General features: G+C 41.9%; 3 protein-coding genes across 3 annotated transcripts in view; all 3 read right to left on the bottom strand.

The window, feature by feature from the left end:
• Positions 1-20,435: 20,435 nt before the first annotated feature.
• Positions 20,436-25,465, bottom strand: LOC127302128 (phenylacetaldehyde reductase). Its single transcript, XM_051332488.2, has 6 exons — positions 25,198-25,465; positions 24,930-25,099; positions 24,322-24,507; positions 23,782-23,944; positions 20,871-21,060; positions 20,436-20,750 (listed from the first exon to the last, which is right to left on the bottom strand). The coding sequence occupies exons 1-6, from the start codon at positions 25,307-25,309 to the stop codon at positions 20,540-20,542; spliced, it is 1,032 nt and encodes a 343-aa protein (XP_051188448.1). The 5' UTR covers positions 25,310-25,465; the 3' UTR covers positions 20,436-20,539.
• A 12,184-nt stretch (positions 25,466-37,649) lies between these two features.
• Positions 37,650-40,762, bottom strand: LOC127302129 (cinnamoyl-CoA reductase 1). Its single transcript, XM_051332489.2, has 6 exons — positions 40,566-40,762; positions 40,314-40,483; positions 39,183-39,368; positions 38,630-38,795; positions 38,185-38,374; positions 37,650-38,091 (listed from the first exon to the last, which is right to left on the bottom strand). Exons 1-6 carry the CDS (start codon positions 40,687-40,689, stop codon positions 37,905-37,907), a joined length of 1,023 nt encoding a protein of 340 aa, XP_051188449.1. The 5' UTR covers positions 40,690-40,762; the 3' UTR covers positions 37,650-37,904.
• A 29,190-nt stretch (positions 40,763-69,952) lies between these two features.
• LOC127302130 (cinnamoyl-CoA reductase 1) overlaps positions 69,953-72,089 on the bottom strand; it is a 2,458-nt gene continuing 321 nt past the window's right edge. The window contains exons 2-6 of the mRNA XM_051332492.2: positions 71,882-72,051; positions 71,169-71,354; positions 70,904-71,069; positions 70,329-70,518; positions 69,953-70,246 (exon numbers count right to left, since the gene is read on the bottom strand). Coding sequence (XP_051188452.1) covers positions 70,054-70,246; positions 70,329-70,518; positions 70,904-71,069; positions 71,169-71,354; positions 71,882-72,051 — 905 coding nt within the window. The 3' untranslated portion in view covers positions 69,953-70,053. The remainder of the gene's footprint in view (positions 70,247-70,328; positions 70,519-70,903; positions 71,070-71,168; positions 71,355-71,881; positions 72,052-72,089) is intronic.

The following is a 72,089-nucleotide window of genomic DNA, read 5'->3' on the forward strand; positions in this document are numbered from 1 at the left end:
TCATAACCTATGTCAAGTACTACATGATGCACACACTGTCAACATTACATCATGGAGGAGGAATAGACTACTTTAATAATATCACTAGAGTAGCACATAGATTAATAGTGATACAAAGCTCATGATCACATAAAGATCACATGGGAGAGAGAGATGAACCACATAGCTACCGGTAGGGCCCTCAGCCTCGGGGGAGAACTACTCCCTCCTCATCATGGGAGACAACGATGGCGATGAAGATGGCGGTGGAGATGGCTTCCGGGGGCAATTCCCCGTCCCGGCAGCGTGCCGGAACAGAGACTTCTGTCCCCCGAACTTGACTTCGCGATGGCGGCGGCTCTGGAAGGTTTTCCGTATCGTGGCTTATGTTTTTAGGGTTTTCGCGACGGAGGCTTTAAGTAGGCGGAAGGGCAGCCTCGGAGGGGTCCTGGGGGACCCACACCATAGGGGGCGCGCCCCCCCCTTGGCCGCGCCGCCAGGTGGGGTGGGGCCCCCTTGGCTCCCCTCTGGTCCCTCTTCGGTGCACTGGAAGCTTCCATGGAAAATAGGACCCTGGGCGTTGATTTCGTCTGATTCCGAGAATATTTCCTTTGTAGGATTTCTAAAACCAAAAACAGTAGGAAACAACAACTGGCTCTTCGGCATCTCGTTAATAGGTTAGTGTCGGAAAATGCATAATAATGACATAAAATGTGTATGAAATATGTGAATATCATCATAAAAGTAGCATGGAACATAAGAAATTATAGATACGTTTGAGACGTATCAAGCATCCCCAAGCTTAGTTCCTACTCGCCCTCGAGTAGGTAAACGATAACAAGGATAATTTCTGAAGTGACATGCTATCATAATCTTGATCAATAATATTGTAAAGCATATGAGATGAATGAAGTGATTCAAAGCAATGGTAAAGATAATGACTAAACAACTGAATCATATAGCAAAGACTTTTCATGAATAGTACTTTCAAGACAAGCATCAATAAGTCTTGCATAAGAGTTAACTCATAAAGCAATAGATTTTTCGTAGAAGGTTTTGAAGCAACACAAAGGATGATTAAGTTTCAATAATTGCTTTCAACTTGTAACATGTATATCTCATGGATAGTTATCATCATAAAGCAATATAACAAGTGCAATAGGTAAACATGTAAGAATCAATGCACACAGTTGACACAAGTGTTTGCTCTAAGATAGAAAGAAGTAGGTAAATTGACTCAACATAAAAGTAAAAGAAAGGCCCTTCGCAGAGGGAAGCATGGATTGCTATATTTGTGCTAGAGCTTTTATTTTGAAAACATAGAAACACATTTTGTCAACGGTAGTAATAATTCATATGTGTTATGCATAAGATATCCTATAAGTTGCAAGCCTCATGCATAGATTACCAATAGTGCCCGCACCTTGTCCTAATTAGCTTGGATTTACATGGATTATCATTTCATAACATATGTTTCAACCAAGTGTCACAAAGGGGTACCTCTATGCCGCCTGTACAAAGGTCTAAGGAGAAAGCTCGCATTGGATTTTTCGCTTTTGATTATTCTCAACTTAGACATCCATACCGGGACAACATAGACAACAGATAATGGACTCCTCTTTAATGCATAAGCATTCAACAACAGATAATATTCTCATAAGAGATTGAGGATTGTTGTCCAAACTGAAACTTCCACCATGGATCATGGCTTTAGTTAGCGGCCCAATGTTCTTCTCTAACAATATGCATACTCAAACCATTTGATCATGATAAATCACCCTTACTTCAGACAAGACGAACATGCATAGCAACTCACATGATATTCAACAAAGGTGAAATAGTTTATGGCGTCCCCAGGAACATGGTTACCGCTCAACAAGCAACTTATAAGAAATAAGATACATAAGTACATATTCAATACCACAATAGTTTTTAAGCTATTTTTCCCATGAGCTATATATTGCAAAGACAAAGGAATGGAATTTTAAAGGTAGCACTCAAGCAATTTACTTTGGAATGGTAGAAAAATACCATGTAGTAGGTAGGTATGGTGGACACAAATGGCATAGTTTTCGACTCAAGGATTTTGGATGCACGAGAAGTAATCCCTCTCAATAAAGGCTTAGGCTAGCAAGATTGTTTGAAGCAAACACAAGTATGAACCGGTACAACAAAACTTACATAAGAACATATTGCAAGCATTATAAGACTCTACACTGTCTTCCTTGTTGTTCAAACACCTCACCAGAAAATATCTAGACTTTAGAGAGACCAATCATGCAAACCAAATTTCAACAAGCTCTATGGTAGTTCTTCATTAATAGGTGCAAAGTACATGATGCAAGAGCTTAAACATGATCTATTTGAGCAAAACAATTGCCACGTATCAAATTATTCAAGACCATATACCAATTACCACATGAAGCATTTTCTGTTTCCAACCAAATAACAATGAACGAAGCAGTTTTCAACCTTCGCCATGAACATTAAAAGTAAAGCTAAGAACACCAGTGTTCACATGCAACAATGGAGCGTGCCTCTCTCACACACAAAGAATGCTCGGATCCAATTTTATTCAAACAAAAACAAAAACAAAAACATACAGACGCTCCAAGCAAAGCACATAAGATGTGACGGAATAAAAATATAGTTTCACTAGAGGTGAACTGATAAGTTGTCGATGAAGAAGGGGATGCCTTGGGCATCCCCAAGCTTAGATGCTTGAGTCTTCTTGAAATATGCAGGGATGAACCACGGGGGCATCCCCAAGCTTAGACTTCTCACTCTTCTTGATCATATTGTATCATCCTCCTCTCTTGATCCTTGAAAACTTCCTCCACACCAAACTCAAAACAAACTCATTAGAGGGTTAGTGCATAATCAAAAATTCACATATTCAGAGGTGACACAATCATTCTTAACACTTCTGTACATTGCCCAAAGCTACTGAAAGTTAATGGAACAAAGAAATCCATCAAACATAGCAAAACAGGCAATGCGAAATAAAAGGCAGAATCTGTCAAAACAGAACAGTCCGTAAAGACGAATTTTTCTGGAGCACTTAACTTGCTCAAATGAAAAAGCTCAAATTGAATTAAAGTTGCGTACATATCTTAGGATCACGTACATAAATTGGCAGATTTTTCTGAGTTACCTACAGAGAATTCTACTCAAATTCGTAACAGCAAGAAATCTGTTTCTGTGCAGTAATCCAAATCTAGTATCAACCCTACTATCAAAGACTTTACTTGGCACAACAATGCAATAAAATAAAGATAAGGAGAGGTTTCTACAGTAGTAACAACTTCCAAGACACAAATATAAAACAAAAATTGCTGTAGTAAAATAAAAACATGGGTTATCTCCCAAGAAGTGCTTTCTTTATAGCCATTAAGATGGGCTCAGTAATTTCAATGATGCTCACATAAGTAACAAGAGTTGAAGCAAAGAGAGCATCAAAAAGCAAGTGTGAAACAAATTTAAGCCTAAACCACTTCGTATGAAAAGGAATCTTGTAAATAAACAAATTCATGAAGAACAAAGTGGCAAGCATAGGAAGATAAAACACGATTAACTTCAAGATTCTCAACATAAAGAGAGGTGTTTTAGTAACATGAAAATTTCTACAACCATATTTTCCTCTCTCATAATAACTTTCAGTAGCATCATGAACAAACTCAACAATATAACCATCACTTAAAACATTCTTATCATGAGTCTCATGCATAAAATAATTACTACTCCCAACATAAGCATAGTCATTCTTATTAATTGTAGTGGGAGCAAATTCAACAAAGTAGCTATCATTATTATTCTCATCACCATAATCATCAAATATAGGAGGCATATTGTAATCATAATAAATTTTATCCTCCATAGTAGGTGGCACCAAAATACCACTATCATTATAATCATCATAAATGGGAGGCAAAGTATTATCAAAGTAAATTTTCTCCTCCATGCTTGGGGGACTAAAAATATCATGCTCATCAAAACCAGCTTCCCCAAGCTTAGAATTTTCCATAACATTAGCAACAATGGTGTTCAAAGCATTCATACTAATAACATTGCCATAAGCATGCATATAAAGTTCCATAGGTTTTTTAATTTTCTCTTCAAACACATCATGTCCTAATTCAATATAAAGTTCATAAAGATCTGTAATTTTTTTTTGTTGTTTTCCATTAAGCCTAACTAGTGAAAATAAAAACAAGAAACAAAAAGATGCAATTGCAAGATCTAAAGGAAATAGCTTCGAGCACTCACACACCGGCAACAGTGCTAGGAAATAGCTTAGTAGTCGGAGGATGTGAATACCTTTTACCTTACCTCCCCGGCAACGGCGCCAGAAAATAGCTTGATGTCTACGCACGCTTCTTTTCCTATAGACAATGTTGGGCCTCCAAGAGTAGAGGTTTGTAGAACAGCAGCAAGTTTCCCTTAAGTGAATCACCCAAGGTTTATCGAACTCAGGGAGGTAGAGGTCAAAGATATCCCTCTCAAGCAACCCTGCAATTACGATACAAGAAGTCTCTTGTGTCCCCAACACACCTAATACACTTGTCAGATGTATAGGTGCACTAGTTTGGCGAAGAGATAGTGAAATACAAGTAATATGGATGATTGTAAGTAGTAATTGCAATCTGAAATAAAGATGGCAGCAAGCAAACATGTAACAGAACTTGTTGGAAACGGTGTTTCAATGCTTAGAAATAAGGCCTAGGGATCATACTTTCACTAGTGGACACTCTCAACATTGATCACATAACTGAATAAATAAATGCTACTTTCTACACTCTCTTGTTGGATAACAAACACCATTCATTGTGTAGGGCTATAAAAGCACACCTCAAGCCGGAGTAAACAAGCTCCACAACATCCAGAGTTCATATTTAAGTAACCTCTAGAGTGCATAATAGACCGTTGCAATTTAGACCGAGTACTAACATAGCATACACACTGTCAACAATAGCTATGAAAGGGGGAATAGATCGCATCAATACTATCATAGTAATAGTTAACTCCATAATCTACAAGAGATTACAATCATAACCTATGCCAAGTACTACATGATGCACACACTGTCAACATTACATCATGGAGGAGGAATAGACTACTTTAATAACATCACTAGAGTAGCACATAGATTAATAGTGATACAAAGCTCATGATCACATAAAGATCACATGGGAGAGAGAGATGAACCACATAGCTACCGGTAGGGCCCTCAGCCTCGGGGGAGAACTACTCCCTCCTCATCATGGGAGAGAGCGATGGCGATGAAGATGGCGGTGGAGATGGCTTCCGGGGGCAATTCCCCGTCCCGGCAGCGTGCCGGAACAGAGACTTCTGTCCCCTGAACTTTACTTCACGATGGCGGTGGCTCTGGAAGGTTTTTCGTATCGTGGCTTATGTTTTTAGGGTTTTCGCGACGGAGGCTTTAAGTAGGCGGAAGGGCAGCCTCGGAGGGGTCCTGGGGGACCCACACCATAGGGGGGCGCCCCCCTTGGCCGCGCCGCCAGGTGGGGTGGGGCCCCCTTGGCTCCCCTCTGGTCCCTCTTCGGTGCTCTGGAAGCTTCCGTTAAAATAGGACCCTGGGCGTTGATTTCTTCCGATTCCGAGAATTTTTCCTTTGTAGGATTTCTGAAACCAAAAACAGCAGAAAACAACAACTGGCTCTTCAGGATCTCGTTAATAGGTTAGTGCCGGAAAATGCATAATAATGACATAAAGTGTGTATAAAACATGTGAGTATCTTCATAAAATTAGCATGGAACATAAGAAATTATAGATACGTTTGAGACGTATCACAGGCTCATGAGATTCAGTCCCTTGCCAAAGAATTCGAGCAGTTTAAGTGTACCTTACCGGACAAATTTGTGGCCGGTGGCATTATTGCCAAGCTTCCTCCTTCGTGGAGGAACTTTGCTACTTCTCTGAAACATAAGAGACAAGAGTTTTCCATTTCGGATCTCATTGGCTCGCTTCATGTGGAAGAGAAAGCGAGAGCAAAGGACACACGCGCTCGTAGTTTTGAGGGAGGTTCTAGTGCCAATGTGGTACAGAAGAAGAACTTCCAATCTCACAAGTTTATGCATAAGAACAATGGAAAAGGCAAGTTTGATGAGAAGAACAAACCCTCCAACTCAACCAACTTCAAGAGGAAGACTCCTTATAAGAAGAAAGGGAACTGCCATGTTTGTGGCGCTCCTGGACATTGGGCTCCTGATTTCCCAGAACGCCATGATCGGCATGGGAATAGCGACAAGTCCGCAAATGTTGTTATTGGCGTTGATACTGAGATGAAGGACGTTGGGTACGGTATTTCCCCTACTGTCCTTTCAGTATGTAATTCTCCTGATTGGTGGATAGACACCGGAGCCAATACACATGTATGTTCTGATGTGTCTATGTTTTCTTCTTATCAGGTTGCAAGGACTTCCTCCGTGCTGATGGGAAACGGCTCACGTGCTTCTGTTCGTGGTGTTAGTACGGTGGATCTGAAGTTTACTTCGGGAAAGACCATCCAGCTGAAGAATGTGCAGCACGTTCCCTCCATTAATAAGAATCTCGTTAGCGGATCGCTTTTATGTTGAGATGGCTTTAAGTTGGTTTTTGAGTCCAATTAAGTTGTAATTTCCAAGTGTGGACAATTTGTTGGAAAGGGTTATGTGTGCGGAGGCTTGTTCCGCTTATCTTTGTCAGACTTATGTACTCAAATTATTAATCATGTTTGCAATGATAGTGAGTCCGATATTTGGCATTCATGACTTTGTCATATTAATTTTGGGTGCATGACGCGGCTAGCGAATATGAATATAATTCTGAAATTTGCTATTGTCAAGAAATCCAAGTGCCAAGTATGTGCGCAAGCTAAGAAACCACGTAAGTCTCATAAGACTGCGGAGGCAAGAGACTTGGCACCGCTGGAACTTATACATTCGGATCTTTGTGAAATGAATGGTGAATTGACAAAAGGAGAGAAAAGATACTTCATGACTTTAATTGATGACTCTACTCGATATTGTTATGTGTATCTCCTGAAATCTAAAGATGAAGCTCTTAATCACTTCAAAATCTTTAAAGCTGAAGCAGAAAACCAACTTGATCGAAAGATCAAGCAGCTAAGGTCTGATCGTGGTGGAGAGTATTTTCCAACGAGTTTGATTCTTTTTGTGCGGAACATGGTATTATCCATGAGAGGACGCCTCCCTACTCACCTTAGTCAAATGGGGTGGCCGAAAGAAAGAACCGTACTCTAACTGATTTGGTTAACGCCATGTTAGATACATCGTGTCTATCCAAGGCATGGTGGGGGGAGGCGATATTGACTGCATGTCATGTCCTAAACCGTGTACCCACAAAGAACAAAACCATTACCCCTTTTGAGGAATGGGAAAGGAAAAGGTTGAAACTGTCTTACCTACGAACTTGGGGTTGTATGGCAAAAGTAAATGTGCCGATACCCAAGAAGCGCAAGCTTGGACCAAAAACCGTGGATTGTGTTCTTCTGAGATATGCATTTCATAGCATTGGCTATAGATTTTTGATAGTAAAATCTGAGGTATCCGACATGCATGTTGGTACAATTATGGAGTCGAATGATGCGACTTTCTTTGAGGACATCTTTCCTATGAAAGAAACGTCTAGCTCATCAATTCAGGAGAAGCCCAGTTCATCTACTCAGGAATTATTTCCTGAACCTACCATGGCTATAGAACACTTTGATAATCCTGTGGAGGATGACAATGAAGCTCCCAAAAGGAGCAAGAGACAGAGGACTGCAAAGTCCTTTGGACATGATTTCATTGTTTACCTCGTGGATGACACTCCCACTTCTATTTCAAAACCCTATGCATCTCTGGATGCTGACTACTGGAAGGAAGCTGTTCGTAGCGAGATGGAACTTGGGAAATTACTGATCGTCCTTATGGGTGCAAACCTGTAGGATGTAAATGGGTGTTCAAGAAAAAGCTTAGGCCTGATGGTACTATTGAAAAGTACAAGGCACGTCTTGTGGCCAAGGGTTATACCCAGAAAGAAGGTGAAGATTTCTTTGATACATACTCACCTGTTGCCAGATTGACCACCATTCGAGTGCTACTATCCTTGGCTGCCTCACATGGTCTTCTCGTTCATCAAATGGATGTTAAGACTGCTTTCCTAAATGGAGAGCTTGAAGAGGAAATTTATATGGAGCAGCCTGATGGTTTTGTAGTAGATGGTCAAGAAGGAAAGGTGTGTAAATTATTGAAGTCTTTGTATGGGCTTAAGCAAGCGCCCAAGCAGTGGCATGAGAAGTTTGAAAGAACTTTAACCGCTGAAGGCTTTGTTGTAAACGAAGCTGACAAGTGTGTATACTATCGCCATGGTGGGGGCGAGGGAGCCATTCTTTGTCTCTATGTCGATGACATATTGATATTTGGAACCAACCTTACTGTGATTAAGGAGGTCAAGGAGTTCCTATCTCGTTGTTTTGAGATGAAGGACTTGGGAGTAGCTGATGTGATCTTAAACATCAAGCTGCTGAAGGATGACGATGGTGGGATTACATTGCTTCAGTCCCACTATGTGGCAAAGATCCTGAGTCGCTTCGGGTATAGCGACTGCAAATCTTCTCCAACGCCTTATGATCCTAGTGTGATAATTCGTAAGAATAAAAGGATTGCTAGAGATCAATTGCGATATTCACAAATCATTGGCTCGCTTATGTATTTAGCCAGCGCCACGAGGCCTGACATCTCCTTTGCTGTAAGTAAACTCAGCCGTTTTGTGTCTAGACCTGGAGATGTTCATTGTCATGCTGTTGAGAGAGTTTTGCGCTATTTGAAAGGCACTGCGAGTTATGGCATTCACTATACTGGGTATCCAAGGGTACTTGAGGGTTATAGTGATGCAAATTGGATATCTGATGCTGATGAGACTAAGGCCAGAAGTGGTTATTTGTTTACACTTGGAGGTGGCACTGTTTCCTGGAAGTCTTGCAAGCAGACCATCATTACGAGGTCAACTATGGAAGCTGAACTCACATCATTAGAAACAACCACTGTTGAAGCAGAGTGGCTTCGTGAGCTCTTGATGGACTTACCTGTGGTTGAGAAACCAATACCCGCTATTCCTATGAACTGTGATAATCAAACTGTGATCGTCAAAGTAAACAGTTCTAAGGATAATATGAAGTCATCAAGGCATGTGAAGAGGAAACTAAAAACTGTCAGGAAAATGAGAAACTCCGGAGTTATAGCGTTGGATTATATCCATACGTCTAGAAACATGGCAGACCCCTTCACAAAGGGACTATCACGAAACGTGATAGAAAATGCATCGAGGGAGATGGGTATGAGACCCACACTATAAGCTGCCCACGGTGGTAACCCACTCTATGTGATCGGAGATCCCGTGAATTAGAGCTGGGAGACAAGCTGTTGGTCTGCTGGGAGGAGAGTATATATCCCTATAGCAATTTTACCACTCCGTAAGATGCAATACTCTCCTAATCTGCATGGCAGGTTGATAATTATCTTAATGTGTTCTAAGTGACTTATTTTAGCAGAGATGTTGTCCTGCAGAACATCTTTTGAAGAACACACCTATATGAGTCTGATTGTTAAACGTCGCAATCTATGAGAGTTGGGTGCTCTCTAGTAAACTCATGAAAGGCCCTGGAGTATGACGTATAAGCTCCAAACTGCGAGGAAGCCTCGCGACAGCCTAGTATCGGTCTAGGCTTTGTATGAAACTAGTGCGCAGAAAACTTGTAGTTCAAGGCATAGTCCACTATCCAAGTTGCAATCTAGTGTAATATGAAGCTTTAAGTGGAAGTTCAACTTAACAGTCTCCACGACATACCGGTATATAAAAAAATGTTCTGGAAACTTATTGATGAGATGTGCCAATGAGAGTTTGTGGGGGATTGCTGGAATTTGGGGCATTTGGCCTTTGGCCCATGGCCCATTATCAAATTCTGAAACTCACATGGCCCATTCCAAAAATCAGTGGCAGCACTAGCGGGGGCTAAAGTTTAGTCCCACATTGCTAGTTGGGAGAGAGTTGGAGTGGTATATTGATACGCGTACAACACGCGTCCGTTGGGAACCCCAAGAGGAAGGTGTGATGCGTACAGCAGCAAGTTTTCCCTCAGTAAGAAACCAAGGTTTATCGAACCAGTAGGAGCCAAGAAGCACGTTGAGGGTTGATGGTGGCGGAGTGTAGTGCGGCGCAACACCAGAGATTCCGGCGCCAACGTGGAACCTGCACAACACAACCAAAATACTTTGCCCCAACGTGACAGTGAGGTTGTCAATCTCACCGGCTTGCTGTAACAAAGGATTAGATGTATAGTGTGGATGATGATGTTTGCAGAGAACAGTAAGAACAAGTATTGCAGTAGATTGTATTCGATGTAAAGAATGGACCGGGGTCCACAGTTCACTAGTGGTGTCTCTCCGATAAGAAATAGCATGTTGGGTGAACAAATTACAGTTGGGCAATTGACAAATAGAGATGGCATGACAATGCACATACATGTTATGATGAGTAGTGTGAGATTTAATTGGGCATTACGACAAAGTACATAGACCGCTATCCAGCATGCATCTATGCCTAAAAAGTCCACCTTCAGGTTATCATCCGAACCCCTTCCAGTATTAAGTTGCAAATAACAGACAATTGCATTAAGTATGGTGCGTAATGTAATCAACACAAATATCCTTAGACAAAGCATTGATGTTTTATCCCTAGTGGCAACATCACATCCACAACCTTAGAACTTTCTGTCACTGTCCCAGATTTAATGGAGGCATGAACCCACTATCGAGCATAAATACTCCCTCTTGGAGTTACAAGTAATGACTTGGCAAGAGCCTCTACTAATAACGGAGAGCATGCAAGATCATAAACAACACATAGATGATAGATTGATAATCAACATAACATAGTACTCCATATTCATCGGATCCCAACAAACGCAACATGTAGCATTACAAATAGATGATCTTGATCATGTTAGGCAGCTCACAAGATCCAACAATGATAGCACATGAGGAGAAGACAACCATCTAGCTACTGCTATGGACCCATAGTCCAGGGGTGAACTACTCACACATCACTTCGGAGGCGATCATGGCGATGAAGAGTCCTCCGGGAGATGATTCCCCTCTCCGGCAGGGTGCCGGAGGCGATCTCCTGAATCCCCCGAGATGGGATTGGCGACGGCGGCGTCTCTGGAAGGTTTTCCGTATCGTGGCTCTCGGTACTGGGGTTTTCTCGACGAAGGCTATATGTAGGCGGAAGGGTAGGTCAGGGGGCGTCACGAGGGGCCCACACAACAGGGCCGCGCGGCTAGGGCCTGGGCCGCGCCGCCCTGGCATGTCGCCGCCTCGTCGCCCCACTTCGTTTCCCTTTCGGACTTCTGGAAGCTTCGTGGAAAAATAAGACCCTGGGCGTTGATTTCGTCCAATTCCGAGAATATTTCCTTACTAGGATTTCTGAAACCAAAAACAGCAGAAAACAACAACTGGCTCTTCGGCATCTTGTCAATAGGTTAGTGCCGGAAAATGCATAAATATGACATAAAGTATGTATAAAACATGTGAGTATCATCAATAAAGTAGCATGGAACATAAGAAATTATCGATACGTTGGAGACGTATCAGCATCCCCAAGCTTAGTTCCTACTCGTCCCCGAGTAGGTAAACGATAACAAAGATAATTTCTGAAGTGACATGCTATCATAATCTTGATCAATACTATTGTAAGCATATGTAATGAATGCAGCGATTCAAAGCAATGATAAAGACAATGGTTAAACAACTGAATCATATAGCAAAGACTTTTCATTAATAGTACTTTTAAGACAAGCATCAATAAGTCTTGCATAAGAGTTAACTCATAAAGCAATAGATTCAAAGTAAAGGCATTGAAGCAACACAAAGGAAGATTTAAGTTTCAGCAGTTGCTTTCAACTTGTAACATGTATATCTCATGGATAGTTGTCATCATAAAGCAGTATAACAAGTGCAATAGGTAAACATGTAAGAATCAATGCACAGTTAACACGAGTGTTTGCTTCTAAGATAGAAGGAAGTAGGTAAACTGACTCAACATAAAAGTAGAAGAATGGCCCTTCACAGAGGGAAGCATGGATTGCTATATTTGTGCTAGAGCTTTTATTTTGAAAACATAGAGAGAGCATAAAACTAAATTTTTTAGAGGTGTTTGTTGTTGTCAACGAATGGTAGTGGGCACTCTAACCCCCTTGCCAGACAGACTTTCAAAGAGCGGCTCCCATAAATTTTTTTATTTTTGGGTGGCACTCCTTCCAACCTTTACTTTCACAAACCATGGCTAACCGAATCCTCGGGTGCCTGCCAACAATCTCATACCATGAAGGAGTGCCTTTTTATTTTAGTTTTATTTAGATGACACTCCTCCCCACCTTTGCTTTCTCAAGCCATGGCTAACCGAATCCTCGGGTGCCTGCCAACAATCACATACCATGGAGGAGTGTCTATTTTTTTTGTAAAATTATGAAGGTTAATTAATTGGGGCTGGGAACCCCATTGCCAGCTCTTTTTGCAAAATTATTGGATAAGCGGATGAAGCCACTAGTCCATTGGTGAAAGTTGCCCAACAAGATTGAAAGATACAACACCACATACTTTCTCATGAGCTATAAAACATTGACACAAATAAGGGATGATAAATTTTGAATTATTTAAAGATAGCACTCAAGCAATTTACTTTGGAATGGCAGAAAATACCATGTAGTAGGTAGGTATGGTGGACACAAATGGCATAGTTATTGGCTCAAGGATTTGGATGCACGAGAAGTATTCCCTCTCAATAGAAGGCTTAGGATAGCAAGGTTATTTGAAGCAAACACAAGTATGAACCGGTACACAGAAAACTCACATAAGAATATATTGCAAGCATTATAAAACTCTACACTGTCCTCCTTGTTGCTCAAAACCTTACCAGAAAATATCTAGACTTTAGAGAGACCAATCATGCAAACCAAATTTTAGCAAGCTCTATGTATTTCTTCACTAATAGGTGCAAAGTATATGATGCAAGAGCTTAAACATGATCTATATGAGCACAACAATTGCCAAGTATCACATTATTCAAGATATTATACCAATTACCACATGTAGCATTTTCTGTTTCCAACCATATAACAATTAACGAAGCAGTTTCAACCTTCGCCATGAACATTAAAAGCTAAGAACACATGTGTTCATATGAACCAGCGGAGCGTGTCTCTCTCCCACACAAGCATTTATTCATAGAATGAAAATAACAAAAACGAAAATAAAAGCACACGGACGCTCCAAATAAAGTACATAAGATGTGACGGATAAAAATATAGTTTCACTAGAGGAACCTGATAATTTGTCGATGAAGAAGGGGATGCCTTGGGCATCCCCAAGCTTAGCCGCTTGAGTCTTCTGGAAATATGCAGGGATGAACCACGGGGGCATCCCCAAGCTTATACTTTTCACTCTTCTTAATCATATATCATCCTCCTCTCTTGACACTTGAAAACTTCCTCCACATCATACTCAAAACAAACTCATTAGAGGGTTAGTGCATAATCAAAAATTCACACGTTCAGAGGTGAAATAATCATTCTTAACACTTCTGGACATTGCACAAAGCTACTGAAAGTTAATGAAATAAAGAAATCCATCAAACATAGCAAAACAGGCAATGCGAAATAAAAGGCAGAATCTGTCAAAACAGAACAGTCCGTAAAGACGAATTTTTTAGGTGCACCAGACTTGCTTAAATGAAAATGCTCAAATTGAATGAAAGTTGCGTACATATCTGAGGATTACTCATGTAAATTGGAAGATTTTTCTGAGTTACCTACAGAGAATACTACTCAAATTCGTGACAGCAAAAAATCTGTTTCTGCGCAGTAATCCAAATCTAGTATGAACCTTACTATCAAAGACTTTACTTGGCACAAAAATGCAATAAAATAAAGATAAGGAGAGGTTGCTACAGTAGTAGCAACTTCCAAGACTCAAATATAAAACAAAAGTGCAGAGGTAAAATCATGGACTGTCTCCCATAAGCGCTTTTCTTTAACGCCTTTCAGCTAGGCGCAGAAAGTGTGAATCAAGTATTATCAAGAGATGAAGCGTCAACATCATAATTTGTTCTAATGATAGAATCAAAAGGTAACTTCATTCTGTTTCTAGGGAAGTGTTCCATACCTTTATTGAGAGGAAATTGATATTTAATATTACCTTCCTTCATATCAATAATAGCACCAACAGTTCGAAGAAAAGGTCTTCCCAATATAATGGGACAAGATGCATTGCATTCAATATCCAAGACAACAAAATCAACGGGGACAAGGTTATTGTTAACCGTAATGCGAACATTATCAATCCTCACCAAAGGTTTCTTTGTAGAGTTATCAGCAAGATTAACATCCAAATAACAATTTTTCAATGGTGGCAAGTCAAGCATATCATAGATTTTCCTAGGCATAACGGAAATACTTGCACCAAGATCACATAAAGCATTACAATCAAAATCATTGACCTTCATCTTAATGATGGGCTCCCAACCATCTTCTAACTTCCTAGAAATAGAAGTTTCACGATTTAGTTTCTCTTCTCTAGCTTTTATGAGAGCATTTGTAATATGTTTTATAAAGGCCAAATTTATAGCACTAGCATTAGGACTTTTAGCAAGTGTTTGTAAGAACTTTATAACTTCAGAGATGTGACAATCATCAAAATCTAAACCATTATGATCTAAAGCAATGGGATCAATGTCCCCAACATTAGAAAAAATTTCAGCAGTTTTATCACAAGCAGTTTCAGGCAGTTTTGCAAGCTTTGCATTAGGAGTAGAAACATTGCCAACACCAATTATTTTACCATTGATAGTAGGAGGTGTAGCAACATGTGAAGCATTTTCATTACTAGTGGTGGTAATAGTCCAAACTTTAGCTACATTATCTTTAGCATCTTCTTCTTTTTCCCACCTAGCACGCAATTCGGCCATCAATCTAATATTCTCATTAATTCTAACTTGGATGGTGTTTGCTGTAGCAAATGACTTAATATCTTTATTTTCATTAGGCATAACTTTCAATTTTAAAAGATCAACATCAGCAGCAAGACTATCAACTTTAGAAGCAAGAATATCAATTTTGCCAAGCTTTTCTTCAACAGATTTGTTAAAAGCGGTTTGTGTACTAATAAATTCTTTAAGCATGGCTTCAAGACCAGGGGGTACATTTCTATTATTGTTGTAAGAATTTCCATAAGAATTACCATAACCATTACCATTATTAGAAGGATATGGCCTATAGTTGTTACTAGAATTGTTCCGATAAGCATTGTTGTTGAAATTATTATTTTTAATGTAGTTCACATCAACATGTTCTTCTTGGGAAACCAATGAAGCTAAAGGAACATTATTAGGATCAACATTAGATCTACCATTCACAAGCATAGACATAATAGCATCAATCTTGTCACTCAAGGAGGAGGTTTCTTCAACAGAATTTACCTTCTTACCTTGTGGAGCTCTTTCCGTGTGCCACTCAGAGTAATTAATCATCATATTATCAAGAAGCTTTGTTGCGGCGCCTAGAGTGATGGACATAAAAGTACCTCTAGCAGCTGAATCCAATAGGTTCCGCGAAGAAAAATTCAGTCCTGCATAAAAGTTTGGATGATCATCCAAGTAGTCAGTCCATGGGTAGGGAAATTTTTAACCAAAGATTTCATTCTTTCCCATGCTTGGGCAACATGCTCATTATCCAATTGCTTAAAATTCATTATGCTACTTCTCAAATATATAATTTTAGCAGGAGGATAATATCTACCAATGAAAGCGTCCTTACATTTAGTCCATGAATCAATACTATTCTTAGGCAATGATAGCAACCAATCTTTAGCTCTTCCTCTTAATGAGAAAGGAAACAATTTTAATTTTATAATGTCACCATCTACATCCTTATACTTTTGCATTTCACATAGTTCAACAAAATTATTAAGAAGGGCAGCAGCATCATCAGAACTAACACCAGAAAATTGCTCTCTCATAACAAGATTTAGTAAAGCAGGTTTAATCTCAAAGAATTCTGCTGTATTAGCAGGTGGAGCAATAGGTGTGCATAAGAAATCATTATTATTTGTGCTAGTGAAGTCACACAACTTAGTATTTCCAGGGGTACACATTTTAGCAATAGTAAATAAAGCAAACTAGATAAAGTAAAAGCAAGTAACTAATTTTTTGTGTTTTTGATATGGAGAACGCAAACAAGATAGTAAATAAAGTAAAGCAAGTAACTATTTTTTTTGTATTTTGATATAATGCAGCAAACAAAGCAGTAAATAAAATAAAGCAAGACAAAAACAAAGTAAAGAGATTGGAAGTGGAGACTCCCCTTGCAGCGTGTCTTGATCTCCCCGGCAACGGCGCCAGAAAAAAGAGCTTGATACGCGTACAACACGCGCCCGTTGGGAACCCCAAGAGGAAGGTGTGATGCGTACATCAGCAAGTTTTCCCTCAGTAAGAAACCAAGGTTTATCGAACCAGTAGGAGCCAAGAAGCACGTTGAAGGTTGATGGTGGCGGATTGTAGTGCGGCGCAACACCAGTGATTCCGGCGCCAACGTGGAACCTGCACAACACAACCAAAATACTTTACCCCAACGTGACAGTGAGGTTGTCAATCTCACCGGCTTGCTGTAACAAAGGATTAGATGTGTAGTGTGGATGATGATGTTTGCAGAGAACAGTAAGAACAAGTATTGCAGTAGATTGTATTCGATGTAAAGAATGGACCGGGGTCCACAGTTCACTAGTGGTGTCTCTCCGATAAGAAATAGCATGTTGGGTGAACAAATTACAGTTGGGCAATTGACAAATAGAGATGGCATGACAATGCACATACATGTTATGACGAGTAGTGTGAGATTTAATTGGGCATTACGACAAAGTACATAGACCGCTATCCAGCATGCATCTATGCCTAAAAAGTCCACCTTCAGGTTAGCATCCGCACCCCTTCCAGTATTAAGTTGCAAACAACAGACAATTGCATTAAGTATGGTGCGTAATGTAATCAATACAAATATCCTTAGACAAAGCATTGATATTTTATCCCTAGTGGCAACAGCACATCCACACCTTAGAACTTTCTGTCACTGTCCCAGATTTAATGGAGGCATGAACCCACTATCGAGCATAAATACTCCCTCTTGGAGTTACAAGTAACGACTTGGCAAGAGCCTCTACTAATAACGGAGAGGATGCAAGATCATAAACAACACATAGATGATAGATTGATAATCAACATAACATAGTATTCCATATTCATCGGATCCCAACAAACGCAACATGTAGCATTACAAATAGATGATCTTGATCATGTTAGGCAGCTCACAAGATCCAACAATGATAGCACATGAGGAGAAGACAACCATCTAGCTACTGCTATGGACCCATAGTCCAGGAGTGAACTACTCACACATCACTCCGGAGGCGATCATGGCGATGAAGAGTCCTCCGGGAGATGATTCCCCTCTCCGGCAGGGTGCCAGAAGCGATCTCCTGAATCCCCCGAGATGGGATTGGCGGGGGCGGCGTCTCTGGATGGTTTTCCGTATCGTGGCTCTCGGTACTGGGGTTTTCTCGACGAAGGCTATATGTAGGCGGAAGGGTAGGTCAGGGGGCGTCACGAGGGGTCCACACAACAGGGCCGCGCGGCTAGGGCCTGGGCCGCGCCGCCCTGGCATGTCGCCGCCTCGTCGCCCCACTTCGTTTCCCTTTCGGACTTCTGGAAGCTTCGTGGAAAAATAAGACCCTGGGCGTTGATTTCGTCCAATTCCGAGAATATTTCCTTACTAGGATTTCTGAAACCAAAAACAGCAGAAAACAACAACTGGCTCTTCGGCATCTTGTCAATAGGTTAGTGCCGGAAAATGCATAAATATGACATAAAGTATGTATAAAACATGTGAGTATCATCAATAAAGTAGCATGGAACATAAGAAATTATCGATACGTTGGAGACGTATCATATATAAGGTGGACTGTTCTAGTCCTAGTAAGTGAGTGAGAAGAGAGAGAGCCCTCGCGCACTCCTCCTCCTACGCCGCCCGCCTCTCCTCGCCATGCCACGTCTCGCCTCGCCACGCCACGCCACGTCTCGCCTCGCCTCGACACGACGCGCCGCGCCGCGCCGAGCCGAGCTTATCTTTTTGCTGTTTGAGAAATTAATTGTGTAATAAATTTTGAGTCATTAACGGACGCGTTACTCAGCCGTTTTGCCTTCCAGTTTTTCTGGATCATGGCTGTGCCGACTCGGACGTGGGCTGCGCCCCACGACCTTCCCGAACTGCACTACATAAGACCCTGCGCAACCCTAGCCGCTATAACGAGACGCATACGCGACTACCTGTTTCCAGTTCATTGCGCCGCCGCCTTCGTCTTCCTCATCCCGTCCGTCGGCGTGCACCGACTGCCGGGACAGTAGGCCTCCGGAACCCTGCCTCTCCTGAACCTGTACGGGTGAGGGGCAATCAGGTTTTTGGGGAGCGCTCCGGCGCGACTACTGGCATCATGACGTCGTCATCGGACGACGAGTTCCTCCACAACGACAACTTCTTCCCGGACCTCGGAGACTTCTTCGACAACCTCAACATGGGCGACAACGACGCTGCTGCGAAGTATGTGATCTTGTCGTTTCTCTTTCAGTCTCTGTTAGAGTTTCTTCTTCTAGTTTCTATGGTAGATGCGATCGGTTTGTCTTGTTTAGATGTGATCTGTTCATCTACCTTACTAGTCTGCACGATTAGTTTATTTGTTATTTTCATAGTCATGATTTATCAATTACTTGTACGGATTATTTCATATGGGCATTTGCTTATATTTCCCACAGGTAGTGTACCACCTAGTATGATGTATTTTGCCTGGCAAGCCAGCGGTCACCACCTGGCTATAGGCTGACTTCTTTTGGGCTTGTGAACCGGCTTCGGGGTTGTAGGCAGCTGAAGCCCAAAAGAAGTGTCCAGCTTGAGGCCAGCTTAATTTCACCGTGAAGCTCCAATCCTGTGTATACCTAGAAACTGCTCTGGACCAGTTTCTGGCAGTTTCCCGAGCTTCTCCACCGATGAACCAAACGCTATATGGCACTACCCCTTTTGTTCCCATTAATTACAACAAACTGCCACCGCAGTCAACCCAGGCGACACCCTGTTCTCTCCCTCCCGTCCACTTTCCCCTATGAGAAACGAGCGTGCCATGTAGGGTCTCCGCCGCCGGCCAAATTTCCCCGCCACTGGCCGAATACTCCGCGGCTCGCCCGCATCTTCTCCGTCTATCCTGCCTCCCGCCCGCCTCCTCCGACCTCCGCCGGTCGTGGGCACGCTGCTGAAGCCTGGCCTGCCCGCCCGTCTCCCTAGCTCACCCTCATGATCCACTCCGGCGTGATCTGCTCCGCCTCCGCCGAAGAGCCCAGGATCTCTCCCAGCACATGTGGCAGGAGCCCGCCGACCGACGTGACCTGCTACGCCTCTGCAGAGCAACTGCCCTGGCTCGATTGGAACACGCAAGCGTCCGATCCAGTTCACCAGGCCAGCTCCCGTCTGTCTTCCTGTTAGCATGATCTTTGATTTCTTTTAGCTGGGGCGCTGCAATCGGATGCTGGTACAACTTAGATGCACATACACGCATGTTTAATGGATGAATGGTGGTCTAGATATGCGCATGGATTTTTCCTCCGTTTATTTTGCCCCCGTTCCTCAGATATGATTATTGCACTCCATGTTGTAATATACAAAAATGGTCTAGATTATTTATTGCTCATTGATAATGATGTCACGAATTGAGCTGGGCAAAGTTTGTATTTAAGGGTGTTTCGGACTTTTCACAACTTAACACAACAAATAAGCTAAAATGTCACAAGCCCAAAAGAATAGGAGCAACAGCTGAGAGCTTCTCCTCACCACAGTTTCTACCCACCGTTTTTTATAAGCTGGCTTATGCATAAGCCTAAGCCCAAAAGAAGTCACCCTATAGCATGTTAGGTGGTGGCCTAGACGCCGATCCGTCACCGAAACCGCTGCACACACTGTGCCTTCAGGATTGACCGCGTTTGTGGCGCCAGTAACATTATGGCTATATTTAAGAAGCCCAAGTAGAGGCAGGCAAAATGTAAAGTTCAGTCCCAAATACGGATTATGTAGTACATCCTGTGTCCTTTAGTGTAGTGCTGTGAATATCTCACAAATTTTCTAAGTTTGGATGTACATTGACGCAGTTTAGTGTATAGATATACTTAAATTTAGAGAATTCTGCAACATCCTTTTGGAATGGAGGGTTTTTTTTGTTTTGTTTTTGCCATGGTTAGTGTGTAACCGGGGAACTAAGTGAGGCACGCGGCAGTATCTTATCATCTCATCTGCCCTGAAGATTGACAACTATCATTCTCACAAAACTCATTATTTTTCCAAACATATTCAGCAATGTCTCACAAGTATAATGGCGTATCTAGGTTCTAGGAGCACTGTACTACCACTACCGATTCATTCCTCAGCAGCATGAAAAAACTGAAACAGATCAGGAAGGCGGCAAGCTTGTCCCTCGCCCTCGACATCCTGCAGAATTCCTGTCTTCCGGTAGTATTCGACGCTATCCAGAAGCGTCTCCTCCAATGCCCTTGGCTTCCAGCCCTGATTCTTCAGTTTCTCTGACGAAATTGGTGTGATAGGAGAGTTCTGATCCGCATTATCCTTGCTGCAGAATGCAAAGAGACTTGTTCAAACCATATGCTGGGTAAACAGGCACACGACTGTTCAGGAAAATTGTGGCATTGGCTAAGCTGAAGAGAAAAGGAACGTATTATAAGAGACACACCACTTCACGTAATTGTAGTTAGGGTACGTCTTCTTTAGCAACTCCAAGATAGCCTTTGTGTTGATGTAATTTGGTGCGGAGATATATCTCCCGGATGATTCTGGTTTCTCATACACCAGAAGCAAAGCATCGGCCACATCACGCACATCGACTATATGCCACAGCCTGTCATTCATTGCATTGGGACCTCCTGCAATGAATTTGTTCGTCATGCTTTTGAAAGGGACGAGGTATCAATCTAATAATAAACTAAAGTGGACAAGCTATACAGTAGTGCATAAACAGAAGAAATATTTAAACTTCCTGATCAAAATCTATTATACATTAAAAGCAAAATACGGATGCAAAATAAAGCAACCACGTTTATCCACATATGCCAAAAATATATACCATGTTGATTCTAATTTTAACGGATGAGATTTAAAAATAAGATGTGTTACGTACAACGAAAAACATGTACAAATAAGTACGATACCGTTCAAAAAATAAGAGTCATGGGTCCGAGTTAACATAGTCTAGATCTAGAATCCAAGACAGCGTTCAAAAAATAAGAGTCCAAGACATACACGTCTGATGACCAAGCTAAAATTTGGAAACTTGAGGCCTGTCCGGATTGGGATATAATGCATGTGCTGATTTAAAACACTAAGATTGCACGTGATACTCTGGCATCAGCATCAACCTTTTTTGATTTATATTTTTTCTCCAGATTTGCTAAGCGTGGTGACATGGTCGTTCTATAATATCTAAACTGCCATCCAATAGAAAAAATCAACACTAGATTTTTCTCAATATTTTGCCTGAATCCATAAAATAAAATAATAATGTGACACATAAATTGTGAATATGTCTCTAGGTTTCTATGTCCCGGTAATATCTAAACTACTACTAGTATATACAAGTTTTATGCTATCAAAATTTAAACTCATCTCTAGGTTTTTCTTAATCTTTTGTTCAAAAGACCACGCAAAAATAGAATAATTTCACATAACAGACTGGCAGGAGGAAACAACCATTGAGTTTCAAGCAGGTGAGCTAGAGAAAAAAGTACAACCATGAAACTAATCTATGCCAAGACAAGAAAATAACGATCAACTGATATACATAAAAATACTCTACTTTTCGGGTGGTGAAGTTTCCACAACGTACCGACCAGCTGGAAATGCATAGCATATTGATGTGAAAAAAGTTAAATAGAAATGACGGGCTAATGCAAATGAGTTATTTGTGCAAACAAACCAGGGAGGAAAAATAAGTAGGAATCAAAATGATTATATGCACGAATAGCAAATATTAAGTATAATAGGTCGTTTGACATGATACAAGATATGATTACATCATTAAAAAACATGAGCTCTGTGACTTATTAAGATTAAATGCTCTAATATTTTTATGAATACAAAAAACCTAAAAATATTTTTTTTGCAGGGAAACAAGATAGGAGAGAGCCGGTTAGATCATAAATTTTTAAAAGTAATTCTAGCATCCATGGATTATTAATTGAAGTTGTGAAAGGGAACAAAGGAGAAAACCTGAAAATGTAGATGTTATACAAATAACCGAAGATTTAAATCTTACCTGAAAGTATCCCCAAGAATGATATATCATGGTTAATGTAATTTTCATACTATTCATTTTTTTCTCATGAGTAGGTTAAGAAAAACACAATATAGCAAATAGAAGAGGTGAACCAACTATAGCCATATTCACACTACTGATTAGGTGAATAGAGAATGTACGAATATCAAACTACATTGTATCCCATATATGACTATATATTTGAAGTATAATTTCATATCCAAACAATAGGTGCAAATTTTAGGAGATTAATATTTCTAATTTTTTATTAGACATAATATTTTGGAATGGAAGTTCTATAAATAGCCGATCGAGTACTTCGGAAATAAAATGACACGAGCTAGCTAGACGAGACCGTCTGACATAAAAGTACCAGCCAGCTACCTAAGTCCATTCGTATGAAAAAAAAACATCTAGCGAAGTTCGTTTGAAAATATAAGAGTAGACCAGCAAACTAAGTCGCCTATTCTGGAAGAAAATGTAGATGCGTATTTTTACTTCACCATAATTGCCTATTGAGATTGAAGAGGTACCGAGATAATAACAACTCTAATATTTTTATGAATACAAAAACCATAAAAATACTTTTGCAGAGAAACAAGAACGGAGAGAGCCGGTTAGATCATAACTTTTAAAAACTGATTCCAGCATAAATGGATGATTAATTGCAGTTGTTAAAGGGAACAAAGTGAAAACCTTAAAAATCCAGATTTTATACAAATTACTAAAGATTCAAATCTTACCTTCAATTATCCAGGAATGGTATATCATGGTTAATGCAGTTTTGATAATATTTATATTTTCTGATGAGTAGCGTAAGAAAATAGATTGGTCATTGGACTACAATCTATATAAATTATAATATAGCAAAGAGAAGCGGTGAACCAACTATACCCATGTTTACATTACTGATTAGGTGAAGAGAGAATATTATACTACATTATATCCCATATATAACTATATTTTTGAAGTATAATTCCATATCATAAGTACATATTTTAAGACAAATAGTTTGGTAATAACTATGAGTGAATAGAATACAAAAGAATTGATCTTGACAATTCAAACTGTGTTATTGATCCATTAAAATCTATAAAAATTGGGATAATCTATGAAAATCTACTGGATAGTTTTAGATGTTGCCCTCGCATCTGCGAGGGCCACTATGCTAGTTAATTAATTAAAGCAGATATTCCAAAAAAATATGAAGGCTTAGCAAGTTGTTATCCAAATTTACCCAACCATATACATGACATTTTACTCAGATAGGTGATATATACATTCCTGCAAATAAAGAAGAATGAACAGAAAGAATAGGAAATAAAGAAGGGACCTTTTATCACATAGACGAGGAGTTCGCTACTGGTATTGACAACAGGTTGCAGTTGTGGGCCAAAAACAATACAAGGACATACTGTAACAACATTAAGCCCATTCTTCTCAGCATATTCCAAGGCTGTCTCTTCAGCAACAGTTTTAGCAACACAATACCAAAGCTGTCAACAGAAACAAAAAAAGGGTTGAACTTAGTCCTCACATGAATGCTGCAACCATGTGCAGTTTGTAAGTAATTTTCAAGCAACAATTAGTAAATTATTATTATGTTAATAAATCAACAAATAAGAATTGGCATTTTAAATCTTTATGTAACGAAAGTAGATTATGTACTTAGCTTTATCAGCACATATGACTAATTTCCTTTGTTCTAGCAAGTAGCAACTCGCAGTTCTGGATTCCAACATTACTGACTACATTTTGCATGCACGCATTTTAAATCTTTATGTAACGAAATTAGAGTATAGCTTCACCAGCACATATGACTAGTTTCCATTTTTTCAGGTAACTCACAGTTCTGAATTCCAACATTACTGACCTCATTTTCGATGCACACTTTTTTGTCTGACCAGCAACTCTCATCTTTGGGTTTACCCTGAGGCCAGTTCGGGTTAAAGTGAACAGCAGAAGTGGATGACACCACCACAACTTTCTGAACCTTCATTGAGGAACAAACTTCAAGAATATTCAAGGTGCCCTTCACGGCAGGCTCCATTACTTCTGACTGCATGGTAGAATTGAGCACAAGATTAGTATGAATCCACCATGAATTTCAGCTGTCCGAACGAATAGTGAGTCTTCAGTAAAATCTAATTGTGAAAACTTTTAACCCTCTAGGCACTAGTAAGTCGCTTAGTTGTAGGAGTGTAGCACTTCTTGACGAAGAATAAAATAGTAAATCACTGAACAATAGCTATCCTACTTCACTCGTTCGTTCAAAAGTCATGATTAGTAGTTTTGCCGATTTGGAGGTAATACTGTGTCATACATACATAAGTCAATATCGGTGGTAATTTTAGATTTGCATCCACCGGGTAGAGAATAAAAGAAAGTCAAATCCGAATTGCAACAACTTTCTGACGGTACTGCGGTTATGGGAAAGAATTATCCGTGATATATACCAAGCGCGAGTCGAGAGAGACTAGCCTGAGGATCGACGATCTTATCGGCGGGCACAGGTGACGCGACATGGAAGACGCCCTCGCAGCCCTTGACGGCGGCGGCCAGCGCGGCGCGGTCGAGCACGTCGGCCTTGAACAGGCGCAGGCCCTCCGCCGCCCCGTCCAGCTGCGTCAGGTGCGCGTTCTTGGGATCGCCTGAAACAACAGCACCCGACATTACCAACCACCGAAGTAGGCCTCCGGCTGCCGCCGGAGGAATCAGATCAGGGTATAATGGAACAGGAGAGACATACATGGATCGCGGACGGTTGCGTGGACGGCGTAGCCCCGGGAGAGGAGCAGCTTGACGAGCCACGATGCGATGTATCCGCCGCCCCCGGTCACGCACACCCGCGGCGGCGTCATCCTCTACCAACGGGCTGGGCTCGGGCTGGCTCTCCGATCCTGCTGCGTCGTCGGCCTGGACTGTTCCCTGCTCCTCGGTGACTCCGTCGCCTATATCTCCGCCACACCTACCGGCTATATATCTGCCGGCTAGCATCCTCCGTTGGGTAGACTCCACGGCGCAAATCGACACGAAAAGATTGTGGCGATCGAGTAAACAAAGACTCCCTCGAGCTCACGGTGTTCGTGCCAGTGAACTGCCGGTCGAGTAGACTCCAGCGCGGCAGAGAAACGACGAGGAGATTAATTGGTGCGTCCGTGCGTGAAGGCCAGCAGCCGGCCGTCGGTTTTGAAATCGTCGCGCCTTGTGAGCGGCTACACCCCACACGATCGGCCCCTGGACATACTCTACCTGCTTCCTAATTTAAGATGCATATTTGTCTTGTCAAAATAAAACTTCCTAAAATTCAACTAATTATATATGAAAGTATATTATTTTTTCTAATACCAAATACATATATATAATATGAAATATGTATGTTGATGGTTCAAACAACATTGAGCTAATGCTTTGGATGTTCGTATTATTTTCTCTACATTTGATCGAAGTTTATAAAGTTTAATTTTAACTGAAATTAATAAACATCCTACTTTAAAAGAGAGAGGGTTTTTGGAGCTCAGTGCACACCCCATATCTGAACCGTTTATAGTGCATCAAGTTTCATGCTAGCTTTTTTCCCTCTCAAATAAAATTCTCATTTTTGTATTTCTCACACCACACAATCTTTGAACTTGAAAATTTGTAGATCACTTAAAGATAACAACTAGTATGGGAGAAAAATATTTTGAATTTTTATGTCATTAAGTGTATATATATTTCAAGAATTTATTTTGAATTTTAAAATAATTTTTATGTCATTAAGTGTATATATATTTCATTAAGTGTATATATATTTCAAGAATTTATTTTGAATTTTAAAATAATTTTTATGTCATTAAGTGTATATATATTTCAAGAATCAATCGATGCATTCAGTTTTTATTTACATTTTATTCAACAAAGATCTACCAAGATCATATATCACAAAATTCGAAGCCACCACTCAACATATACAAACCCGGGAATGGGTGAAGGAACATGCCATTATGTCCTTATGCCCTAAAAACATCAATAACGCCCCACTCGCTAAATACCGGGCACATCATGTTGGGATTCATAGCAAAGAAAACAAAAATTTCCCACCGCAAGAACGAATAACAAGCCAAGAACTAATCTAGTAGATGGTAGTAACGAGACGGGATCAACGTATCCTCGAAGATCGCTAAGCGTTAACGAGATAAATCTTTGTAGGATAACGTTGCATAGAAAACAAAAATTTTCCTACGGCGAACACGCAATCCAAGCCAAGATGCAATCTAGAAGACGGTAGCAACGAGGGGGTATCGAGTCTCACCCTTGAAGAGATTCCAAAGCCTACAAGATGAGGCTCTTGTTGCTGCGGTAGACGATCACTTGCCGCTTGCAAAAGCGCGTAGAAGATCTTGATCACGATCGGTTCCGGCGCCACGAACGGGCAGCACCTCCGTACTCGGTCACACGTTCGGTTGTTGATGAAGACGACGTCCACCTCCCCGTTCCAGCGGGCAGCGGAAGTAGTAGCTCCTCTTGAATCCGACAGCACGACGGCGTGGTGTCGGTGGCGGTGTAGAAGTCCGGCGGAGCTTCGCTAAGCTACGCGGGAAATATGAAGTGGAGGAGCAAAGCTAGGGTTTGGGAGGGGGTGGCCGGCCACTCAAGGGGGGCGGCCAAGCTATGGTCTTTGGGTTGGCCGGCCCCCTCCCTTGGCCCCTCATTATATAGGTGGATCCCAAGTGTTGGTGTCCAAGTCTTCGAATAAGACCCGAAACCAAAACCTTCCATAGGAGGGGGCAAACCTAGCCCAACTAGGACTCCCACCCAAAGGTGGGATTCCCACCTCCCATGTGGGGGGTGGCCGGCCCCCTATGGTGGAGTCCACTTGGGACTCCACCCCCACTAGGGCTGGCCGGCCATGGAGGTGGAGTCCCTTGTGGACTCCACCTTCCTTGGTGGTTTCTTCCGGACTTTTCTAGAACCTTCTAGAACCTTCCATAGAACCTTCCGCGACATTTTATTTCACATAAAATGACATCCTATATATGAATCTTATTCTCCGGACCATTCCGGAACTCCTCGTGATGTCCGGGATCTCATCCGGGACTCCGAACAAATATTCGAACTCCATTCCATAATTCAAGAACTACCATTTCAACATCCAACTTTAAGTGTGTCACCCTACGGTTCGAGAACTATGCGGACATGGTTGAGTACTCACTCCGACCAATAACCAATAGCGGGATCTGGAGATCCATAATGGCTCCCACATATTCAACGATGACTTTAGTGATCGAAAGAACCATACACATATATTACCAATTCCCTTTGTCTCGCGATATTTTACTTGTCCGAGGTTTGATCTTCGGTATCACTCTATACCTTGTTCAACCTCGTCTCCCGACAAGTACTCCGTCCGCGCCCCGTGGTATGTGGTCTCTTATGAACTCATTCATATGCTTGCAAGACATTAGACGACATTCCACCGAGAGGGCCCAGAGTATATCTATCCGTCATCGGGATGGACAAATCCCACCGTTGATCCATATGCCTCAACTCATACTTTCCGGATACTTAATCCCACCTTTATAGCCACCCATTTACGCAGTGGTGTTTGGTGTAATCAAAGTACCTTTCCGGTATAAGTGATTTACATGATCTCATGGTCATAAGGACTAGGTAACTATGTATCGAAAGCTTATAGCAAATAACTTAATGACGAGATCTTATGCTACGCTTAATTGGGTGTGTCCATTATATCATTCACACAATGACATAACCTTGTTATTAATAACATCCAATGTTCATGATTATGAAACTAATCATCCATTAATCAACAAGCTAGTTTAAGAGGCATACTAGGGACTTCTTGTTTGTCTACATATCACACATGTACTAATGTTTCGGTTAATACAATTCTAGCATGATATATAAACATTTATCATAAACATAAAGATATAAATAATAACCAATTTATTATTGCCTCTAGGGCATATCTCCTTCAGTCTCCCACTTGCACTAGAGTCAATAATCTAGATTACATTGTAATATACCTAACACCCATGGCATTCTGGGGTTGGTCATGCTTTGCCCTAGGGAGAGCTTTAGTCAACGGATCTGCTACATTCAGGATCGGTGTGTACTTTGCAAATCTTTACTTCTCTATCTTCGATGTACTCGCGAATCGAGTGGTAACGCAGCTTGATATGCTTCAGCCTCTTGTGTGACCTTGGCTCTTGTGCATTGGCGATGGCACCCATGTTATCACAAATGATTAATGGGTCCAATGCACTAGGAACCACACCGAGCTCTACAATGAACCTCTTCATCCATACCGCTTCGATGAAGCCTCGAAGCCGCTTATGTACTCGATTCTGTTGAAGACTTCGCCACCGTGCACCGCTTCGAGCTTGCCCAGCTTATCGCAAAGCATCATTCAATATAAACACGTACCCAGATTGTGACTTAGAGTCATCAGGATCAGTGTTCCAACTTGCATCGGTGTAACCGTTTACAACGAGCTCTTGGTCACCTCCATAACAAAGAAACATATCCTTAGTTCTTTTCAAGTACTTCAGGATATTCTTGACCGCTGTCCAGTTTTCCATTCCTGGATCTCTTTGATTTCTGCTATTCAAACTAACAGCATGAGATATATACGGTATAGTACTTAGAATGGCATACATGATAGATCCTACTGCCCGAGGCATAGGGGATGTTACACATCCTTTCTCTTTCTTCGCCGTAGCCGGTCCTTGAGTTTTACTCAATACCTTGCTCGGTAACATAGGTAAGAACCCTTTCTTACTTTCGTCCATTCTAAACTTCTTTAGAATCTTGTCCAGATATGTACTGTGATAGCCCTATTAGGCGTCTTGATCTATCTCTATAAATCTTGATGCCTAATATATACGATGCTTCACCAAGGTCTTTCATTGAAAAACTATTATTCAAATAACCCTTAACACTGCTTAATAGTTCTATATCATTTCCGATCAATAATATGTCATCTACATATAATATCAGGAATGCTACGTAGCTCCCACTCACTTTCTTGTAAATACAGGCCTCTCCATGACATCGTATAAACCCGAAGTCTTTGATCACCTTATCAAAGCGTCGGTTCCAACTTCTTGATGCTTGCTTCAGTCCATAGATTGAACGCTGAAGTTTGCATACTTTGTCAGCATTTTTAGGATCGACAAAACCTTTGGGTTGTACCATATACAACTCTTCCTCAATGTCTCCATTAAGGAACGCCGTTTTGACATCCATCTCGCCAAATCTCATAATCGAAAGATGCAGCTATTGCTAACAATATCCTCAGAGATTTTAGCTTCGCTACAGGTGAGCAAGTGTCATCGTAGTCCACTCCTTGAATTTGTTTGAAACCCTTTGCGACAAGTCGAGCTTTATAGACAAGAATATTACCATCAGCATCTGTTTTTCTCTTGAAGATCCATTTATTCTCGACAGCCTTTCGGCTATCGTAAGTCTACCAAAGTCCATACTTTGTTATCATACATGGATCCCATTTCGGATTTCATGGCTTCTTGCCATTTGTTGGAATCTGGGCTCATCATCGCTTCTTCATACGTCGCAGGTCCTCATCATTGTTATCTACAATCATGACATTTAGACAAGGATCATACCAATCAGGAGTGGCACGTTCCCTTGTCGATCTGCGAGGTTCAGTAGTTTCCTCGTTCGAAGTTTCATGATCATTATCATTAGCTTCCTCTCGTTGCCGGTGAAGTGTACAGTACAACTTCCGGTACTGCGCTACTCTGATCAACGAGTATAGATTCATCAATCTCATCGAGTTCTACTTTTCTTCCAGTCACTTCTTTAGTGAGAAATTCTTTCTCAAGAAAGGTTCCGTTTTTAGCAACAAAGATTTTGCCTTCGGATTTGTGATAGAAAGTGTACCCTATAGTTTCCTTAGGGTATCCTATGAAGACGCATTTCTCCGCTTTGGGTTCTAGCTTGTCCGGTTGTAACTTATTTACATAGGCTTCGCAACCCCAAACTTTCAGAACGACAGCATCGGTTTCTTATTAAACCATAATTCATACGGTGTCGTTTCTACGGATTTTGATGGTGCTCTATTTAAAGTGAATGCGGCTGTCTCTAATGCATAACTCCAAAATGATAACGGCAAATCAGTAAGAGACATCATACTACGAACCATATCTAAGAGAGTTCGATTACGACGTTCGGACACACCGTTTCGTTGAGGTGTTCCCGGCGGTGTCAATTGTGAAAGTATTCCGCATTTCTTTAAATGCATGCCAAACTCATAACTCAGATATTCACCTCCACGATCAGATCGTAGAAATTTGATCTTCTTGTTACGTTGATTTTCTACTTCACTTTGAAATTCCTTAAACTTCTAGAAAGTTTCGGATTTATGTTTCATGAAATAGATATACCCATATCTACTCAGATCATCTGTGAAGGTTAGAACATAACGATAACCACCGCGCGATGCTACGCTCATTGGTCCACATACATCTGTATGTATGATTTCCAATAAGTCGTAGCTCGCTCCATCATACCAGAAAATGGAGTCTTTGACATTTTACCCATTAGACATGCTTCGCATCTATCAAGTGACTCAAAGTCAAGTGATTCAAGTAATCCATCAAGATGGAGTTTCTTCATGCGTTTCACTCCAATATGACCAAGACGACAAAGTGCCACATATAAGTAGAATTATCATTAAGTTTAATTCGCTTAGCATCAATGTTATGTATATGCGTATCACTACTATCGAGATCTAATAGAAATAAGCCATTCTTTTGTGGTGCTCGACCATAAAAGATATTATTCATAAAAATAGAACAACCATTATTCTCAGACTTGAATGAATAACCGTCTTGCATTAAACAAGATCCAGATATAATGTTCATGCTCAACTCATGTACATAATAGCAATTATTTAGTCTTAAAACTAATCACGAATGTAGATGTATAGGAAGTGTGCCGACTGCGATCACATTGACCTTGGATCCGTTTCCAACGCGCATCGTCACTTCATCTTTCAGCTTGTCGTTTATTCTTTAGTTCCTGTTTGAGTTACAAATATGAGCAACCGAACCAAGATCAAATACCCAGGTACTAGAACGAGAACCGATGAAATGAACATCTATAACATGTATATCAAATATACCTTCTTTCTTCTTCTTGACAAGGCCGCTCTTCAGATCAGCCGATACTTGGAGCAATTACGCTTCCAGTTGTCCCTTCTCCTTGCAGTAATAGCACTCAGCATCAGGCTTAGGGCCGTTCTTAGGTTTCATAGGAGGCGTGGCAGCTTTCTTGCCACCCTTCTTGAATTTTCCCTTAGACTTGCCCTGTTTCTTGAAACTGGTGGTCTTGTTGACCATCAACACTTGGTGCTCTTTCTTGATCTCAATCTCAGCAGCTTTTAGCATGCCAAAAAGTTCAGGTAACTCCTTGTTCATGTTCTCGCATATTGTAGTTCATCACAAAGTTCTTGTAACTTGGTGGCGGTGATTGAAGGACACGATTAATCCCTAGTCTCGTTAGGAATCACTATTCCCGAGTCATCGAGTTTCTTCGCATGCCCGGTCATGGCGAGCATGTGCTCACTAACGGAGCTGCCTTCTTCCATCATACAGTGAAGAAATGTTTCGATGCTTCATAGCATTCCACTGCCGCATGAGTCTCGAATATAGCTTTCAGCTCATTCATCAACTCATGAGGATCATGGTGCTCAAAACGTTTTTGAAGATCGGATTCCGCATCGCACAGATGGCACACCGAACTTGAGAGTACCGAGTTTTCCGAGTCGCGTAAACAGCTTTTACTTCATCGGATTCATCTTCTGCGGGAGGGTCACCTAGCGGTGCATCAAGCACAAATTGCAGATTTCCGCCAGAGAGGAAGATCCTCACATGACGGAACCAGTCGGTGAAGTTGCTACCGTTGCTCTTAAGTTTCTCTTTCTCTAGGAACTGATTAAAATTGATTGGGGACGCCATCTCTACAACATATATTTGCAAAAGTTTAGACTAAGTTTATGACAAATTGAGTTCAAATTTTAATTCAACATAATTAAAAACCTAAGTGAACTCCCACTCAAAACAATATCCCTCGCATTGTCTTAGTGATCACACGAACCAAATCCACCGCACCTAAACCCGATCATCACGAGAAAAGGTGTGATTTCAATGGCGAACACTCAAAGTGTTCATCATATCAACCATATGATTCATGCTCTACCTTTCGGTATCACGTGTTCCGAGACCATGTCTGTACATGCTAGGCTCGTCAAGGCCACCTTAGTATCCGCATGTGCAAAACTGTCTTGCACCCGTTATATGTACTTATTGAATCTATCACACCCGATCATCACGAGGTGCTTCAAACGACAAGACTTGGCAACGGTGCTACTAAGGATGAACACTTTATTATCTTGAGATTTTAGTGAGGGATCATCTTATAATGCTACCGTCGCGATCTAAGCAAAATAAGATGCATAAAAAGGATTAACATCACATGCAGTTTATATGTGATATGATATGGCCCTTTTGTTCTTGCGCCTTTGATCTTCATCTCCAAAGCACGGATATGATCTCCATCATCTTCGGGCATGATCTCCATCATCGTCGGCGTAGCGTCAAGGTCAATGGCGCCGTCTTCATGATTGTCCTCCATGTAGCAACTATTACAACTACTTTGAAATACTACTCAACATGAAATTTAAAGACAACCATAAGGCTCTGCCGGTTGCCACAATACAATAATGATCATCTCATACATATTCATCATCACATTATGGCCATATCACATCACCAAACCCTGCAAAAACAAGTTAGACGTCTCTAATTTGGTTTGCATATTTTACGTGGTTTAGGGTTTTCGAGAGAGATCTAATCTACCTACGAACATGAACCACAACGTTGATACTAATGTTTTCAATAGAAGAGTAAATTGAATCTTTACTATAGTAGGAGAGACAGACACCCGCAAAGCCTCTTATGCAATACAAGTTGCATGTCGAACGAGGAACAAGTCTCATGAACGCGGTCATGTAAAGTTAGTCCGAGCCGCTTCATCCCACTATGCCATAAAGATGCAAAGTACTCAAACTAAAGATAACAAGAGCATCAACGCCCACAAACCATTGTGTTCTACTCGTGCAACCATCTATGCATAGACACGGCTCTGATACCACTGTAGGATAACGTTGCATAGAAAACAAAAATTTTCCTACGGCGAACACGCAATCCAAGCCAAGATGCAATCTAGAAGACGGTAGCAACGAGGGGGTATCGAGTCTCACCCTTGAAGAGATTCCAAAGCCTACAAGATGAGGCTCTTGTTGCTGCGGTAGACGATCACTTGCCGCTTGCAAAAGCGCGTAGAAGATCTTGATCACGATCGGTTCCAGCGCCACGAACGGGCAGCACCTCCGTACTCGGTCACACGTTCGGTTGTTGATGAAGACGACGTCCACCTCCCCGTTCCAGCGGGTAGCGGAAGTAGTAGCTCCTCTTGAATCCGACAGCACGACGGCGTGGTGTCGGTGGCGGTGTAGAAGTCCGGCGGAGCTTCGCTAAGCTACGCGGGAAATATGAAGTGGAGGAGCAAAGCTAGGGTTTGGGAGGGGGTGGCCGGCCACTCAAGGGGGGCGGCCAAGCTATGGTCTTTGGGTTGGCCGGCCCCCTCCCTTGGCCCCTCATTATATAGGTGGATCCCAAGTGTTGGTGTCCAAGTCTTCGAATAAGACCCGAAACCAAAACCTTCCATAGGAGGGGGCAAACCTAGCCCAACTAGGACTCCCACCCAAAGGTGGGATTCCCACCTCCCATGTGGGGGGTGGCCGGCCCCCTATGGTGGAGTCCACTTGGGACTCCACCCCCACTAGGGCTGGCCGGCCATGGAGGTGGAGTCCCTTGTGGACTCCACCTTCCTTGGTGGTTTCTTCCGGACTTTTCTAGAACCTTCTAGAACCTTCCATAGAACCTTCCGCGACATTTTATTTCACATAAAATGACATCCTATATATGAATCTTATTCTCCGGACCATTCCGGAACTCCTCGTGATGTCCGGGATCTCATCCGGGACTCCGAACAAATATTCGAACTCCATTCCATAATTCAAGAACTACCATTTCAACATCCAACTTTAAGTGTGTCACCCTACGGTTCGAGAACTATGCGGACATGGTTGAGTACTCACTCCGACCAATAACCAATAGCGGGATCTGGAGATCCATAATGGCTCCCACATATTCAACGATGACTTTAGTGATCGAAAGAACCATACACATATATTACCAATTCCCTTTGTCTCGCGATATTTTACTTGTCCGAGGTTTGATCTTCGGTATCACTCTATACCTTGTTCAACCTCGTCTCCTGACAAGTACTCTTTACTCGTACCGTGGTATGTGGTCTCTTATGAACTCATTCATATGCTTGCAAGACATTAGACGACATTCCACCGAGAGGGCCCAGAGTATATCTATCCGTCATCGGGATGGACAAATCCCACTGTTGATCCATATGCCTCAACTCATACTTTCCGGATACTTAATCCCACCTTTATAGCCACCCATTTACGCAGTGGTGTTTGGTGTAATCAAAGTACCTTTCCGGTATAAGTGATTTACATGATCTCATGGTCATAAGGACTAGGTAACTATGTATCGAAAGCTTATAGCAAATAACTTAATGACGAGATCTTATGCTACGCTTAATTGGGTGTGTCCATTATATCATTCACACAATGACATAACCTTGTTATTAATAACATCCAATGTTCATGATTATGAAACTAATCATCCATTAATCAACAAGCTAGTTTAAGAGGCATACTAGGGACTTCTTGTTTGTCTACATATCACACATGTACTAATGTTTCGGTTAATACAATTCTAGCATGATATATAAACATTTATCATAAACATAAAGATATAAATAATAACCAATTTATTATTGCCTCTAGGGCATATCTCCTTCAATCTTGTGGATGATGTAGTCAATCACTTGCCGCTCTCAGGAACGAGTAGAAGATCCTGACGGTGCTGCAATCGGGCAGCACCTCCGCACTCGGTCACACGTACAGTGTTGATGAAGACGTCCTTCTCCCCGTTCCATCGTGCAGCGGAAGTAGTAGATCCTCCTCGGAATCCCGCCAGCACGACGGTGTGGTGACAGTGGTGGTGGAGATCTCCTGCAGGGCTTCGCCGTAGCCGTGCGAGAGAGAGGTGGAGGAGGGTGGTGCATCGGTTTGGGAGAGAGGGGTTGGGCGCCGACCTTGGTACCCTTGGGTGGTGCGGCCAATGTGGTGGCCGGCCCCTCCCCTCCTCTCCCCTCTATATAGTGGGAAAACCCTAGGTTCCAATCATACTCCTCATGGGAGTCCTATTGAAAACCTACCAAATATGCAAAAGTCAAAACATAGTCAAGGTGGGAAATCCCGCCTTTCCTTTTAGTGTTGGCCGGCCAAGGAGGTGGAGTCCATGGCACCTAGTGGGTTGGCTAGGGCTGGTGGAGTCCCTCCGCCTGCCTTAGTGAAATATTTCGGACAATTCTAGAACCTTCCAAAAATACACCGGACCATTCCCAAACTTGGAATATGATTTCCCATATATGAATTTTATTCTCTGGACCATTCCAGAGCTCCTCGTGACATCCTGGATCCTATCCGAGATTCCGAAAAACATTCGGTATCCATTTTAAATTTCATATTTACTTAAACAACATCGAACCTTAAGTGTGTCACCCTACGGTTCGTGAACGATGCAGACTTAATCGAGACACTTCTCTGATCAATAACCAATAACGGACTTGGAGATCCATAATGGCTACTACATATTCAACGATAACTTCGTGATCGAAAGAACCATTAACATACGATACCAATTCCCTTTGTCGCGCGATACTTTACTTATCCGAGGTTCGATCATCGGCATCTCTATACCTAGTTCAACCTCGTTACCGATAAGTACTCTTTATTCGTACCGTGATATGGTATCCCTTGTGAGCCAAGTCACATGCTTGCAAGCTAGTTGGATGACATTCCACTGAGAGGTCCTAGAGTATATCTATCCGTCATTTGGATGGACAAATCCCACTCTTGATCCACGCGCGTCAACCTATACTTTCCGAATACTTAATGTCACCTTTATAACTACCTATTTACGAAGTAGTGTTTGATGTCATCAAAGCATCCATCCAGTGCATGTGATTAACATGATCTCATGGTCGAAGGATTAGGTTACTATGTATCTCAAAGATTGTAGCAAAACAAACTTAATGACTTGATCATATGCTACACTTACTATGGGTGTGTGTCCATCACATCATTCACCTAATGATATGATCTTGTTATAATAATATCTAATGTTCATGATCACGAAACTATGATCATCTATTAATCAACAAGCTAGTTTAACAAGAGGCTTACTAGGGACTCTTTTATGTTTACAAGACACACAAGTATTAATGTTTTCGGTTAATACAATTATAGCATGGGATGCAAACATTTATCATAAACACACACTTTATTATTGCCTCTTGGACATATTTCCAACACATCACTGAGCCGCCCTATGTAAAAATAGGAGCACATATCCGGGTAGCAGACCCTTAGCGAGCTTATCATGCACTCGCTCCAAAATCCATCATGGCCATCAACCGATGGTCCATCTTCGGGGAAGAGATTCACATAACCCTAGCCAGACATGTCGTCGCCACCATGGCATTAGACAACGCCTCCATCCTACACATGTCCTCCATATCGTGACCCACGCGGAGGCCTAGCTGCACCGTGCCACCGAAACTCGTCTTCGTCAAGGAGGTAGATGCACACCGCTCCGAACCTCCAGCAGCTGCTCCAAAACAATTCCCTGATGAGGGAGATCGACGCAAAAAGCGCAAAACATCGTTCGATCTAGGATAACCAGTTCTAGTATGCCCCCCAAAGCAGCATGAGTGAGAAGATGCCGTCTGCAAATACAATGCTTTCAATTAGGTAACTATGTGTATATGCCGCCATCGCCCACAATAAACTTAGTCGGTTATCCTAGATCAAATTTTCACTAGCAATCGCGCCTCACTAGATGTGGGATCCATAGATTCGCCACAACGAGCTAGCCAACCCCCTCCGGGGGAGGAGGAGATCACCACCACCACGCCCAGGGCGGAGCCACCGGTTTCCTCATGTTTGGGCTTAGCCCAGGCGCCCGCATGTTGTTAATGTATCCCATAATTATTTTATCAAAAACAAACTATACATGCAACCATCATTCATGGTTTCGTAAACACATAACATGCAACTGCCCATGGTTTGAGAGATTAGCTAAAACATCAAACATACACATGATGAATCTGCACCCATCCTGAATGGGCCAGCTAATGATCCTACACACCAATTGTGCAAAATACATTTGACAATGTTTCAAGAAAAATACAAAATCAATGGAACAAATATTATCATTTCCATTCCTAGACAGGTGGTGCACGGAAGAAGACGGGAAGTCGGCAAGGTTCGCCATCTGAAACACGGAGAAGACCTGCTTTATCATACGACTTGACGCTTTCCGTGAGCATCTCCTCCAACTTCCTTGGCTTCCACCCTAAGTTCTTGAGCTTATCAGAAGTAAATGTAACGTTAAAATCCACATCAACCATCCTGCCAAGTGCCAACCAAAAAAAAGTGGTTTTAAATATTTCAGAATGATCGATGAGCAAGCTATGACAAGGCATTTATATGGAGGCACTTTACTTGTTTGCGTAACTGTAGTTAGGGAACATGGTCTTCATAATCCCCAGCAAATCCTTTAGGTCCATTTGGTCCAATGAGCATAAGTATCTCTCGGATGTCCCTGCCTTGTTGTACAACAAGAGCATTGCCTCAGCGACATCCCGAACGTCTACCATGGGGTAGAACTTGTTGTTAATCATGTCAGGACCTCCTGCAACAAGACATGGAATGTAATTACACTATACACAGAAAGGGCAAGTCAAAGGTCATTTTCTGAAATTCACACACGCGCGTGCCCATACACACACTTCAAGTAGAGTAAGAAGGCAAAGAAAACAGTAGTCTCTTGTTTCAATAGTCATCACTGTGATGTGCATCAGTTGCCCAAAATGACAATATATCTTTGTTATAGATGAGAAGAAACAGATGCGGCAGGAAAAAATGTGCACTTGATCAGGAGTGGAACCTTTTATGATGTAAAGGAGAACCTTGCTGGTGGTATTGACCGCCACATGTTGTAACAGAGGTCCACAAACCAGAGAAGGCAAAAGTGTGGTGACGTGCAAACCGTTCTTCTCTCCAAATTTTAGGGCCATCTCTTCAGCTTCAGTTTTGGCAAGAGAATACCAGTCCTTCAAACACAAACAAATACTCACTAAATTTTACTGTATTCAATTTGCTAGAACTTATTTCTAGAGATAAAGGTGTTTATGATAGATAGTGCATGTATTGATCGGTACTCCCTCCGTCCCAAAATATAAGGCGTCTAAGGATTTGTCAAAAGTCAACGTTTTTTAAGTTTGACCAAGTTTATACACAAAAATATAAACATTTACAGTACTGAATCAACATGAATAGATTCACCATAAGATATATTTTCTTAATATGTCCATTCGATACTGTAGATGTAAATATATTTTTCTAAATATTTGGTCAAAGTTCGTAAAGTTTGACTTTTGACCAGTCCTTAGACGCCTTATATTTTGGAACGGAGGGAGTATTAATTGGTGAGTGCTGACCTCACTCTCCTTGCAGAACTCTTTGTCCGACCAACAACTCTCGTCTTTGATTTTATCTTGAGGCCAGTCCGGATTAAAGCAACAAGCGGCGAGGGATGAGACCATAATAAGTTTATGAACTTTCATAGCTGAGGAAGCCTTGAGTACATTCATGGTTCCCTTGACAGTAGGTTCCATCATCTCTTTCTACACAATTTTGCAAGGGTTATCACTTATCAGTAAAAACAACATGACGGCCAGGGTTATCTTCTTAACAAACAAATACATGGAAGCACAACAATCTAGAATTACATGCAATTTTTTTGATATATATAAAACACAGCTAAGTATCACAAAAGACATAAAGAAAAATAAAAACAACTACTTTTTCAATAAAAAACATCAGCACTCCAAACGTGAAGAAATGCATATTGACATTGCTGATTAAGCCTGAAGCGATTTTTTACGAGTTCGATTACGATACAAGAGATCATGGCAATTAACACTATCTGGATATCAAAAAAATTAATATTCTTTTGGTTTTGATGCCAGAGTTCTACCCTCACTGAGGAGAATTTAACCAAAAGAACACTAGGAAGCAAATATGCATGAGTGGCCCTTTCTATTTCCGGCGGCGCAGCGAAGCGACTATGCATTCTGGGTGCACCCCTCTCGAGACGGTTGAACGTGATATCTGATGGCTGGCAGCTTTCTAGGCGATTACAACATGCATATGCAAGTCGTTTATTTGGTTTTCGCTGTTTGATGTAAACTCTGAATTCTGAAACTATCAGTAAATAAGTTTGCATGCGTAAACTATGCTTCTTAGCATAAATTTCAGACATGTCACTCTTTTAATTAGGCTAGTAGTTTCTTGAGTTGAAATAGGCTTTGGACATATGCATATTTGATCTAGTGACGGGGATAATAGACACTTGTATTTCTACAAATCGCAGTCCAACACGGAGTTCGTCCAAAAGGGATCATTCAAAAGTCAAAACACACTCTTCATTTGCACTTGTTCCGAGTAAAAAATATTGCATATCTGCATGAGTTACTAATTAACGAGTACTCACACAAATATCTCTACGGAATAGTTGCAATTAACTGGCTCTTGCATCGCTCTAGTGATCTAAGCTAACATGCACTTGCCTGTGGATCAACGATCTTATGTTCGGGCACCGGAGTGGCGACATGGAAGACGCCCTGACAGCCAGCGAACGCCGCCGCCACCGTGTCGTAGTCGAGCATGTCCGCCTTGATCAGCCGCAGGTTAGCCGGCGCTCCGTCCAGCTGCATCAGGAACGCGTTCTTCGGATCACCTGCAAGATGAACACGATGCAGAAAGTGAACAGGGAGCGAGCCGTGTGGTCAGGCTGCTGTCAGTGGACAGTGGTTGCACACCTGGGTCGCGGACGGTGGCGTGGACAGCGTAGCCCCGGGAGAGGAGCAGCTTGACGAGCCACGACCCTATGAACCCGCCGCCTCCGGTGACGCACACGCGCGGGCGCGGCGGCAGCGACTCCATCTCCGGTTGCTCTGTTTGGGAGGACGGTGGTAAAGATGGAAACGGAGCTTCTGAGAGTTCTGAAGACGTGCTCACGTGGAGAAGTCAGCTTTTGTTATCGTTTCTCGCTTGACCACAAGCGGCTCTGCGACACCGCAGAGTCAGAGTGGACGCCTCTCGTGTCTCGTCTTCTTCCACGGATTGATAGCTACAGGAGGGACGAGCAGAAAAAACGGCTCTGAAAGCCTCACCAAGATCAATGTTAGAGCACAGTAAGGTTCTACGATGATAGTTTTACGTTTTTTTAGAGAAATAGGGGCATGCCCCCCGGTTCCAATATATTGAAACCAGATAACCAGTCTACAACATCCAGAAGTTTTATCATTACATCACCCAAAACCCTCTCAAGCACAACCAGCCAACACAACTTGCAGAAACAAACTTACATCATATACCAAGGCACTAGAGAGAAAGCACACAACATCTAAAAAGCATCAGAAGAAGGCATGTTAGCAAAGATCACTCAGACCCCATCTCCTCCGGGCCACTGACGATCCATGACTTGGAAGCACACTCCATCACCCACCAGGACCAAATCATTTGCCTCAAGGGTCCTTGCCAGATCTTCTGCTGTCATTAGCATTGGGCCAAAGCCTCTCGAGCTGTTCATGTCGCAAACCTCCAGTATCGTTCTTGCCTTTTTCTGTGGAATCACCCAGGATCCGGCCACAATATCAGTGGTGCCATCCTGGCCACTTCCTCCACCTTGTTCAGCATAGACATCAGCCCTTCTTTTTCCTCTTCCTTCAGCAAAATCTTCCACTGAGCACAACTGCATACCAAGCGTCTCCACAAAGCCTGCATACCCAACCATTGAACCCGATTGAAAACATGGTCATTTCTGGTAATCCAGATAGTTCTCAAAACAGCAGCAAAGATCATATTGTATTTCTTATATTTATTTTTATCATTCCACAAAGCAGCAACATCATGCATGTTTGAGATTTGCAAGTCAACACCCAAAGCATCAAAAGTTCCTTTCCAAATGTTAGCACACAATCAAAAAACAGATGTTGACATGATTCTAACTCATTACAAAAAACACAAGTCAGATCATCAACACTTTGTCTTTTGACCAAGTTATCTCTAGTGAGAAGCCTGTTGTGGGAGAGCAACCAGAGAAAGAAGTGTATTTTTGGGGGAACTTTGATTTTCCAAACACAATGTATATCAACAGTTTGAATTCCCCCAAAGTTAACCACATCATATAAAGATTTTACACTATAAACCCCACTTGCTTCCCACTTCCAAATCAAACAATCTTGAGAATCATCCAAAAGTATAGTTTGTGCAATTTGCTGAATTTCCAACCATTGCAACATCAAATTGTGGTCAAACCATCTTCTAAAAGTCATTTTCAAAGAAACACCATCCCATAGATCAACAATAGTTTTATTTTGCTCATTTAACAGGAAATATACTTCCCAGAATTGAATAGCTAGAGAGCAAGAACCAAACCAATGGTCCTCCCAGAACTTAATAGTCCTACCATTTCCAACTTTCCACATATATCCCATCTTAGCAGCCTTGGCAGCCCATAACACCCCTTTCCAAAAGGGAGAGGCCCCATTAGCAGAGCAAGAAAAGATGTTAGGGTTACTCACATTATATTTATTATCTACTATCTGTCTCCAAATTTTGTTGTCATCCAAATGGTATCTTTTGATCCAAGAAGCTAATAGGCATATGTTCATCTCTGATAAATCAGGGATGCCCAAACCTCCATATTCCTTCTTCCTAGTGACCAAGCCCCAATTAGCTAGATGGTACTTATGGTGCCCCTCATAATTATCCCACAGACAGTGGGCCATCTGAGAGTTAATAAGAGTAATGGTCCATTTAGGGAACTTGATCACACTAAGGAGATATATGGGAATACTGGCCAAGACACTCCTAACCAGCTCTAGTTTGGCAGCATGGTTGAGGAGTTTTCCTCTCCAGCCAGCAGCTCTTTTAATGATTTTATCAACAACAGGTTGAATGTCCTCTTTTTTAAGCTTGCAGTGATGCAGAGGAACCCCCAGATACTGCAGAGGAAACTCACCCAACTTGCAACTCAAAGATTGTGGAAAAAGTTGTGCATCACTTTCAATCACATTAATAGGAACTAGATCACACTTATGAAAGTTAATCCTCATCCCAGACATATGTTCAAAGCAAGCCAATATCCATTTTAAGTTAATGGCAGAAGTTAAATTTTTTTCAAGGAAGAGTAAGGTATCATCAGCATATTGCATACTAATGATACCCCCCCTCCCCAGGCCTTGCATGAGCCTAGCTATCTTTCCTCCAGAAGCAGCTTTATATAGGATTTTAGTGAAAACATCAGCCATAAAATTGAAAAGAATGGGGGATATAGGATCCCCTTGTCTTACACTCCTGCTAGTAAGGAAGAAATGGCTATTGCAATCATTGATCCTAACACCAACAGAACCATTATGTAATAATCCTTCAATAATCAACATCCATTTGGGGCTAAAACCCCTTAACTTCATCACTCTCAAAAGGAAATCTCTATCAACTCTATCATATGCCTTTTCATAGTCAAGTTAAAAAATAAAACCACTATGTCCTCTATGAACAACATCATGAATTACTTCATGGGCAGATACCACACTCTCAAGTATATATCTCCCTTTAATAAAGGCAGTCTGATTAGGAGAAATAAGTTTCTCACTAACCACACCCAACCTATTAGTGGCACACTTCGAAAAAAAATTAAAACTGCAATTTGTCAAGGCAATAGGTCTGAATTTCTGTATAGTTACAGCATCAATCTCCTTTGGAATCAGAGTCAATAAAGAAAAATTTAGCCTAAAGAGATCAAGCTTTCCCTCATTCCAATCCTTAACCATAGCCATGAAATCAGCTCTAATGAGCTCCCAAAAGTGTTGATAAAAGAGAAAAGAAAAGCCATCAGGACCAGGAGCACCTTCAACATAAGAGCCAAAAATAGCCTCCTTTACCTCTTTTTCAGAAAAAGGAGCATCAAGCATCTCATTATGATTCTGTGACACCATATCCTCTGGGTCCCAGAAATCATCTACTATATCAATATCAAGACAAGGTTCTTTGCAAAAAAGAGCCTTATAGTAATTAACAGCAATGTCCAGCATACCTTTGTTGTCTTCCACTATCCCCTCATCACCTTGCAACTGGCAGATTTGCTTCTTCCTTCTCCTCTGATTAGCTACAGAATGGAAGTAGGCAGTATTACGATCTCCTTCCAAAATATATCTTTCTCTAGACCTTTGTCTAGCCTTAATTTCTTCATTACTCCAAATTTTGGTGAGCTCAACAGAAATATCTTTCATCCTTTTTTTTAGAAACATGTGATAAGCACTGTGTTTCAGCAATAATATCAAGCAGATCATATTCAGCAACCAACTTTTGTTTATTTTTCCTTTGAGCAGATTGAATATTAGCAGCCCAACCTTTTAAGCCCTTCCTAGTATTTCTAATCTTAAAATTCCATATGTCAATAGATTTCTGGAGATGACAGGGGGTGCCAAAATTCGGCAACCACCTGATCAAACCCCTCAATATTAAGCCACCATTTCTCAAATCTAAATTGTTTAGTACAAGGAATTTTCAAAGCCCCAGTATCCACAACAAGTGGAGTATGATCACTCCCAACCCTAGCTTTAGAGGCTAGACTACTAGCAGGGAAAAGAGAATCCCAACAAGTAGTCACAAACACTCTATCAAGTAAAGCCATAACCAAATTATCTTGATTATTAGCCCAAGAGAATTGCCTACTAGGGTTCTTAATCTCCATCAAATTGAATTTATTAACTCAATCATTAAAAAGATTGGCCCAGTGTTGGTTGATGTTTCCAGTGTTTTTCTCACACCTTTCTCTAATGAGATTGAAATCACCACCAATCAGGGTAGGACCATTCCAACAAGCCATGATATTATGCAATTCATTAATAAAGTCTAGCTTATGTTCCTCATATGCACATCCATACACAACAATAACTCTCCAAAGGACATTATCTTTTTTTGCTTTAATGTGTACAGACACACAATATGAAAGAATATCCCACTTAATAACATCAAACATATCAATGCTAACCCCAACAAGAATCCCTCCAGCAGTTTTCACAGCAGGCAACCAATTCCAGGAAAATTTCTCCCATGGATCTAATTGCTTAAGCTGCAGGCTAGAGAAATCTTCTTTTTTAGATTCAGAAAAACAGATAATATCAGGACATGTCTCTCTAATGAGGTCATGTACTCTAGTAAGTTTATCAGGTCTATTAAGACCTCTAGTGCTCCATATTAGAGCTACTACCATTTTTAAAAATCAGTTTTCTTCTACCTTTTTTTCTATTATGGACTAATGTCCAAGGTTCATCCTCATCAGGCACATCACTAATGTAATCTTCCTGATCAGAGACAACCTTATCCTTATCATCCAAACCTACCCTCAGTTCTTCCAAAGATAGACTAATGTCACTAGGAAGAAAACTCTCAGGGTTGGAGTTATGAAAGTCAACAAGCCTTTTAGTTTCAGGTTTTTTAATCTCATCAATAACAGAATCAACATTAAGACTTTTGTGACCCAGGATAATGCCAGAAATTTTTGCATTATCATATAAGGTTGGATTGTCAAGGGCAGCAAAAGAATTCGAGAAACCATGTATTTTATTACCTTTAGGTATCTCCAGGTTCTTGGCCTTCTTAAGATCTTGAGCTTTCTCGATAGCTGACTTGCCATCCCTTGTAATCCTGGAACTCATCCTTGTATCTTGTACATGCCCCCAATTCTTCTTTTCTTTCCAAGCCATGGGAGGCATCACAAGAACGGGATTTTTGGGCACCAAACTATCATTTTCCTGATTACCATCATCAGCTTCTTCATCACTTTCATCATCAAAGTGCTGAAGAAGGTTCTTCCCAATATTTTCCTCAGCTCCCCTTAGGACTAGAGCATTACTGACTTGTACACTTGGTTCTTTGCCAAACACCTTGTCCTGAACAGATGCTTCCACCTTCTGATGAACAGCAGATTGTACCTCACTCCTTCCACCAAGAGGTATGGATGGCTCTGTTTCCATCTTACTGTTAGTTCCACTATTTTTGCCCTTGTCCAAGCTCTTGAAATCATCTCCAATCTCATTATCATCATCAACTACATCCCCTTCATTGCCCTGTCCAGGATCTTCATCATCATCCTCATGCACATCAATGGCTTCCCCTTCATTTTCTACAACGAAATTGATCAGGTAAAAACACTACTCCATCTCAAACAGCCTGTTTGTTGGGATCTTGGTCTTGTCTCTCACAGCCACCTTAACCCTGACCTCCTTGTAGAAGCTTCTGAATATGCCCTGCCAGTCAATATTCACAAGCACACCCAGAGAGGTGGAGATTTGACAGACAGTTTTCCAAGTCAACCACTTGGCAGGGATACCAAAGATTTTAACCCAAATCTCCTGGAACTCTTCAAATGGCTCGGCTTCACCTTCCCAGTTCACAAAGTAGATCACCACACCATCTTTCTTTAGGTTAATGGAGGGGTACTCCACTAACTCCTTAATTCTTTTGCTAGGAGGAAACCTAACTAGGAACTTCTTGGGGCCAATCTGTCTAATCTGCCAAAACCAATTTTCTTTCCACATATCATTGAAACATTTCTCAAGCTCATCAGCTGATATTTCACCTTCTTTAATCACCACCACACCAATATTGTCCATGTTCAACCACTGCACAGCTTCTGGACCTTCCACTTCCACATGGAAAAATCCCAGCCCCGGATTTGCACTCCCCCAGTACTGGGCCGTTGGAAGAAGAGAGTACCACATGAGGCAATTATCCATGTAGTGCCCAGTTTTGCTGCATATAAAACACCTCTTGATCCTAGTGCATAGTCCCACATAGTGTCCCAATTCTCCACAGTTGTAGCAAGTTACATTCTTGAACTTGGGATCCAGGATAGGCCCAGGACCACCAGCACAGATACTCGAAGATTAGCACCACCTCTATCCCCACTTTGTTTTGATCCATCTGAAACAACATTCTTCTGGTTCTTCTTCTTGATCTTCCCAGCACCAGAGCCTTGCGGTTTCTGTGAAGGAACCATGCTAGCACTACTGCCTTGGCTGTTGGACTGCGGGAGGCTAGGGGGAATCCCCTGAGGAACCATCATCACTGGATTGAAACCAGCTTGAGGAATCTGCTGGCTGCCGAAGAACTGTGACCACTGGCTCATCGGCATGTTCCACATGTTTGGCTGTAGCATCGGGATCATACCTTGACCAGCTCCCAATTGCTGCATCATCTGTAGAGGGAACTCTGACTTGACACCAGCTGGCTCGTTAGCAGCACCCAAAGAGGTAGCAGCCGACGATGTCGCCGCCGCCGCTGGGGGTGCACGCCCACCACCAGACCCACGACCAGTCCCACCACCAAATCTGCCCGCACCACGACCACCACCCGCCATTTTGACCACCTCCACGAACGATCTCTTCCCTTCTGCCGCTCCCCACAGATCAGAGAACTTGATTACTTTTGACTTGGGTAGAAATCCACTTCTAGCAGGAAAGCAATCAGCAGGTGCGAAGGATCTATTCTGGACTAGCTCTTTCCTAACCCAGACCAGGGTCGGAACAGTAGGCGAAAACCTAGATCCAACCAGGGGTTTGTTGGTCGACACTGCGGGCGCAGCCACATATATACCTCTATTTGAAGATGCATTTCCAAAAGACGCCATCCCTGATGATCCATGGACGGCCCGATTTCGCTTTGGAGGGTCCAATCGACGGCCACCAATTGCTGCCACCAAAGAGTAGCTGCGCAACGGGGCCCGCCCCTGAGGACACCCTCCAGTTTTCCCCAACCTCTCCGGCGGGCAGTACCTCGTCGGAGAAGGATTTCCGCTTCTGATCTTCTCCCTTCGCCGCCGATCATCAGCGGAACCTCGGAGACCCGCAGCGACTACAGGCCGCAGATCTCCACCCTGCACCAGCAACGGGGACGACCTCAACGGCGAGATCTGGGGCGAGGTCCTCACGGCATCCAATTTTCTAGATCCTCCAGCCCTTGCTCCGTCATTTGACGCCGCGGGTCTTCGGGATCCTTCATTTTGATCATCGCCAGCGCCGCAGGCACCTGCTCCTCGAGCCCCTGCCCTGAGATTTGCGGCCTCCACCCCTTCGCCATCTGCTCTACCGCCCACTCCGAGGCGAGGCTAATCTGGAGGATTAAGAGCTTTCGTCGCAGAAGTGCTAGCCTCCGCTCCTCCGCCATCACCGCTTCTTTCTCCTTCCTCCTTCTCTCCTCTCCCATCCGCATCTCCTCAGCGAACGACGGGAACCCCGCTGTCCACTTCGGGGTGGACATGTTCCTCCGCCGTGCGTACCGGGGAGTACCAGCAACGGCGAGCGCTCAGGGTAGAGATGGGGGAGGCGGCGGAGGTGATGGTGGTGGTGGTAGGGCTAGGTCACCGGGGAATCGCCAGATCGCCTGAGAGAGAGTCAAGCTGGTTTGTAGTTTGTGATAGTTTTACGTGTCCACGTGCCTATAAATTATGTAGAACAAAATATTAATGGGCGACTATTTCTCAATTGATTAAGAACTAATTTCGTTCTGGGTTGGTAACATTAAATTTCAATTGCAACTTATTTTGCAACTCATAACTAGGGCGAATCAAGGTGCAAATCAAATGATGTAATACTTACTAACTATCAAATCCCAATATCAATACCTAATATGCTATAAAAATATATTTATGGTAAACCTATTAATATTGAACTTGAATTATGGACGTTCATATTTGGGATATCTAGTTTTGTGCCTCTACCTCGTTAGTTCTACTCATTTTTCCACAACTTTTAAACTTTTCCTCATTTTAGACCAAGCTCTTATCTCAAACTCCCACAATAAGATCAGATGGTTATTGGCATCGGGTCAAAGGCATTGACCGTTATGCTGACATGTGGGTCCGTGTAGGGGCTGTGGCGCGTAGATATGCATAGGGGCCGCGGCATGTGGGTCAACTCCTGCCCCTAACGATTTGGAAAACAAAACAAAGAATGTTTTGTGCCACTCTATGTCTCACTAATCTCGTGTCTCTCTTTTATTGGAAACAAATCAAAATACCTTTTGTCTCTCTCGCACACACACATTATTTATTTTTATTTTTTCGCCCAATTTAGTAGCAAATCTAGAGCAACTCTTTTTCCTGTTTTGCTTACCTATTTCAGCTTTGATCAATTTTGGTGTAAAACATCTAGAAACAAATGCAGATATAAATAACATAGCTTATACATACATTAGCTACATAAAGGGTCATAACATATATAGGCTACTAACATCAGCCAATAAACATAGTTTCAAGCGATACTTAGTTTCAACTTTGAACAAAACACAATTCAACAGACAACCATTCTTCCCTCATCATCGCCTCCAACCGCCGTCGCTTCCTCCCCTTCTTGATGTCGAGATCCTTGAACTTCGATGGCTTGGACTTGGGATCTGGTTTGTCACCCCTCTCGATGGCCAGGTTGTGGATGCGACACGGGTAAATCCCGAACGCCTTGTGCTTTGCCGCATACACATTGCGGGTCTGTACCATCTTAGAGCAGTGATACGTCTCCGACGTATCGATAATTTCTTGTGTTCCATGCCACATTATTGATGTTATCTACATGTTTTATGCACACTTTATGTCATATTCGTGCATTTTCTGGAACTAACCTATTAACAAGATGCCGAAGTGCCAGTTGTTGTTTTCTGCTGTTTTTGGTTTCAGAAATCCTAGTAACGAAATATTCTCGGAATTGGACGAAATCAATGCCCAGGGTCCTATTTTGCCACGAAGCTTCCAGAAGACCGAAGAGGAGACGAAGTGGGGCCACGAGGCGGCCAAACCCTAGGGCGGCGCGGCCTGGCCCTTGGCCGCGCCGACCTGTGGTCTGGGCCCCTCGTGTGGCCCCCTGACCTGCCCTTCCGCCTACTTAAAGCCTCCGTCGCGAAACACCCAGTACCGAGAGCCACGATACGGAAAACCTTCCAGAGACGCCGCCGCCGCCAATCCCATCTCGGGGGATTCAGGAGATCGCCTCCGGCACCCTGCCGGAGAGGGGAATCATCTCCCGGAGGACTCTACGCCGCCATGGTCGCCTCCGGAGTGATGAGTGAGTAGTCTACCCCTGGACTATGGGTCCATAGCAGTAGCTAGATGGTTGTCTTCTCCCCATTGTGCTTAATTGTCGGGTCTTGTGAGCTGCCGAACATGATCAAGATCATCTATCTGTAATTCTATATGTTGCGTTTGTTGGGATCCGATGAATAGAGAATACTTGTTATGTTGATTATCAATTTATATCTATATGTTGTTTATGATCTTGCATGCTCTCCGTTACTAGTAGATGCTCTGGCCAAGTAGATGCTTGTAACTCCAAGAGGGAGTATTTATGCTCGATAGTGGTTCATGTCTCCGTGAATCTGGGGGAGTGACAGAAACCTCTAAGATTATGGATGTGCTGTTGCCACTAGGGATAAAACATTGGTGCTATGTTTGAGGATGTAGTTACTGATTACATTACGCGCAATACTTAATGCAATTATCTGTTGTTAGCAACTTAATACTGGAGCGGGTTCGGATGATAACCTGAAGGTGGACTTTTTAGGCATAGATGCATGCTGGATAGCGGTCTATGTACTTTGTCGTAATGCCCAATTAAATCTCACTATACTCATCATAATATGTATGTGCATGGTCATGCCCTCTTTATTTGTCAATTGCCCAACTGTAATTTGTTCACCCAACATGCTGTTTATCTTATGGGAGAGACACCTCTAGTGAACTGTGGACCCCTGTCCAATTCTCTATACTGAAATACAATCATCGCAATACTTGTTCTACTGTTTTCTGCAAACAATCATCTTCCACACAATACGGTTAATCCTTTGTTACAGCAAGCCGGTGAGATTGACAACCTCACTGTTTCGTTGGGGCAAAGTACTTTGGTTGTGTTGTGCAGGTTCCACGTTGGCGCCGGAATCTCTGGTGTTGCGCCGCACTACATCCCGCCGCCATCAACCTTCAACGTGCTTCTTGACTCATACTGGTTCGATTAAACCTTGGTTTCTTACTGAGGGAAACTTGCCGCTGTGCGCATCACACCTTCCTCTTGGGGTTCCCAACGGACGTGTCAACCACACGCATCAAGCAAATTTCTGGCGCCGTTGCCGGGGAGATCAAGACACGCTGCAGGGGGAGTCTCCACTTCCCAATCTCTTTACTTTGTTTTTGTCTTGCTTTATTTTATTTACTACTTTGTTTGCTGCATTATATCAAAATACAAAAAAATTAGTTGCTAGTTTTACTTTAATTGCTATCTCGTTTGCTATATCAAAAACACAAAAAAATTAGTTACTTGCATTTACTTTATTTAGTTTGCTTTATTTACTACTGCTAAAATGGCCACCCCTGAAAATACTAAGTTGTGTGACTTCACAACCACAAATAATAATGATTTCTTATGCACACCTATTGCTCCACCTGCTACTACAGCAGAATTCTTTGAAATTAAACCTGCTTTACTGAATCTTGTTATGCGAGAGCAATTTTCTGGTGTTAGTTCTGATGATGCTGCTGCCCATCTTAATAATTTTGTTGAACTATGTGAAATGCAAAAATATAAAGATGTAGATGGTGACATTATAAAATTAAAATTGTTCCCTTTCTCATTGATGACCCACAAGTATAGGGGATCGCAACAGTCTTCGAGGGAAGTAAAACCCAATTTATTGATTCGACACAAGGGGAGACAAAGAACACTTGGAAGCCTTAACAGCGGAGTTGTCAATTCAGCTGCACCTGGAAACAGACTTGCTCGCAAGAGTTTATCAGTAGTAACAGTTTTATAGCAGTAGCAGTAGTGAAATAACAGTAGCAGAGTAACAAAGACAGCAGTAGTGATTTTAGTAAACAGCAGGATTAAAATACTATAGGCACGGGGACGGATGACGGGCGTTGCATGGATGAGAGAAACTCATGTAACAATCATAGCAGGGCATTTGCAGATAATAATAAAACGGTGTCCAAGTACAAAGCAATCAATAGGCATGTGTTCCATATATAGTCGTGCGTGCTCGCAATGAGAAACTTGCACAACATCTTTTGTCCTACCAGCCGGTGGCAGCCGGGCCTCAAGGGAAACTACTGGATATTAAGGTACTCCTTTTAATAGAGTACCGGAGCAAAGCATTAACACTCCGTGAACACATGTGATCCTCACATTACTACTATTCCCTCCGGTTGTCCCGATTTCTGTCACTTCGGGGCCATCGGTTCCGGACAGCGACATGTGTATACAACTTGCAGGTAAGATCAATAAACAATGAATATCATGATGAAACAATAACATGTTCAGATCTGAGATCATGGCACTCGGGCCCTAGTGACAAGCATTAAGCATAACAAGTTGCAACAATATCATCAAAGTACCAATTACGGACACTAGGCACTATGCCCTAACAATCTTATGCTATTACATGACCAATCTCATCCAATCCCTACCATCCCCTTCGGCCTACAGCGGGGGAATTACTCACACATGGATGGGGGAAACATGGCTGGTTGATGTAGAGGCGTTGGCGGTGATGGCGGTGATGATCTCCTCCAATTCCCCGTCCCGGCGGAGTGCCAGAACGGAGACTTCTGGCTCCCGCGACGGAGTTTCGCGATGTGGCGGCGTTCTGGAGGGTTTCTGGCGACTTCGACTTCTCCCCGTGCGTTTTTAGGTCGAGGCCGATAAATAGTCCGAAGGAGGGCGTCGGAGGCCGGCCGAGGGGGCCACACCACAGGGCCGCGCGGGCCCCCCTGGGCCGCGCCGCCCTATGGTGTGGGGCCCTCGGGCCTCCACCTTAATTGTCCTTCTGGCTCCGTCATTATTTCTGGGAAAATAGGGCCTTCGCATAAATTCCGAGGATTTTCCCGAAAGTTGGATTTCTGCACAAAAACGAGACACTGTGAGCAGTTCTGCTGAAAACAGCGTTAGTCCGTGTTAGTTGCATCCAAAGTGCACAAATTAGAGGCAAAACAATAGCAAAAGTGTTCGGGAAAGTAGATACGTTTTGGACGTATCAACTCCCCCCAAGCTTAGCTTATTGCTTGTCCTCAGGCAATTCAGTTAACAACTGAGCGATAAAAGAACTTTCACGAACACATTTGCTCATATGATGTATATATTCTCATGCTATGGCTAATACTTAAGCAATTCATAATGAGATACATGCAAATAAGATCATCTAACAGCTATGTCAATCATGGAGAGGTACCAACAATTAATAATAAGCATCATGAATCATGTATATAAGCAGGATTACAATGTTCATAAGAGAGTATGATAAAGTGGTATCTCGCTTGCCTGTATTTGATTGGCAAAACATAAATGCCCGGGCACCTCTGGAGTTCATAGAAAGACTAGAAGTAGTGATTGTCAAAAGATAAATGCATCAAAGTTATACCACAATCAATCATATTTTGAGACAAGCATATTATACTAAGAATGACAGTTGTGCTCTCAAGATAGTGCTCAAAGAAATAATGGAGACACAACATAAAAGTAAAAGATTGACCCTTCGCAGAGGGAAGCAGGGATTAACATGCGCTAGAGCTTTTCATTTTTGAAATCAGAAGTAAAATTATTTTGAGAGGTGTTTGTTGTTGTCAATGAATGGTAATGGGTACACTAACTACCTCGCCAACCGGACTTTCAAGAGCGGCTCCCATGAATTATTTGCACATTTATGTGGCACTCCTTCCAACCTTTCTTTCACAAACCATGGCTAACCGAATCCTCGGGTGCCTGCCAACAATCTCATACCATGAAGGAGTGCCTTTTTATTTTATTTTTATTATGATGATGACACTCCCCCCAACCTTTGCTTACACAAGCCATGGCTAACCGAATCCTTCGGGTGCCGTCCAACAATCACAAACCATGGAGGAGTGTCTATTTAAGTTAATTAATTCGGGACTGGGAATCCCATTGCCAGCTCTTTTTGCAAAATTATTGGATAAGCGGATGTGCCACTAGTCCATATGAGAGTCCGTCAAAAGTAAATGACAAGGTTGAAAGCTAAACACCACATACTTCCTCATGAGCTATGAAACATAAACACAAATTGAGAAGCATTTTGAAGGTTTTAAAGGTAGCGCACGAGAATTTACTTGGAATGGTTTGAAATGCCATGCATAGGTATTTATGGTGGACACTTTTGGAACAACTTGGTTTTCAGGTGTTTGGAAGCACGAGCAGCGTTCCCGCTCAGTACAAGTGAAGGCTAGCAATAGACTAGGGAGCGACAAATCAAGAGAGCAGTAACTGTCATAATCATGCTTGCGGCAAAATAAATTAACAGAGGCATAAAAGTGATACAAGAACTCTGAAGCAATATAAATCATCGAGGCTTAATTGACCTTTTTGTTCAGTCATATGCATGCGTGAGCATGTGCCAAGTCGATATAAATGAATTATTCAGAGGAGGATACCACAATGCCATACTTACTTATGAATAAAACAATGCAAGCAAACATCCATGACATGCTACTCATATTAATAGATTGGAGCTAATCATGAGAGATCATAAACTACTAGACTTTCTCAAATAACATATACCTCACATGAACCAACTAAGCATGCTCACATGGATGAGTATATGTACAAAAATGAAAACAAATAGAGTTCATACCAGCCTCTCACCACAATCCAATTGTCGTAGATCGTCATTATTGCCTTTTCACTTGTGTAGCTTGGATAATATGAAATGAAAACCACGCTCCAGCCACCGAAGACCATTGAACTCATAATGAACTTTACAAACCAAAGAAGAACAGCAAATATTTTTGGTGTTTTCAAATTAGAAACAAGAACAAAAGGAAACAAGCAAACAAAGCAAAATCTTTTTGGGTTTTCTTATAGCAAACTAGCAATAGCAAATAAAGCGAAACAAATGCAAGAAACCAAAGCAAACAAATGGTGAAGAGAAACAACAGAAATATTTTTGGTCTTTTTGTGTTTTGGGAAAGAAACAAAGCGAAAACAAGAAATAGCAAACTAAAAGAAACACATAACAACAGGATGACAGAAATCTGCCAAAACCTGACAGCAGTACAGAAATCGATTTTTACAAAAATCTTACGTTGCTCAGCTCGAAAAGTGTTCAACTAATGAAAGTTAGATAACAACCTGGGAAACCTGCACAAAAATTGGCAGCTCAAAATGACGCTCTGGATATTTTTGAGAATTTTTACGGTAACATTCCAGAATCTGTTTTCAGGCAGCACTTCCCCAAATATCATCTTCCTCTCATTAGAAAACCACTCAAACGAACAAAACAAGTATGTACAAGTATCCAGCAACCATAATATGCAAAGAATGAGTGATGCCGGTATACCTCCCCCCAAGGTTAGGCTTTTGGCCTAAGTGGAGCTCAATCCCATCGATCCCATGAGGTAGTGTCTCCGTAGTATGACGAAGATGGATCGTATTCCGGGTATGTGCTAGAAGAAGCACCCGGATACGTGACGGTGTGGTCGTAGGAGGCCCCGGCGTCCTCGGAGTCATGTTGCTGGTGGAAGTCTTTTATCTTCAAATGTTCATCCACTTCCTCCTTAGTGCACGACCATGATTGCCTGTCAATACTGAACAAACCTGGTTGGGGAAGAGGAATTTCCTTCTCATCCCCGTCAGAAAACAACATTCTATGGACCATATTATCTAAAGTAGAATCAGTAGTAACAAAATGATGACTCTTCATAGCAGTAATATCGAGTCTCCTAGGGGCCAATGACACATCATTAGGATCAATAGGAAGACTTAGATATGTTAAAACGCAGTGCGATAGTTCCTCCAAAAATAGGCCCCCTGTTAGTCAGGCGGCGAGCAATAAGAGCACCAAGGTGATAAGATGTCTGACCAGTAAGTGCAATATTCAAGAAAGCAAGGTGGTAACTAGAAATGTTGCTAGTGTTCTCCCTACCAAGAATGCTAGTAGCAATATAGTATGCAAAATACTTAATGGCGGGGAGTTGAATGTTCCTTATCTTGCCACGCTGAATGGTGTGACAATCATCATCGGTAATCCCTCGATAGAGCTCCAACAAGTCCCGGGGGTTGTCATCAATCCTACTTGCTGTACCTACAGGGACAATATCCAATGCACGACAAAAATCCTCCAATTTCATAGTAACAGGATTACCATAGATCTTGAATGCAACCGTCGGCTCATATTGTTTGTTGTCGAACTTGAAACTCTCGACGAAGATTTTGGTGAGCATGTAGTATTGCTCCCTTTCATCTCCCACATAGGTGGTTAACCCTGCCCTGTTGACAAGGGTGAAGAAATCCTCCAATATCCCTGCATTCCTAAGAAAATCATAGCATGGAAAAGACGAAGCATTAGGAGCCCCGTTGTCCTCTTCGGGCGCGAAGCTAGGCGCGATGATGTCCTCATTGTATGATCGCCTAATCCGGGTGGCGGCCCTAGAAGGCCTCCCGGTGCTGGTTGTCCCTTTCTTGAACAACTCTCCAAAGTTGAACTTCTTCATAGCTTCTCTGAAATTTTCAACAAGTGATATAAAATTTGGTTTGGTGACATATAATCAAGGGAAACTACCATAGGAACTTGCTAGAGTACTAATCATGCATCAAAACTAGTTTCTACCACTTAGAACAAGCATGCAAGCTCACTAAACATGTTACCTACAGCAGCAAAATATTCAAGATATACTCAACCAAACAAAATTCTACTTGGATGGGTGGAGGAGTCACATACCAAGGAGCAAATGTGCCAAATTTCAGCAAGAAATCTGGGCTGAGCAAAGAGATCAAGAAATCTGGAGCTCTGGAGCAAAAACGCGAGAGAGAGGAACTTGGTACGAGTTTTTTCGGGAGAGAGAAGGTGCTGGGAGGAAGAGATGGCAAAGTGGGGCAATGAGGGGCCCACACCACATGGTGGCGCGGCCACCTCCTTGGCCGCACCGGCCTGTGGTTTGGCGCCCTCTGGTGCCCCACAGGTCATCCTCTGGTGCTCCCAGGTGCCTCGTCGAAAAATAGGACCAACGGTATAATTTTTGTGAATTTTTGAAAACTTTGAAAAATGCACATTTCTGGGTATTTAGTTTATTATTACTGGCCAGGAAATTTTTTGAAATCTCCAAATAACTAAGGAACTTTGCAAATTAAAAATGCTACAGCAACTAGAGCAAATGGAGGAAGAAAGAGATGTTGTTTACCTCCTCTATGCATATAAAAGGTATTCGTTAACAAGGTTGATCAAGTCTTGTCACCAAATAAATTTTACATAGCATAAGAAGAAATAAACCTCAAATCAATCATGTTACCTTGAATTGTATTGATACGGATCCAATCACGAGAGTTTGATATTCTTCCTTAGGCTCATATATAGGACAATCAATAGTTCCCACTTTGATAGTTCTCACATTAGAAATAGTATTAACTCCACACGCTTTCTCAATCCTCTTGGGAAAATAAACGGTATGCTCCCTATCATCAACATTGAAAGTAACCTTTCCTTTATTGCAATCAATAACAGCCCCTGCGGTGTTAAGAAAAGGTCTCCCAAGAATAATAGACATATTATCATCTTCAGGCATTTCCAACACAACAAAATCAGTTAATATCAAGCAGTTAGTAGTAACTTGAACAGGAACATTCTCACATATACCAACAGGAATAGCAGTAGATTTATCAGCCATTTGCAAAGATATATCAGTAGGTATCAACTTATCTAAGTAAAGTCTCTTATAAAGAGAAAAAGGCATAACACTAACACCGGCTCCTAAGTCACATAGAGCAGTTTTAACATAATTATTCTTGATAGAACAAGGAATAGTAGGTATACCTGGGTCGCCCAACTTCTTTGGAACTTTGCCATTGAAAGAGTAATTAGCAAGCATAGTGGAAATTTCCTCATTGGGGATTTTCCTTTTGTTAGTAACAATATCTTTCATATACTTTGAATAAGGAGGCAATTTAATAGCATCAGTCAAAGGGATTTGCAAGAATAAAGGTTTCATCCAATCGCAAAATTTATTATAGTGTTCTTCTTCCTTTGATTTTAGTTTCTTAGCAGGAAAAAGCATTTGCTTTTGCACCCAAGGTTCCCTTTCATTACCATGTTTCTCAGCAATAAAATCTTCTTTAGTATACTTTTTATTTTTAGCATGCTTTTCAGGTTCTTCTTCAACCCCTTCTTTATCAGGAATATCATTCTTCTCATTATCTTTATCATGTTCATTACCACTTTCAGTTTCAGCATCAGAAATAGAAATACTATTAGGATCATTAGCAGGTTCAGAGGATTCTACAACATTTTTATGTTTCTTCTTCTTTTTCTTCTTAGAATGAGCACTAGGTTCAATGTGTTGAGAATCTTGTTCAATTCTTTTGGGATGCCCTTCAGGATATAGAGGATCCTGGGTAGAGACACCACCTCTAGTTGTTACTTCATAAGCATGTTTCTCTTTAGAATTATTCCCTAACAAGTCATTTTGCACTTTAGTGAGTTGATCAATTTGAGTTTGAATCATATGAAAATGTTTAACAAGCATCTTAACATCATTGGAGGTTCTCTCTACAATATCATGCAATTCACTAATAGCTCGAGAATTTTCCATTAAATGATTCTCTACTCTCATATTAAAATTTTCTTGTTTACCAATATAATTATCAAACTCATCTAAGCATTGTGCAGGAGGTTTCGAATACGGAATATCTTCCCTAGTAAAGCGTTGAAGGGAGTTTACCTCAATCATGGATGAAGGGGGAATTATCTCACATATATCTTCTATAGGAGGTAGATTCTTCACATCTTCAGATTTAATACCTTTCTCCTTGAGAGACTTCTTGGCTTCCCTCATATCTTCATCATTCAATTTAATTAAACCCCTCTTCTTCAATATTGGCGTTGGAGTTGGTTCAGGCGTAGTCCAATCATCATGATTCCGGCTTATTTTAGCCAATAATTCTTCAGCGTCGTCTGGAGTTCTTTTCCTGAAAACACAACCAGCACAACTATCCAGGTATGCCCTAGACTCAATGGTTAGTCCGCTATAAAATATATCAAGTAAATCATGCTTTTCCAAATCATGGTCAGGCCGAGCTCTAATAAGAGAGCAAAATCTCGCCCAAGCCTCAGGCAATTTCTCTTCATCTCCCTGGTCAAAATTATAAATTCTCTGCAAAGCAATATGTTGAGCACTAGCAGGAAAGTATTTGCGGAAGAAAACATCAAGCAATTCTTTCGGACTTTTAATAGAATTAGGTGGCAAATTATTATACCAAGTTTTAGCGTCATCCTTTAATGAGAATGGAAAGATTTTAGCAACAAAGTAAGTACGCATCTTGACATCATCAGAAAACAAGCTACTTAGAGTAGATAACTCAGTCATGTGTTCAACAGCACTTTCTTTTTCAGTACCACTAAAGGGTGTTTTCTCAACAATAGCTATATGAGATAGATCAAGAGAAAAATCATAATGTTTATCCTTAATGTTTATGGGAGATGTGGCAAACTTTGGATCAGGAGACAGTTTATATCTAACAGCATGTTCTGCAAGCAACTTTTTAATTTTTCTTGCATCAGTAGTAGCATTGCATTTTTCAATAAAATCATCATTAAGCTCCACATAATCTTCATCAGGATCATCACTAAAATAATCAAGTTCAGGTGAATTAACAGGTGTAGTAGCATTAGGAGTTTCAGTATTTTCAATTTGTCTAGACCTAGCAATTGTAGCATCTAGAAAGGATCCCAAAGAACCACTATCATCAAGCACAGCAGAAACATTATCAATATTATGAGAGTTTTCAGATTCAGCAGAAGTACCCGCATGTGAAGCATGTGGCGGTGAAACAAGTTTATCAATCACAGATGGTGAATCAAGAGCAGCAGAGGTATTCAGAATTGTACCTTTTCTTGTAGTGGATGGTAATATGGCGATCTTAGTATCGCGAGGTTTACCCATGATGGAGAATTTGCAGCGAACAATATTAATCCAAGTGAACTTCCAAATAAAGCTATGCTCCCCGGCAACGGCGCCAGAAAATAGTCTTGATGACCCACAAGTATAGGGGATCGCAACAGTCTTCGAGGGAAGTAAAACCCAATTTATTGATTCGACACAAGGGGAGACAAAGAACACTTGGAAGCCTTAACAGCGGAGTTGTCAATTCAGCTGCACCTGGAAACAGACTTGCTCGCAAGAGTTTATCAGTAGTAACAGTTTTATAGCAGATAAGTAGTGAAATAACAGTAGCAGAGTAACAAAGACAGCAGTAGTGATTTTAGTAAACAGCAGGATTAAAATACTGTAGGCACGGGGACGGATGACGGGCGTTGCATGGATGAGAGAAACTCATGTAACAATCATAGCAGGGCATTTGCAGATAACAATAAAACGGTGTCCAAGTACAAAGCAATCAATAGGCATGTGTTCCATATATAGTCGTGCGTGCTCGCAATGAGAAACTTGCACAACATCTTTTGTCCTACCAGCCGGTGGCAGCCGGGCCTCAAGGGAAACTACTGGATATTAAGGTACTCCTTTTAATAGAGTACCGGAGCAAAGCATTAACACTCCGTGAACACATGTGATCCTCACATCACTACCATTCCCTCCGGTTGTCCCGATTTCTGTCACTTCGGGGCCATCGGTTCCGGACAGCGACATGTGTATACAACTTGCAGGTAAGATCAATAAACAATGAATATCATGATGAAACAATAACATGTTCAGATCTGAGATCATGGCACTCGGGCCCTAGTGACAAGCATTAAGCATAACAAGTTGCAACAATATCATCAAAGTACCAATTACGGACACTAGGCACTATGCCCTAACAATCTTATGCTATTACATGACCAATCTCATCCAATCCCTACCATCCCCTTCGGCCTACAGCGGGGGAATTACTCACACATGGATGGGGGAAACATGGCTGGTTGATGTAGAGGCGTTGGCGGTGATGGCGGTGATGATCTCCTCCAATTCCCCGTCCCGGCGGAGTGCCAGAACGGAGACTTCTGGCTCCCGCGACGGAGTTTCGCGATGTGGCGGCGTTACGAGGGTTTCGGCGACTTCGACTTCTCCCCGTGCGTTTTTAGGTCGAGGCCGATAAATAGTCCGAAGGAGGGCGTCGGAGGCCGGCCGAGGGGGCCACACCACAGGGCCGCGCGGGCCCCCCCTGGGCCGCGCCGCCCTATGGTGTGGGGCCCTCGGGCCTCCACCTTAATTGTCCTTCTGGCTCCGTCATTATTCTGGGAAAATAGGGCCTTCTGCATAAATTCCGAGGATTTTCCCGAAAGTTGGATTTCTGCACAAAAACGAGACACCAGAGCAGTTCTGCTGAAAACAGCGTTAGTCCGTGTTAGTTGCATCCAAAGTGCACAAATTAGAGGCAAAACAATAGCAAAAGTGTTCGGGAAAGTAGATACGTTTTGGACGTATCACTCATTAAGAGGAAGAGCTAAAGATTGGTTGCTATCTCTGCCTAAGAATAGTATTGATTCCTGGACTAAATGCAAGGATGCTTTTATTGGTAGATATTATCCCCCTGCTAAAATTATATCTTTGAGGAGTAGCATAATGAATTTTAAACAATTAGATACTGAGCATGTTGCACAAGCATGGGAAAGAATGAAATCTTTGGTTAAAAATTGCCCAACCCATGGACTGACTACTTGGATGATCATCCAAACCTTCTATGCATGACTAAATTTTTCTTCGCGGAATTTATTGGATTCAGCTGCTGGAGGTACCTTTATGTCCATCACTCTTGGTGAAGCAACAAAGCTTCTTGATAATATGATGATCAATTACTCTGAATGGCACACGGAAAGAGCTCCACAAGGTAAGAAGGTAAATTCTGTCGAAGAAACCTCTTCCTTGAGTGATAAGATTGATGCTATTATGTCTATGCTTGTGAATGGTAGGACTAATGTTGATCCTAATAATGTTCTGTTAGCTTCGTTGGCTGCTCAAAAAGATTATGTTGATGTGAATTTCATTAAGAATAACAATTACAATAACTATAGGCCATATCCTTATAATAATGGTAACGGTTATGCTAATTCTTATGGGAATTCTTACAATAATAATAGGAACACACCCCCTGGACTTGAAGCCATGCTTAAAGAATTTATTAGTACACAAACTGCTTTTAACAAATCTGTTGAAGAAAAGCTTGGGAAAATTGATATACTTGCTTCTAAAGTCGATAGTCTTGCTGCTGATGTTGATCTTTTGAAATCGAAAGTTATGCCTAATAGGGATATTGAAAATAAAATTGTTACTACAGCAAATGCCATCCAAGTTAGAATTAATGAGAATATAAGATTAATGGCTGAATTGCGTGCTAGGTGGGATAGAGAAGAAAATGAAAAACTAGCTAAAGAGAAAAATGTAGCTAAAGTTTGAACTATTACCACCACAAGTAATGTTGATTCCTCACATGTTGCTGCACCTCCTACTATTAATGGTAAAATAATTGGTGTTGGCAATGTTTCTACTCCTAGTGCAAAGCGTACAAAACTGCTCGAAACTGCTAAAACTGCTGAAACTGCCTGTGATAAAACTGCTGAAATTTTTTCCAACATTGGGGATGATGATCCCATTGATTTAGACTATAATGGTTCGAATTTTGATGATTGCCACATCTCTGAAGTTATAAAGTTCTTGCAAAAACTTGCTAAAAGTCCTAATGCTAGTGCTATAAATTTGGCTTTCACGCAACATATTACAAATGCTCTCATAAAAGCTAGAGAAGAGAAACTAGAGCGCGAAGCCTCTATTCCTAGAAAGCTAGAGGATGGTTGGGAGCCCATCATTAAGATGAAGGTTAAAGATTTTGATTGTAATGCCTTATGTGATCTTGGTGCAAGTATTTCCGTTATGCCTAAGAAAATCTATAATATGCTTGACTTGCCACCGCTGAAAAATTGTTATTTGGATGTTAATCTTGCTGATCATTCTACAAAGAAACCTTTGGGGAAAGTTGATAATGTTCGCATTACCGTTAACAATAACCTTGTCCCCGTTGATTTTGTTGTCTTGGATATTGAATGCAATGCATCTTGTCCCATTATATTGGGAAGATCTTTTCTTCGAACTGTTGGTGCTATCATTGATATGAAGGAAGGTAATATAAAATATCAATTTCCTCTCAAGAAAGGTATGGAACACTTCCCTAGAAAGAGAATGAAGTTACCTTTTGATTCTATTATTAGAACAAATTATGATGTTGACACTTCGTCTCTTGATAATACTTGATACACACTTTTTGCGCCTAGCTGAAAGGCGTTAAAGAAAAGCGCTTATGGGAGACAACCCATGTTTTTACTACAGTAATTTGTTGTTACTTTGTGTCTTGGAAGTTGTTTACTACTGTAGCAACCTCTCCTTATCTTAGTTTAGTGTTTTGTTGTGCCAAGTAAAGTCGTTGATAGTAAAGTTCATACTAGATTTGGATTACTGCACAGAAACAGATTTCTTTGCTGTCACGAATCTGGGCTGTTTTCTCTGTAGATAACTCAGAAAATTATGTCAATTTACGTGAGTGATCCTCAGATATGTATGCAACTTTCATTCAATTTGAGCATTTTCATTTGAGCAAGTCTGGTGCCTCGATAAAATTCGTCAATACGAACTGTTCTGTTTTGACAGATTCTGCCTTTTATTTCGCATTGCCTCTTTTGCTATGTTGGATGAATTTCTTTGATCCATTAATGTCCAGTAGCTTTATGCAATGTCCAGAAGTGTTAAGAATGATTATGTCACCTCTGAACATGTTAATTTTTATTGTCCACTAACCCTCTAATGAGTTGTTCTAAGTTTGGTGTGGAGGAAGTTTTCAAGGATCAAGAGAGGAGTATGATGCAATATGATCAAGGAGAGTGAAAGCTCTAAGCTTGGGGATGCCCCGGTGGTTCACCCCTGCATATTCTAAGAAGACTCAAGCGTCTAAGCTTGGGGATGCCCAAGGCATCCCCTTCTTCATCGACAACATTATCAGGTTCCTCCCCTGAAACTATATTTTTATTCCATCACATCTTATGTGCTTTTCTTGGAGCGTCGGTTTGTTTTTGTTTTTTGTTTTGCTTAAATAAATGGATCCTAGCATTCACTTTGTGGGAGAGAGACACGCTCCGCTGTAGCATATGGACAAGTATGTCCTTAGGCTTTACTCATAGTATTCATGGCGAAGTTTCTTCTCCGTTAAATTGTTATATGGTTGGAATTGGAAAATGATACATGTAGTAATTGCTAAAATGTCTTGGATAATGTGATACTTGGCAATTGTTGTGCTCATGTTTAAGCTCTTGCATCATATACTTTGCACCCATTAATGAAGAAATACATAGAGCATGCTAAAATTTGGTTTGCATATTTGGTCTCTCTAAGGTCTAGATAATTTCTAGTATTGAGTTTGAACAACAAGGAAGACGGTGTAGAGTCTTATAATGTTTACAATATGTCTTTTATGTGAGTTTTGCTGCGCCGTTCATCCTTGTGTTTGTTTCAAATAGCCTTGCTAGCCTAAGCCTTGTATCGAGAGGGAATACCTCTCATGCATCCAAAATCCTTGAGCCAACCACTATGCCATTTGTGTCCACCATATCTACCTACTACATGGTATTTCTCCGCCATTCCAAATTAAATTGCTTGAGTGCTACCTTTAAAATTCCATCATTCACCTTTACAATATATAGCTCATGGGACAAATAGCTTAAAAACTATTGTGGTATTGAATATGTACTTATGCACTTTATCTCTTATTAAGTTGCTTGTTGTGCGATAACCATGTTTCTGGGGACGCCATCACAACTATTCTTTGTTGAATATCATGTGAGTTGCTATGCATGTTCGTCTTGTCTGAAGTAAGGGAGATCTACCACCTTATGGTTAAGCATGCATATTGTTAGAGAAGAACATTGGGCCGCTAACTAAAGCCATGATCCATGGTGGAAGTTTCAGTTTTGGACATATATCCTCAATCTCATATGAGAATAATAATTGTTGCCACATGCTTATGCATTAAAGAGGAGTCCATTATCTGTTGTCTATGTTGTCCCGGTATGGATGTCTAAGTTGAGAATAATCAATAGCGAGAAATCCAATGCGAGCTTTCTCCTTAGACCTTTGTACAGGCGGCATAGAGGTACCCCATTGTGACACTTGGTTAAAACATGTGTATTGCGATGATCCGGTAGTCCAAGCTAATTAGGACAAGGTGCGGGCACTATTAGTATACTATGCATGAGGCTTGCAACTTGTAAGATATAATTTACATGATACATATGCTTTATTACTACCATTGACAAAATTGTTTCATGTTTTCAAAATCAAAGCTCTAGCACAAATATAGCAATCGATGCTTTTCCTCTATGGAGGACCATTCTTTTACTTTTATGTTGAGTCAGTTCACCTATTTCTCTCCACCTCAAGAAGCAAACACTTGTGTGAACTGTGCATTGATTCCTACATACTTGCATATTGCACTTATTATATTACTCTATGTTGACAATATCCATGAGATATACATGTTACAAGTTGAAAGCAACCGCTGAAACTTAATCTTCCTTTGGGTTGCTTCAATACCTTTACTTTGATTTATTGCTTTATGAGTTAACTCTTATGCAAGACTTATTGATGCTTGTCTTGAAGTACTATTCATGAAAAGTCTTTGCTATATGATTCACTTGTTTACTCATGTCATATACATTGTTTTGATCGCTGCATTCACTACATATGCTTTACAAATAGTATGATCAAGGTTATGATGGCATGTCACTCCAGAAATTATCTTTGTTATCGTTTTACCTGCTCGGGACGAGCAGAACTAAGCTTGGGGATGCTGATACGTCTCCGACGTATCGATAATTTCTTGTGTTCCATGCCACATTATTGATGTTATCTACATGTTTTATGCACACTTTATGTCATATTCGTGCATTTTCTGGAACTAACCTATTAACAAGATGCCGAAGTGCCGATTCTTGTCAAGTCTGCTGTTTTTGGTTTCAGAAATCCTAGTAACGAAATATTCTCGGAATTGGACGAAATCAACGCCCAGGGTCCTATTTTACCACGAAGCTTCCAGAAGACCGAAGAGGAGACGAAGTGGGGCCACGAGGCGGCCAAACCCTAGGACGGCGCGGCCTGGCCCTTGGCCGCGCCGACCTGTGGTCTGGGCCCCTCGTGTGGCCCCCTGACCTGCCCTTCCGCCTACTTAAAGCCTCCGTCGCGAAACACCCAGTACCGAGAGCCACAATACGGAAAACCTTCCAGAGACGCCGCCGCCGCCAATCCCATCTCGGGGGATTCAGGAGATCGCCTCCGGCACCCTGCCGGAGAGGGGAATCATCTCCCGGAGGACTCTACGCCGCCATGGTCGCCTCCGGAGTGATGAGTGAGTAGTCTACCCCTGGACTATGGGTCCATAGCAGTAGCTAGATGGTTGTCTTCTCCCCATTGTGCTTAATTGTCGGGTCTTGTGAGCTGCCGAACATGATCAAGATCATCTATCTGTAATTCTATATGTTGCGTTTGTTGGGATCCGATGAATAGAGAATACTTGTTATGTTGATTATCAATTTATGTCTATGTGTTGTTTATGATCTTGCATGCTCTCCGTTACTAGTAGATGCTCTGGCCAAGTAGATGCTTGTAACTCCAAGAGGGAGTATTTATGCTCGATAGTGGGTTCATGTCTCCGTGATCTGGGAGTGACAGAAACCTCTAAGATTATGGATGTGCTGTTGCCACTAGGGATAAAACATTGGTGCTATGTTCGAGGATGTAGTTACTGATTACATTACGCGCAATACTTAATGCAATTGTCTGTTGTTAGCAACTTAATACTGGAGGGGGTTCGGATGATAACCTGAAGGTGGACTTTTTAGGCATAGATGCATGCTGGATAGCGGTCTATGTACTTTGTCGTAATGCCCAATTAAATCTCACTATACTCATCATAATATGTATGTGCATGGTCATGCCCTCTTTATTTGTCAATTGCCCAACTGTAATTTGTTCACCCAACATGCTGTTTATCTTATGGGAGAGACACCTCTAGTGAACTGTGGACCCCGGTCCAATTCTCTATACTGAAATACAATCTACTGCAATACTTGTTCTACTGTTTTCTGCAAACAATCATCTTCCACACAATACGGTTAATCCTTTGTTACAGCAAGCCGGTGAGATTGACAACCTCACTGTTTCGTTGGGGCAAAGTACTTTGGTTGTGTTGTGCAGGTTCCACGTTGGCGCCGGAATCTCTGGTGTTGCGCCGCACTACATCCCGCCGCCATCAACCTTCAACGTGCTTCTTGACTCCTACTGGTTCGATTAAACCTTGGTTTCTTACTGAGGGAAACTTGCCGCTGTGCGCATCACACCTTCCTCTTGGGGTTCCCAACGGACGTGTCAACCACACGCATCAAGCAGGCGGAGCCAAGGGATTTAGCATGCATCATGACGTCGTCGAAGTCGCGATGGATAGATCTGTCGCAGAAGGGGCATATGTACACGTTTGCAGCCCAGGGAATGTTGAGTTGGCCCGACTTGAGCCTCCTCAAGACGCGCTACATTCAAGCATTAGTGAAGTGCAACGTAATGGACAGAGTTAACCAAAAAAGATCCTAACATGAACATGGCAAAAAGAAATGAGGCACCCTTAGTTTAACATGGATGACATGAATCCATCAATGGTGATTGGCGTCCCTCGTGCATTGAAGTGGGTGTCACCGCCAGTGGTAAAGGGCACCTTTTGTCGTTGCTCGCCCACACGCTCATGCAGACATGTTTATTAGTTGTGTGATGATGTTCACATATGGATTCTGCATGTTCTGTGTACATGAGTCTATCTGGGCGCCTGTGCCATTCAAGATGTCTCCATATCATTTGCGTGTGGTGTGGGAATTTTCACCTGGAGAACTTGGATGGACGATCGAGTCTACTATGACGATCCCCAAAGATGCACACACCTGACTGGGGTATTTGCTCCGTGTTTGACATTGGCAAGGCTACAAGGTATCTATATGGTGTCAAGGCGAGTGGATGTAGCTACACATGGGGTCCGAGGTTTGGTGGCGCTCATTTGAGTACCGTGTTTTAAGCTCCGAGGTGAAAAATCCTTGGTCCGATCTTTGTTGGTTGTACTAGGCAGTGTCGATGTTTATACATCATTATCTTGTTGAAGGCATTGAGTGGATTATTCTCAGACCCAATATCCAGGGTGAAAAATCAAGATCTAGCCTCTTATGGCTAGATCCAGCGATGGTAACGTTCCATTGTAAAGATGTTTCTTTCGGAGAACCTTTCCTGCAAGCTGTGGGTTGCCTAGGGTGGTTGTTTATGTTGCTGTTATTATATGCATTTGATCACTCCAACAGGATACTATGATCTCATGTTTTTTCTTCTCTAACTTTTTAGCTGTGTGCATCCTCGATGTCTCGACTTGCTATTAATACTTAGGTGTTACAGAGGCTGGATGTACTAGATACCAACTCATCTTAACTATTAAATTGGGATCCGAAGTTCGTACGTGTACGTCGCATTACACCGACCGAAACGAACAATTGAACCCAGTCTGTGCGCCCATCCAAAAAAACGGCCCAGACAAAGTCTGCCACGGCCCAGACAAAGTCCTGCGCCCAGCCATAATTGTATCATATGCATCTATCTGGCAAACAAGTCTTTCTTCATCAAGGTTAAGTTTACTGGAACAATCCAATTCGCATCGAGGTGAACTCTACTGGTGATATTTTAACTACAACAGCATCATGCAATTCATGCTTCACAGTAGAAAAGTTCGCAGATCAAGCTATTCTCGACTAACACTTGTAGAATTCAAGGAGCAAAATGCTTAGACTCAACAATATACCGAGAAGAGGCAGAAGAACGGAGAGCACGCACAGAGGCCGGCGGTATAGCAGAGTAGGGCGCGGAGGATGGCTTTGTCGTGGGGGGCGATGCTGCACGCATGGATCGGCTGGTCCTTGTCCGCTTCTTCAGCAGCAGTCAGGGGCGACGTGTGCTGCGGGCAGCGCGCTGGTGGTTGGAGCCGGCACACATAACAGATACACGCTACAGTTACAGAGAGAACAGAGAATAGGGGCTCACTGCTGTGTGCTCGTCGGCGTGGAAGAGCTCAAGAGCAGGGGTCTATGGGCGAGAGGCGGCCGGCGGGAAGAGCGGCGGCAGAGCCGGCGAGCTGGGGAGCCGGGGACCAGGGCGGCGGGGCGCAGAGCCGCAGACGCGGTGAGCCGGTGAGGCGCAGAGAGCGACGACGGCAGGCCGCCGGCGTGCGCCGGGGTCGCGGGGACACGGACGGACTTGAGGCGTCGGGCGGCGGCGGTCGGGGCGGCGCCGCAGCAGGGTCGCGGGGAATCGGCGAATCGCTCGCCGGCTCGCGTGAGCCCTGAGCCGTGAGGGCGATTTGGGAAAGAGAGCAAGTGACGGGAAGACAGCAAAATTCCTCAGCTACGCTTTTTCTTTTTTCTTTTACACGTCCACTTTGCATTATTACATGTTACGTTATTCACTGAGAAAAGCGAAGTGTGTAGGATTGACGAGGCTCATTTTGAACTTGCCACGACATAACTGTGCAGCTCCACACAACATGTGTATATACAAACAAGTTTTACATTGTTTCACTACATTAATTACGTTTAGATTTTGGATTTTTCATAAATTTTTAGTTCTTTTTTATTATATATACTCCTCTATTAATTTTAGCTAAGATTAGATGTATTTAAATACTATTTAGTATGTAGATACTCAAATTTAGAAAAAGTTTACACAAGTTTCGTGAGACGGAGCAAATATTAAAATCTAGAAGCAGTGATGCATGAGCTCACAGTAAGGAGGTACTAATCGATCGGTGTAGCAACACTTTATAACGAGGAGAATAGCACCGAGATTCCTAACATGGGAATAAAGTGTACCAAGTAACTTACATTATGTTATTTAAAATTAAATTTAAATTAAAACATGTGCTTAACTTATAATAATTAATAAGTTATTATATTCTATATTTTCAAGTGAATTTTGTTAGGCCAAAATTCTGATGTGCTCCCGAAGCAGCAAAACAAATTTAAAAACCCGTGACAACGCACGGGCATTCAACTAGTATTAATATATTTCCTATTTCTCATCTATTCAGAATGGGCAAACTCATAGGACGGGACACCAGACCGATCCCCTTATTATTTTCTCATAATACATTCAACTATGTTTGAAGCAGAATACAAAATGAATGCATGATGGTAGTACAATTTTCATTCCAGGATAGGCGGCATGCAGTATAAGTAGGGAAGTCGGCAATGTTCGCCATCTGAACCGTGAAGAAGGCCTGTTTTTTCGTAAGATTTGATGCTATCCGCCAGAGTCTCCTCCAACTTTCTTGGCTTCCACCCCAAATTCTTTAGTTTATCAGAAGTCACTTCAACTTTATAATCCACATCAACCATCCTGCGAACCCAAGAATAAGTGGTTCAAATCTTTTGTAAGAGATAACTAAGTTATGCCACGGCATTTGTATGATGAGGCTTACTTGTCTGCGTAACTGTAGTTAGGGTACATGCTCTTCAGAATTCCCAACAAATCCTTTAGGTCCATCTCATCGAGTGAGCATATGTATCTCTCTGATCGACCTGCCTTGTCGTACAACAGGAGCAACGCGTCGGCGACATCACGGACGTCTACTATAGGATAGAACTTGTTGTTCATTGTGTCGGGACCTCCTGACACCAGACATATAACATAATTACGCTACATCACAGTAATGGTAAAGTTAAGGCCCATCCTTCGATTTATAGTTCAGCAGGGCATTGTTCCACAGATGTGTCATATTTGTGAACTCATAACCACATTATTACCTGCCCAATTTTTTTTTGAATATCCACAAACAATAAAATTATTTCTCGGTCACTTTCCAAAAATTAAAGATGTCGCCCTCGCATTTGTGAGGTGCTAGTTTTCTTAACTTCATATTTCAATTTACAGTTCAGCAGGCCATTGTTCCAGTAGAACTGCAATGTTCGATGCCCAAAATTGATTATATATATTTGTGATAAATGGAAAGAAAGAAATGCTGCAGAAAATAGTTTTTGCACTCACAAGACAAACCTTTTAGTATGTAGATGAGGACCTTGCTAGTGGTATTGATTGCCACATGTTGCAACAGAGGGCCCAAAACCAGACCTGGCAAAACTGTGGCGACGTGCAGTCCGTTCTTCAGCCCGTATTCTAGGGCCATTTCTTCAGCCATTGTCTTAGCAAGCGAATACCAGTTCTGCCAACACAAACAAGTATGGATCGCTGCGATTAGTCCTACCTCACTCTAGATAATTACTTTGAATTCATTGACCGGCGTTGGTTTCTGAGCGGTGACCTCATTCTCCCTGCACAACTCTTTGTCTGACCAGCAGCTCTCGTCTTTGATTTTATCCTGAGGCCAATCCAGAGTAAAGCAACTAGCGGCAATGGACGAGACGAGGATGAGTTTTTGTACTTTCTTCGCCGAGCAAGCCTTGAGTACGTTCGTGGTGCCCTTCACTGCGGGATCCATCATCTCTTTCTGCACAATATTGTCAAGTTGTCACTAGCAACAGCAGAACGGGTTATCTTTCTTAGCGTAAGTATGCAGAAGCACAACAAGGTAGGATTACAGGATCTTATTTTTGGGGTTACAATTTGACCGGTGTATGATACTTAGATACTAGCTAGGAGCATATTTTGTGAGAAATTCCAGTCATATTTTTCTAGTAAAAAAGAACGTTGAGAAGAAGAAATGCATCTCCACATCAGTGACCACTAGCACTCAATAAGCCAATTCCGAGCTCATACGAAATGCATTCTTCTAGTATTTTTCATCCCCTCCCCAGACTGTTGGTTCCCTTCCCTTCTCCTTGCAATGAATACTTTTGCTTTTGTTCAGATACACTCGTCTTCTTTTGCACGTCCACCTCAATACGACTGAGTACTCATACAAATTACTCTTTTGAACGGCTAAAAACTTACGAATTAACTAGCTGTGACTGTGAGCCTCTGACATAACACTAGTTGTATTCGTAGCCTTCCTGAAGAGAATATGTATGCACTTGCCTGTGGATCAACCATCTTTTGCTCGGGCACCGGAGTAGCGACATGGAAGACGCCCTCGCAGCCGGCAAACGCGGCCGCCACCGTGTCATAGTCGAGCATGTCTGCCTTTATCAGCTGCAGATTCTCCGGGGCTCCGTCCAGCTGCATCAGGAACGCATTCTTCGCATCACCTGCAAGATGACAAAGATGCAGGAACTGAGCAGTGGTG

Source organism: Lolium perenne, chromosome 5 (assembly GCF_019359855.2).
Source record: "Lolium perenne isolate Kyuss_39 chromosome 5, Kyuss_2.0, whole genome shotgun sequence".
NCBI lineage: Eukaryota > Viridiplantae > Streptophyta > Magnoliopsida > Poales > Poaceae > Lolium > Lolium perenne.

Excerpts from the sequence above, each read along its gene's own strand:
- LOC127302128 (XM_051332488.2), bottom strand. The coding sequence starts at position 25,309 with ATGACGCCGCCGCGGGTGTGCGTGACCGGGGGCGGCGGATACATCGCA. Across the intron at positions 25,100-25,197 it reads CGCAACCGTCCGCGATCCAT|GCGATCCCAAGAACGCGCAC; the intron begins GTATGTCTCTCC and ends CTGTTGTTTCAG. Across the intron at positions 20,751-20,870 it reads AACTACAATTACGTGAAGTG|CAAGGATAATGCGGATCAGA; the intron begins GTGTGTCTCTTA and ends TGCATTCTGCAG.
- LOC127302129 (XM_051332489.2), bottom strand. The coding sequence starts at position 40,689 with ATGGAGTCGCTGCCGCCGCGCCCGCGCGTGTGCGTCACCGGAGGCGGC. Across the intron at positions 40,484-40,565 it reads CGCCACCGTCCGCGACCCAG|GTGATCCGAAGAACGCGTTC; the intron begins GTGTGCAACCAC and ends TTCATCTTGCAG. Across the intron at positions 38,375-38,629 it reads TCTCCTTTACATCATAAAAG|GAGGTCCTGACATGATTAAC; the intron begins GTTCCACTCCTG and ends GTCTTGTTGCAG.